The sequence below is a fragment of the Tenrec ecaudatus genome, chromosome 2 (genome assembly GCF_050624435.1).
Source record: "Tenrec ecaudatus isolate mTenEca1 chromosome 2, mTenEca1.hap1, whole genome shotgun sequence".
Taxonomy (NCBI): Eukaryota; Metazoa; Chordata; class Mammalia; order Afrosoricida; family Tenrecidae; genus Tenrec; species Tenrec ecaudatus.
This window is the reverse complement of record NC_134531.1, coordinates 79,749,487-79,821,575: the sequence shown is the minus strand read 5'-3', so window position 1 is coordinate 79,821,575 and position 72,089 is coordinate 79,749,487.

The window sequence follows — 72,089 nt, the reverse complement described above, 5'->3', positions numbered from 1 at the left end:
GAATGCAAGAGGATTACAAGCCAGTGGGTGGGAAGGCTTGTGGATCCAGTGGCATAAGCATCTCAGCCCTGGCAGGGCTCTCCACATGGCTCCTCCAGCTCAGGACACTAGTGTAGCTCTATGGGTCTTGTCAGCTGCAATGTCTCGCAGGGAGTGAGCAGAGAGAGTGTGTCTCCTGGCTCCAAGGAGGAAGACAGGAGTTCCCAGAATCCTTAGGAGAAGGCCATGCCCACACAGAGGCCTTATTGGCTATGATCTGATTGACAGGATAGACTCCACCCCTTCTCTCTTAATCCTCTCACATTGACAATCATATTACTACCACAAGAAGAACACACAAATACTTCCCTGTACTTCTTTATAATAGGCTATTTTTTCTAAATCCTTCGGGACCTTCTCATACCTTCATCTCAAAAGATGTGGATGACCTCGTCTGATTTGAAAATTTGAGAAACATACCCAAACCAAAAGAACCAAACTCACTGCCATCAAGTCAATTCTCACTCAGGGTTACCAGATAGGACAAGATAGAGCCACAGACTTTCTAAGACTGTAGCTCTCTCCAGGGTAGAAAGCCCCATCTTTCTTCACTGAGTGCCTGGTGGATCTTAACAGCTTACTTCGAGGATCACAGCACAGCATGTGAGCACTGTGCACCGGGGCACCTTTGAACAGGTATATGTAGCTCAACTACTTTCTTTGGGTTTCTTGGGATCAAGTTGGCAACCAAGAATGAAATTCACCTCTGAGCTTTTCTGCTGTCAAGTTGTACCTAAGTCAATCCTCCAACAGCCCCCCGTCAACAATCAGGGAGGGCTTACGTGTTACTATCTTGCCAAACTGCTGGAAGTGGAGCTTCCAGCCTAGGAAGAAGGCCTGGCAGTCTATGTCCAAAGTCAGTCAGTAAAAGCACTGTGAATTCCAACAGTCGGACCAGCTCAAGGCAACTAACAAAAGCAATCGTCCCCACCAAAGCCAGGCCTGGCATGAAAAGTAAGAGGCGCACATGTTTAACTCAGGCACCTTTTAAAGTGCTTCCTGTATATAAATGCCTTTTACCCTCATGGCAACCCCTGCTGTAGGTGTACTCTTGTTAACCTCATATTGCACTGAAGGAAATGAAACAAAGATCGATTAAGCAAATTTCACTAGATTGCACATTCACGAAGAGGCTAATTCTGAATTTAAATGCAGTCCAAGTGATTTTGGGGTTTATAACCTAGTTGAGATTCCATACAAAAGAGCTTCAGAAATTATTGGGAGAAAAAGTAGAAGTTTAAAAAATATATACCAAAAGCTGCATTCAGAACAGGACGTGAACTGAGCAGTCTCATTTCTGACCTCAGATGGATCATGACTGAACCAGAAAATGCCAGGAAGATGCTCACTTGTCTTTCATTGACTTTGTGAAGCCATTCGACTCTGTGGATAATAACAACTATGGAAAGCATTGAGGTAAATAGATATTTCAAAGTGTGTCATTGTGCTCATGTGGAACCTATACATGGAGTAAAAGGTTACGAAGAACCAGGGAAATTTTAGGGAAGGTGTGTGTCCAGTGTGTATCTTTTCATCCTACTTGTTCAATCTGTATGCTGGCTAAATAACCTAAAAGACTGGATTATATGAAGAAGAATGTGGCATCAGTTTTGGAAGAAGACTTACTAAAAATCTGCAATATCAAAGCAACAAAACCTGGCTTCTTGAAAGTAAAGAAAACTTAAAGCATTTACTGGTTGTGGTAGTTACATAATCTGGTGTCAATTTGGGACGTGAGAGGATTAAGAGTGAGGGGGTGGAGTCTAGCCTGTCAATCAGGTCATAGCTAATTTGGTTTCTTTGTGGACATAACTTTCTCCTCAGAATTCTGGGAACTCCTGTATTTTCCTCCTTGGAGACAGGAGACACCTCTCTCTACTGCTCACTCCCTGTGAGACACTACTGACAAAGCTGACTCCCTGTGAAACATCCCTGAGGAGAAGCCACATGGACCTACCCTGATGCAGCCATGAATGCAGGAACAGCCGTGTGGAGACCCTTGTCAGTGCTGAAATGCTTATAATGCCACTGGATCTAAAGATTTTATACCTATTGGCCTGTGATCGTCCTGCATGTGTTTTGTAAGTCAGAAGAGGACTTTATACATTGGTATCAGACTTATGGGCTAATATCAGACTCATGGACTTGATCTCAACTGGGCTGTGAGAACTCTTTCTTAGACACATATGAGTGTCTATAGATTTGTTTCTCTAGTCTACTCAGACTAACGCACTGGTGAAGATCAAAGATTGTGGCTTGCATTTTGGCTTACAACTGAATGTAAAGAAAACCAAATCCTCATAGGTGAACCAATAAATAAAATCTGATCAATTAAGAAAATGTTGATGTCTTCAAGAATTTCACCTTTCTTGGATCCACAATCAATGATCATGGAAGCATAGTCAATAAATCAAATTATTTATAAATCAGATCTTGTCTTGGTCAAATCTGCTGCTCTAGACCTCTTTTAAATATCAAAGAGCTAACTTTGATGAGTCCATTGCTCTTGACTCAAGCCATTGTTTTGTAAGTCATCATTCATATATATATATATGAATGATATATATATACATACATATATATACATACATACATACATACGTGTGTGTGTGTGTAAAAGCTGGACAATTAATCAGGTAAACCAGAAAGGAACTGCTGCAACTGAATTATGGTACTGGAGAAGAATGCAGAACCTATCATGTTGTATATGAAATTGGGCTATGTGAGGAAGAATGAGCAAAGCTGTCTTAGAGTGTCTGTAGTCAAAATGATCCTTAATAATTAGGATGGTAACATTTAGTCTCGTGTGCTTTGGACATTAGGTGGTACCGCTTCCTGGAGAAAGACAGCATGCTTGCTAAAGGAGAGGAAGACGATGAGATAAATGGCACAGTGCCGGCGATGATGGGTTCAAACCCAGCAGTGGTTGTGAGCGTAGCGCGGCACTGGGCAGTGGCCCTGCTGTGGGACAAAGAGTTGTTATAACTTAGAACGGACTCAACAGCGCCGAGCAACGACAAAGCAGGTGTTTTCTGTAGTCTCCTTTTCTCCGTGTTCAGTTTGTCTGAAGGCTCATTGCACCAGCTCCACGGTGGTTACTATGTTTGAGCACGTGGTTGCGGCCACCACAGAGTCCTCTTAACTTCCCAACTCTGACCTCATCACAGTCTTGGGATGATTCCTCCACTGACGTTCTAGTTGAAGAAAAAGCTGTGGTCGGTAATGGAGTTAAATGAATATTAAATAGCCGCCAGCTAATGTGGGCCAGGTTTACTGCGTAGTAAACCTATACAGCCAGGAAGGTTTAAACTTCACAGGCCACAGATTCTCCTTTCTTTTGATCAACAGAAAGGTCAACTCAGCAATATTCTTTATTGGGCCTTAAAAGTTTCATTGCTAATTTTATGATGCTTGTCATTAAGTGTTGAATACTTCAACGTATACAGTGTGAAATTATGCATCTACCAGTTAGGTGAGCTTCAGTGTGAGCCATCAGTTACTCTAATGCAAAAAGGGCAGCGCAGTCACAATACACAGGAAGGCCCACCCTTCACAAGCAGCTCCTACAAGGATACACACATAGTGAAATTATATGAGGGCAAGTCAGAAAGCGTTGCTATAAATCATAACAACTTATACTTTCATATAAGTTGAGTTTTTAAGCACATGCTTTATGCAGTGCTTAAAATTAGGTGCCTCTGCTGATATTCGAGTGGTCTTATACTTGAGTATATATGGTAAACAAAAACATCCAGGTGTGAAGGTATTGTTTCTCAACTCATCCTCCTTCTAGGCCTCCACCTTTCTGGCGGTGCATTTCCATCTATCTAACCCTACTACCAAGGAATCCTTTGCTCATCCGTGGAACACATGGAAACACAGTTATGGCCTCCTCTTGAGACAAAATGCCAAGTTTGAGGAACAAAAAGAAACCTGAAGGTGAAAGATCAAGACTAATGTGTGCATGGAGTAAGGTTTCTAAAATTTAATTCTCCTAGGACTGTTCTTGCTAGTTCCAAAGAAGAAACAGGTGCATTGCTGTGGTGTGTGTGGGAGGGGTGCAGGGTGGTGGTGAAGGATGTGGGGGGTAGGAGGGGGTGGAGGCACGAAGTGGTGGTGGAGGATGGTGTGTGTGTGTGTGTGTGTGTGTAATTCCTTAGCACAAATTCCCTGGCTCTTTTTTTCACCAATACAGCTTTCAGTGTTCTTCAAAATCCTTTATAATAAGTCTCCACGATCCTCCCTGATTCCTCTAAGAAAATGTATCAAGTTTACCCCATTGCTATTCAAATGACAGTCACCATAACCTTCGAGCTGACCTCTGTGTCTTGAATTTAACTGAGTCAGCACATTCCCTGGGAAATCATAGTTTAGATTTGACCTTTCTTAGACAGCACCATAAGGAAAACAAATCTAACCCTGAGAGAACTTGTCTGCAGTGGCCCACTGACAGCAGAGATGTGTTCGAAAGTTCTATTTGGAATAGACCTATACATGTAGGACATGGAAGCCTAGTAGCAGTACTTTTTGACTCACTGTGGTATACAGACATCCAAATAAGTGGATGTGAGAAGCAGGAGACATGGATCACACAGCCACGCCATCCTATCCATGTTTGCCACAGGAATAAGTGTGAACACCAATGTTAACTCTGTAGTGAAAGCACTCCATGAATGGGTCACTTCCAGGGGCCCAAGGGAGATGTAGGACTTTGTTCATATGGTCACGTGTGTTCTAAAACTTGCCAGTGTAAGCAATCAACTTTAGCCGCTGTCTTAATGAAGTATGATCCAGGATGAAGTGTTGGAATCCAAGTAGAATAAAGGTGTCCTAGAGAAGAAGGGTCCAGCAAAGGGGCCATAAGACAAGTAGAGTAAGAAAGGCATTTGTGTAAGAGGGTGAGTGGCCTGGTACAGGGAGTCAGAGTCTGAGCATGGTGAAGATGTGTCTAAATCACAGGTCACCCATGACAAGGACTCAGGGTCCCTGCAGGTGAGGACAGGACACAGAGGCACAGGGCTGCACTGGGTCTGAGGCTCCATGCAGATGAATGGGTCAAATAAGTAATTATGTGAAGGACAATGGGAGCCAGGTTTCTTTGTGTCAGAACATCTTGATTCGTCATAGCTATAATAGATTGCATGCTCTATCAGTGGATACAGCAATATTTCTGGCCCCACATGCTTGCCAACTCCTTGTCATTTCCATCAAAAGGTAAAATCTCTTTCCCCTTTTCTTAATCTTGGTCAGGATTGTGAATATCTTGATAAATGAGTTGTGCTGAAAGTGCTGGAAGTCATTCTGTGTGAATTCTGAGGACAACATAAACTCAAATAGCTTGTCTCTTGTTCTATTGCTTTGCTGGGACACCAGCATTTGGAATCCAGTGGAGGTGCCCTATGAAATGCAGGACAGAGAAAGAGGTTATTGAGGACATCTAGTCAACAATCCAACTAGAGCCTCAGTAGACAACCCCAATTCTCAGCCATGTGAGACTGTGAAATACTAGTTGACTGTAACCTCTAGACTTTGTGTCACTCCAGCTGACAGTGAATGCAGCAGAAGATGCATTCCCAGCAAGTTTTGCCCAAGTTGCACATTCTTGAGCAAAATAAATACTGCTGTTTTAAACTACTAAGTTATACAGCCATAGTAATTACTACTAAAGGTATGAAAAACTAGAAACTATTTAAATATTATTACCAGGTAAATGGGTGAACAAAAGATGGTATATCTACACAATAAAATAACATTCAATAATAAATAGAAACAAACCACTGATGGATAAATCAATATGAATAAGCCTTTAAACTATTCTGCTATGCAAAAGAATCCAGACACAAAAAAATATAGATTGTGTGACCCATTCTCAAGAAGTTCTAGAGCAGGCAGACATCCTCTATGGTGTTGAAAAACAAACAAACAGAACTGTGGTTGACTTGTGTGGAGGGGACAATGGGAGTGTTCTGGGATCGATTGGGAAGCAAACAACAGAGCTCTTCCTGGAGAATTAAAAATGGTCAGGGTTAGACAGACGATGGAGTTCTCAAAACTCTTCTTACTGTACCTATAATATTTACGTGTCAGTGAATACCAATGTGTTGCTGCTGTTAACTGCCATAGAGTTGACTCCAGTGTATGAGATGGGATTTAAAGCAGAAGAATCACTGATGAAGCAGTGGGCAGGATGCTGGGATGCTAAGCAAAAGGTCAGCGAATCAAACCCACCAACGCCTCCACAGGCGAAAGATGGCACCGCCTGCTGACAGCCAGGTGGGCTACCTGCTGGGCTGCTATTATCAAAGTTTGCCCTTTGAAACCATCAGTGGCTTTGAGGAGAAAGATGAGGCTATCTGTCCTCCTAAAGATTCACAATCTCAGAAACCCAGCGCGGCAGTTCTACTCTGTCCTCTTGGGTGATAATGAGCTGGAGGCAGCTCAATGGCAGAGAGTTCTGCCGGGGTCAAGTCGAGACCAATGGGTTTGGTGTTTGGCTTCATGTACAACAGAAGGAAGTATTGCCCGGTCCTGTACCATCCTCACGATCGCCAGTATGTTCAAACCCATCATGTATATAAAGCATGCCCTACTTAAAAAATATTTCCATTACATTACCAATGACCATCTATGAAACAGAAACTTTTCAAAACGTTCAATAGTAGGAAACAAAGCTCGATTAGTCATGCTAAAGCTTAAGATGTCACTCTGGTCTCCCTATGGAAAATTACTATTATATGAAGCTATAAAGAGTGTAAACTCAAAAATTATTAGAGAAATATATTATACAGCAAGTTGATATCAATGTTATTCTTCTAGATTTTGTGATATTTGTGACACTGAATTTTTAAATGTATTTTTGTGCTGTTATTTTAATTGTAAGTATTCATTTTCCTATTAAATTTTGAAGTGGTAAGTTGTTAAACTGTTTATGTGAAATAGTTCTGAGTCCACTCTTGCTTCTGATAGCTATGTCTCTTCTCAACATTGTCCTAGACTTGATCATATCACTGACAGAACACTATACTTCTCCACTGCAAAGGAGCCTGCTCTTTTAGAAATGTCAAACTCGAAGCATGAAGGAGTAACCAGTTTCAGAATATTCAATAAAAGCAAAGTTCATTTTTCTATTTCACTAAATTATGCCCTCCAAGCTGAATATCATTCTTCTTTTGTTGCCTTCTACAGTCCTCCTTCTCTGGTCCCATTTTTACCTTCAATCTTGTGGCTGCCCTGTCTGTGCTCTCCTTTCTTCATTGGCTCCCTCTTCTTAATTCATCTTGATTTTTCCTCTTTTCTACAACTCCTGATGAACCTTGTGGCCACATTGCAGAGACCAAGAGATCTTGGTCTTTTGGTTACATTTCTGCCATTGCTAGTGATCTAACAGAGATATCATTTAGTTTGCATCAAATATGAGCCCAAATCATATTCAACAGAAGTGAAAAGGTACAGAAATAGTCTACAAAAGAAAAATAGTTATGAAACTAAGTTGACTCCTCAAGAATTGAAACAATCTGAAGTTAAAGGAAGTGTGCGTGGTAGTTATATAATCTGTTGTCAACTTGAGACTTAAGAGTAGATGGATAGAGTTTCGCCTATCAATAAGGCTACAGCTTGATGACCTCATTTGAAGCTGCTGAAGAGATAAATAGCTCACTGGAGGTGGGACATTCACTCACTCCCTGTGAGACATTCCTGTTGACAAGACACATGGAGCTATGCTAGAGCCCTGAAGTGGGAGGAGCCACATGGAGACCCATGCCAGGCCTAAGATGCTTCCACCATCACTGGATCCACAATACTTTCCACGCACTGGTCTGTGATCTTCCTGCACTCAGCATCATTGCATGTGTTGCGTGAGTCTCAAGAAGAATTTATAGACTGGTAACAGACATGTGGGCTAATATTAGACTTATGGACTCATTCTGGATTGGGCTGAGATGTTTTCTAAATGTATAATTGCTCTTTGATATAAAGTTCTCTCTTACACACATATCGGTGCCACTGAATATGTTTTTCTAGTCTACCCAGACTAACACAGCATGGTACCATAATGGTTAAATGGCTGAGTTACTAAATAAAAGATCAGTGTCTGAAACCACCAGCACTCTGTAGGAGAAAAATCTGACAGTCTACTTCTGTAAAGATTTCACCACTGGGAATCCTATGAGTAGTTCTACTCTGTTCGTTAAAATTGCTATAAGTGGAATCAATGGAAGGCCAAGAGGCTTTTAATATGAAGTTAATTAGAGAGTCAGTGATGAGCTGAGTGCATAGGTGATTTGAAATGCTGAACGTATGCCCTAATTCTATGCATTACATGAGATTCCCTCCCAAAAGAGAAAAAAAGCCTTTCTTGGGAAATTCTCTAGCACTATATGATTGGGGGCAATCCTCAGTTGTCTGAGTAGCCTTAGGGCACAGTAATAGTTAATATTAAATCCTTTCGCTTGTTTCTGTCTTTAAAAAATTAGTTGAACACTCCCAGTAGTAAAACTTCACACATGGCAGAAATAAAAATAAAGAGGGATTATGCCTTCTTTATTGCCTACAGAACGCCAGGGGAGTTTTTATTTAAGAGTATTTCATGTGAACGTGAGAATTATTACCAAGGAAAGCCTTTAAATTTTCTCTCTTCTATTAGGTGTTTTCTAGCTGCTCTAAAACTTCTAAGTTTGCCTTCTTTTTTCCCTTCTTTCTTGTTTTCTCTTTATGTAGCACGCAATGCTTTGGCTTGTTAAACTTCATTACACAAATGTGCACAATGGGCCTAACAGAAAAGAGCACTCCCAGTGTGTTGTGTATTTTATTAAACCAATTAAAGAATTTATGGAGAGAAGAAATCAAGTTAACTACCATCAGAAAGAAAGAGGCAAACAACGTCTCTTGTACTTGCGCCAACTTCTGCATGGTTTCACAGGTGCTCCGCAAACGTGACGTCATTTTCATTGGGGCAAACGCTCTCACCCCAAGACCAATTAAAGAGCTCTTTTTAAAGTCGCCCTTGAGCCCCACACAGGTGGTCACATCTCAAATTAACCTCCAGACTGTATCTCAGAAACAGTTTTTGTTTTGTTTTTGAAGAAAGGTTCTTTTAGGGTTGCTCAATGCATGGAAGAGTGATGCGAAATATGCTGATTGCTCTATGAGAAAATCCATTCGCACGGAGCTGATGCCACTGCTTAGGCATCCCAGCCCTAGGACCTGTGGCTGTCAATCTTTATGGGAGCAGATAGCCTCATTTTCCTCCCATGGAATGGCTTCTGGGTTTGAACCACTGACCTTGAGTTTAGCAGTCCCTATGGGAGAAAAACAAAGAATAGGGTTTTGCTGCTCTGACTAGAATGAAAGGTATGCTTCCACACTAGCCGTTTTCTAATATAATTAGGAAGCAGGAGGGACCCAGATATTAACTCACCTGATGCTATTAACAAACATTGAGGTGGCTACCCTTTTATCTCCTTTTCAGAGAGGAAGAACGAGACATAAAGAGGACAGGCTAGCTTGCCAATGAATTCATAGAGCGAGTCTGGTGTGAAGCAGGGTTAGGATCCCAGACAATTTGACTCTGAAACCTTGGGCATATTCACGGTGATCATGGTGTGGGCAGAATGAACGCAAACAAACAAAATTCACTGGCATGGAGTTGATTCTGGCTCAGACTGACCCTAAATGATAGGGTAGAACTACCTCTTTGGGTAGAACTACCTCTTCTGAGAGTGTAAAATTTTATAGACGTAGACAACTTCATCTTTCTCTTATAGGGAGGCTGGTGGGTTTCAACCATTGACTTCGTGGTTAGCAGCTCAGTGCATAGACCACTCTGCTACCAAGCGTCTTCATGGACAGAAGCCAAGACAGTCGATTATTACTGTTATTACTGTCATTTTGTGCACTCAGAGAATGCAACAAGATTGTGATCACAAACGTCTCACAGAAAGACAAGAATGGAACCTGGATGTGTCTGGCCCAGAAATAGGAAATAATGTAGAAGTTAATTGAAGATTTCATTTTCTTTAAAGAAACAAAAATCTTCACAACTAGACCAAGAAACAATACCACAACCAAGACCCTGGTGTGAACTAATTTGAAGATACCTAACAATAAGTATGCATGAGATATAGTTAACATATGTGAACAATGAGCTCAAATCATAACTATGCATGAAATAGTTAACATATATGAACAATGAGCTCAAACAATAACTATACATGAAATAGTTAACATATATGAAAAATGGGCTCAAACATAGCAACAATTCATAAGATGGTGCAGGAATGGCAACATTTTGTTCCGTTGCACATCAAGGCCACCTAGAGTATGAATCAGTTGGCATGATGGCACCTAACAATCAAATGTCCATGAAATCTAAATAAGCTGTCCCATTCTAACTTGCTGGCACAGGAGGCGTGAGTTCAGGGCTATGCTATCAGATTCCCTGGGAGCCAAATGGCCATCATTAAAATCAGTGTCTTTAGGGTGGCTGAGTTTTCTCCTTATGACCACACCTAATTTTTGGAATACAATGCAACTACATTTATCTAACTCCCTCCAAAGATTTCTCACAAGCTTTCCTCAACTGGAAGAAGGGAAGCTATGCCCACTCATGGGCAAAATCTAAACCTGGGCCTCAGTTTTCCTACCTACATCTAATAGACATGTTAAGTCAACAATTTGTGACAGAATAATTTATTATGTACATATATTACTTTATATACTTATTATAAACAAACCTGTCCTAGAGGATGTTTGCCAGGATGCTCCTTAGTGTGGATGTGTAGTGAGGAGGGAGCCATCCCACGCCAAGGACATCCTGTTTGGCAAAGCAGAGGGCCAGTAAAAAGGAGCAAGGACCTCGAGGACATGGCTTGTCGCAGAGGCTGCAACAAAGGGCTCAGACATAATTAAGAGGGTGGTACAGGTCTGGGAGGGCTTTATTCTGTTGTACACGGAATCACTGGATCACCGTGAGTCAGAACTGACTGAAGGCAGCACGGAACAATTACAAATGTACTCAGTTGTTTTTACCTCCTCAGCCTGACAGATGCTTTCCCCCTCAGGGACGAATTATCTCTGTCCATTAGAAACCTCTTGCAATAAATAGTTCCTGAGGGGTAGGCATGAGCGAGAGCCTTTGTGAACTAAACCACAGACAGCAGACATTCCTGGAGATGCGCAGGGAAGAGAGGAATATACTTCCTAGAAGCAGGTAGCACACCCTGCTCAAGGACATGATCTAAGTGGCTTCCTGGAATATATTGTTCATGCTACTGTGTATCCAAAAAAGAGGATGATCTTTTAAAATCAGAAACTATATTTATTTACCTACCTTGCTTAAGAATATATTTCGCTGTCCAAATATTTTAGTTAGAATAAAATCTCAATTTTCTTCACCTGAGGGACCAGGCTGAATGACCCAGTTCCAGTCTCATCCATAATACTTTGGCTTCAATCATTCTGCTCTAAACATGCTTTTTTCCCCCAAACCCTCACACTTTCTTGCATCTGATTTGCTGTTCTGGTCTAGATGATTTTTCCCCAACATCTTCGCATTGCTAGAGGATCCTCGTCCTTCGGGTTCTAATTTACTTTTCCCGGTAAAGTCAAACCAAAGTTGATTTCCCTGGATGGCCACCATGTTCTGACTTGCCTAGCACAATCTTGGTTTTCACCTCTTGCACCGACAAAGTAGTTAATCATGCCTCTCTTTGCTCTCACCCATACCCATTAGGATAATGGATTACAGTCACCCTGCTTACAAACCACGAAGCCCTGCTGGTGGAGTGGTTCCTGGTTGGCCTGCTAACCGCAAGCTCAGCAGTTTCAAAACCCTGGCTGCTCCATGGAGAAAGTTGAGGCTTTCTACCCCCATACAGAGTTACAGTATTAAAACAAACAAACAAACAAACCCAGGGCAGTTCTCTCCTAGAGGATCCAGGATTTGATCACAGTGAGACTCACAGAGCATAATTCCTTTCCTTCATAACAGTCCTTGACATTCATAATTAGAAAAGGATCTCTTCAGTAACCTTCTGTGTGTGTCATCTGTTGGGCCATCCTCTCAGGGCGAGTGGAAAACACATTTGCTCCACACTCCATATCAAGCATCTACCCCTCACACTTTGAGCCTCAGTAACAATTTTTTGGATGAATGAGAAAAGAAATAGGATAAGCGATTATGGGAGCATTTGAGTTTAAGAAAGAAGATAAAAGACATGTTGCCCCAAAGAAGTAGACTACTAACTGGAAAGCCTCAATAATGTTGACTTGAGGATGGGGCATGAGAGGATCGGGGACATTGAGGAGATATAAGGCTTAAGTGGCCTGAAGGAAAGAGAAAAAAATGAGAGCAACTCCACTGATAGGAAGAGCAACTGACTTGTATTGTCATTGATGAGAGCAACAAGGAAGCCTATGGGTACAATGGTAGAGCATTGGAATGCTAACTGAAGATTTATGATACGAACCCACCGGATTCTCAGCCAGAGAAAAGGTCTGTCACACTGCCCTCAGGAAGACTAAGCCTAGGAAATCTTATGGGGCCTTTCTACTCTGTCCTCCAAGGTAACTGACTTAGAATAAACTGGACAGCACACAACAATGAAAACATTGATTGCCTGATTTAAAAAACAAAGGACCCAAACCAGGAAAGAGGCAAAAATATGTAGTGCTCAGATGAAAGTGTGGAAATCATCCATCAGGGTGTGGTCCTACTGTTCCCTCTAAAGGGAAAGTAATTCTGTCTGCCAACAGCAGTGCAGAAAAAACAACTAAAACTGGCCCCCAATCCTAACTGGACATTTCATATGTCGGCAACTACAAGCCCTATTTACAAAATAGGCCACCAGCAGTCAGCTCAGAGCTCCCTTACTCTATGACGCTAGGAACCTCCAGCCACTCAGCCACACTCATGGGCCTTGTCTTTGAAGTACTGTACTGAAGCCGTGATCTTTGGCTTCAAAGACCTGATAGCTCTAATGTCCCCTTCCTGGAACCCTTGCCCCTGAAACTAGACTAGGCTAAGAGCTCGAACCTTGATCTCTCTATATCTCTTACTTTTGTTTAACAATAATATCCTTTAAAAGAATGTGAAATGCAGTTCTCACCCTGCCTCCTTGTTTCTATCTTCTTTCTCAGCCTCCTTTGAAACTATTTTGCTCTTTTTCTGTTTTATAACCCATAAAAAATCTTTAATAAAGTTTGAACATCAAGCATCTATTTGATAAAAGGATTCAGTTCACCAACAATTGGGTCAGTGGGAGGATTCTCATTTTCCATGGAGGGAACCAAGGATTTCTGCTGTGTAGTGGCTTGTGTTCTCCCTTCTGTTATACAAAGGAGTTGGGACTGACTCAACGTCACCTAGAAACTACAATTTATTTACTTGTATGACTTGATTTATTTTCTTGGTATGTGTGTGCAAATGAGTATAATCATCATTATCTCTGCAGGATGAGAAGAGAATAAACAAATAAACAACATATTGTAAACCTTTATCATATCCCAAGTGCTTACCATAAGTCAGTTCTCTTCTGTAAGCATGCTATTTTATGAACACTTTTTCTTGTCTGACCTCATCTCTCATTCTAAATTACCTCTTTGTTCATTTAACTGTATTAACACTGTTTGATGGATTATAATAAACTACACACATCCTCTGTGCATGCCTTTTTTTCCCTACCTCCCTGCCTGAATTCACGTTTTCCAAATATCAAACACAAAAACTAACAATTATGCCATAAGCAAATGAAAAATATAATATGTACAGATACATACTGTGCTTTTATTGTGGCAATTTCCACAATAGCAAAAACATGGAAACAACCAAAAAACCCCAAGCATAGAGGAATGGATAAACAAACTCTGGTACATTCATATTATGGAATTTCATGCACCAATAAAAAACAATGACAACTCTCTTAAACACCGAAAAACATGGACAAAACTAGAGAACATATGCTTCACACACTCAGTCAGTCTGACCGAAATAAATATTTAATATCATCATTGTTATAAGGAGAAAGAAAGAAGAAGAAATGTGGCTTATATACCAATAGACAAGACTTTGATGACTACACGGAGGTCAGGGATGAGATGGCAACAGGGAGAGGGGAGGGATGGGTGGGAGACAAAAACCTGAAAACTTAACAGGAAAATGGATAGATCAGAAATTAATCCATCAAAAGAAAAACGCTCCAGATTTTTGACCTAAATATTGGTCTGATTGTCTAAAACAGGAGGAAGAGAAAACAAAAGTGAACTCAAAGTCTAGTTGCTAGAGACATCTTACAAAATTCTTTACTGGTTTCATTCTGCACTGAGATCAAAACCCGAACTTTTCACTTCTCCAAAGTCTACAATGTCAACCTCCTCATCTACCACGCTCTCCTCCCACCCTCTGCGCCCTACAAATAATGACCTCCTTTCCTCTGTTCTTTGAACCAATTGAGCTTACTTCAGCCTTAGAAATGACTCACAATGGCTATGAGGGTCCTCTGATTGGTGTCTGGACGGCTCGTTCAGCATTCCCTCTGCAGATAGACATCATTTGACCATCTTTCACATCATCCCTTTTTGTTTTATCTGGACAGCCCTGATTATTGTTGAATTTTCCTTTTGTGTATTTATTTGTTCTATGTTTATTCTTCCATGAAAATGTAAGCCCCAAGAATAAGCAACTTGTCTGCCTTACCGCATCATCATTAGGCACAGGGCCCAAGACATAGCAGGCACTCAACAAATATTTGTCAAATCAAAGAATAAATTCTTGACCAAGGCTTTAGGTTTAAGTGTGTTTGTCTAAGGAAGTGTTGAACTTTAAGAAATAAGTTTTGCTTCAAGATGTCATTGTAAGAAAATGTTATATATTGTATACACAAACCTTATGATTTCAAGAAACGGCATGTTTAGAGGCTAATGGCAGAATTTGTTTTAAATCTAAATGGAAATAGGAAAGTATTGCTTTATATGTCTGATGTATTTTCCATCAAAATCGATTGACTACCATCATCTACCAAATGTCAAAAGACTGATGAGCAGAATTCAACATCTTGGCTGTAGGAGACCTTAATGCATGTGCTCAGAGGGCTGTAATGAGTTGTAAAAATTAGCTGCCACATATTTTAAAGGAAACATTAATTTTCCACCACCTATTTCTAAAATGAACTGCTAAGTCTCAAATTCACCCTCAATAGGGTGATCAGTCACCCTCAAAGCTTGATGTTAATGAAGAAACCTCATTCCAAATTACCATATGTCCCAGGTTTGAGGCAAATAAGAGAGAAGCAATGTGATGATCTGGATACATGGTTTTCAATCCTGCAAATAGTTACACTGCAATGCTTGCCGTCACCGAGTGGTCACTAGATGAAGTTTCCTATCCTCCTCCCGACTTGTAGAAGCAGGAAGTGGGTGGGTTTTGAAATTCATATAGCATTTCTCCAGCCCTGGAGATGCATCTGAGCATTTAGTCCTCAGTTTCCACATATATAGGGTTATCTTCTCTGCTGTCTTTCTTCTTTAGCATAATAGGCAAGTCTGGTTGCCATTCTCTGAACACGCTTACAACTGGATCATGGCAACTATTTGTATGATTTCCAGGAAAGGCTAGAATCAGAACGGTTTGGTATTTCTGCCTCCTTGTCCACTCTGGTGCTGGAACTGCAATGTCAGTCTTCCATGTTACTTTTCTCCTAACACTTACTGTGTCTCGCATGCGAGGTATATTAACATAGATCTTTACCAAAAGTGCAAATACTAGGATCTATATGACAGCTGCAGGCAGGGAGGAACAAGCTGAGGAAGCACAACCAAATATGCTACAAAACAAACCGATTGCTGTTCAGTTGCTTTCAACTCATCATGACTTATGTGTGCAGCATTGAAAAATTACTTTGTTTCAAGGCTCAGAATGTAATCAACATTATAAAACATTATTTTTGATGCAGACCTGAAAACAACACAATGACGGAATGAATTCAATAGCTGCTTTCTTCCAAGAACATCAGCTTCAGAGTAACACTGCAGTTTCCATAATACGTTTCTTCAAATAAAAGTTGTAGAATAACTATAACTAAAGGCTTTTCTGGACTGAAAACAGTTTAATTAGCTGCTAACAATATGCCCCAAAACACACTCTTCTTTCTCCAGTTATCAAGTCATAAGTGCTCAAGTTTTACAACAATATAAAATGTCAATACAAGGGGTAAGAGACCAAACTTTTCTCCGTGTTGTAAAGCCAACCTGGAGAGAGCAAGGTGCTAAAACAATGGGGGACATTTGTTGCCATAGAAAAAACAATGAAAGGAAATTACAAAGCCACAATCTGAAAATAAAGAGCATGTTCTTACATTTAACTTCAGAAAACTGTCTTTAAGGATTATGTAAAACATTATTCAGTGACCCTGAGAAACAGCAAAACCTACTCAACTTATATTTTCCATCTCCTTCATAAAACCCAATGATTAAACCAAAGAGCCAAATGCATTTTCTCCCTTTGTATGTGAGGGAAAAAGACAGGGACCGCTTCCAGTGTTTCTGCTTCCCAGAATCAGGAAAGTGATGATTTGCAAGAGAAAGTCACTCCCCAAGGGTCAATGAAATTTAAGCATTGTCATTCCTTACAAAACCCAGAAGATAAGCTCATAGGCGTTCTATCCCATAAGCTACTTTGCTCAAGGACTTTGGGTCAACAGCCACCCCATGTTTGGGTTTCAGGCCTCGAGGATCTGGGTCCTCCAATGGGCCAGAGAATCCTGAAATGCCCGTACTTGTGTCCTCCAACCTGCTCCCTTAGTCAGTGACAAAATGACTCTAGAAAGAGAAGAAATGGAATATGTCCAGGTGAGACAATGAGTTTAATGTCGAGAGGAATGTGGAGAGCATCCCTGGATCCCAGTCGTTACTCTCTTTGAACTTCTTTCAGATCACCACAAACACAAACCTTTGTTCACAAAGAGAGGCTGAAAGGCATCAGCAAATTACCTGAAAATCTGTGTCTCTCTCGTGCTTTTAATTTTGATTAAAAACAAAACAATTAGCATTAATATACAGCTCTACTAGCTCTGAGTAAAGCTCTGAAAGAATCAAATACCTTCTCATTTTGTTTTTCTATCGATGGATGAGTAGTCTACTTGAAATGGGGAGAAACCCAATATCATGGTAATGTATAAAGTCCAACCATCTAGTTTGAAAAGAAAAACCCAGCATCCCTAGCCCTCTAAAAGTGACAACCAATGGCCCCAACTTTATATAACCTCCCAAATTAAAGATTGCTCTCTAAATGTTACCCACTTGCATCCAGTACCCTAGAACTTGTGAAAAGCTAGCAAATTTTTATTCACCATTAAGATTTATTGACGGCTCACTCTCCAATTAAGTTTATAAATTATTAAGCAATCGTGGATGGCAGCTTGTGTTTTACAAACCATTAGTAGCAGCTTCATCTGCCTCCTGAGGTACAGTAATGAAGGTCATGTAGCCCTAGCAATCCGCAAAGGACATTAATAAACTGGTCTGATTAAGAGCTTTCAGATCTTCTTGGCTTTTCCAACTGGAGCTCTTTTAACATGCGATATTATGGAATTTTAAATTACTGTATATTTATTATTGTGAAATAAGGAATTGTGTAAGGAGTGAGAAACGGCAAAATAAAGTATCCTTTAAAAGACATTTACATAGAAATTGAGACACTTGTGTCCTAGATTATTTTTGTCCCTTCCCACTAACTGTGTGAGCCGTATCAAACCCTCCCCAGTCTAGGTCCCAGATTCCTCCAGAGCTTCAACTGGTTCTTTCTGGTCCCTTACTGAGCCTTTGCTTCTCCACCCCAGATAGTTGGAACCAGAGGGTACATTTTAATAAGATGCCCAGGTAATTCTTATACATTTCTTTTTGTTTGTTTCGATTTTGGTGGGTTTGTTTGTCTGCTTGCTTTTAATCATTTTATTGGGAGCTCATACAACTTGTATGACAATTTTTACATATATCAATTGTGTAAAGCGCATTTGTACATGCATTCCCCTCATCATTCTCAAAATATTTGCTCTGCACTTGAGCCCTTGGCATTGGCTCCTCACTTTTTCCCCGCCCTCCCTGCTCCCCCTTCCCTCATGAACCCTTGATGATTTACATATATACATAAATTATTATTTTGTCATATCTTACACTGTCCAAAATCTCCCTTCACCCACTTTTCTGTTTTCCGTCCTCCAGGGAGGAGGTTATTTGTAGATCCCTGTAATCGGTTCTCCCTTTCTACCCTACCCTCCTTTCACCCCTCCCAGTATCACCATTCTCACAACTGGCCCTAAAGGGACCATCCGTCGTGGATTCCTTGTGTTTCCAGTTTCTAGCTGTACTAATGTACATCCTCTGGTCTAGCCAGATTTGTAAGGTAGAATTGGGATCATGATAGTGAGGGTAGGGGTGGGGAGGAAGCATTTAGGAACTAGAGGAAAGTTATATATATGTTTCATCTTTACTACACTGCACCCTGACTGGCTTGTCTCCTCCCCACTACCCTTCCATAAGGGGATGTCCAGTTGTTGGTTTTTTTGGTCCCCACTCCACACTCCCCCCATTCACAATAATATGATTCTTTGTTCTTTGATGCCTGATACCTCATCCCTTTGAAACCTCGTGGTCACACAGGCTGGTGTGCTTCTTCCATGTGGGTTTTGTTGCTTCTGAGTTAGATGGCCACTTGTTTGACTTCAAGCCTTTAAGACCCCAAATTCTATATCTTTTGATAGTTAGGCTTCATCAGCTTTCTTCACCACATTTGCTTATGCACCCACTATGTCTTCAGTGATTATGTCGAGAAGGTGAGAATCATGGAATGCTAGTTTAATAGAACAAAATACTCTTGCATTGAGGGAGTATTTTAGTGGAGGCCTAATGTCCATCTGCTACCTTAATACTAAACCTATAAATATATGCACATAGATCTATTTCCCCATCCTCATATATAAATATATTTACGTATGTACATGCCTTTTTATTTAGACCTCTATAAATACCCGTAGCCTCTGAGCTCGTTCCTCTATTTTCTTTTACTTTCCTCTTATCCCACTATCATTCTCAGCCTTCATTTGGGTTTCAGTAATTCCTCTCGGTTACATTACCCTTGATCATGCCCTACCAGGCCTCCTACACCCTCCTCACCACTGATTTGGATCACTTGTTGTTCCCTTGTTCCTGGGTTTGTTAACCCACTTCCTTTCCTCCAATCCCCCCCTCTTCCATCTCCCCCCAGAACTATAGGTCCCATTGTTTTCTCCTCCAGATTGTTCATTCAGCCTATCTTATGTAGACAGACCTGCAGAGATAATAACATGCAAAAAAAACAAAGCAGAGCAAAACTAAGCAACAAAAGAAAACAAGACAACAAAAACAAAAAGCCAATGACAAAACAAAAAACATGATGACAAAAAAGAAAGGATTGCAGTTAATTCAAGACTATTTTTTGGCTTTTAGGAGTCTTTTCCGCTTGAGTCTTATGGGGTGCCAAGCCCTGACCCCAAAGTCTGTTTTTGGTATTCCCTGTGGTCTTCATTGTTCTGTTCCCCTTGCTGGTCTGTTACACACCCTTAGTGCTTTGCCCTGGTGTGGTGGAATCAGATCAGGCGGAATTCCCACACTGTGTCTCCAGTGTTGTCCCCTGTAAGACTACAGTCAGTGAGGGATGTCATGTTCCATAGTGGGGCCGGCCATATGGTCTTCTCTGTGGATTGGCTGCTCTGAGCTGGAATATCGTCCTCAAGGTTTGGTGGACCAGGATGTGATCCACTCTCTCTTCCTACCCTTTCATCTGCTTCTGTGTGCTCTTATCAGACACGTCCCTCTCCCTGAGCTGCAGCTTCGGTGCTGTCTTCTGAAATAAATTCTTCTGGGGAGAGGGGCAGCTGTTCACGTAGGTGGGATTGGTGCCGGCCCCTCAGACTTCTCCACTGGTTCCCTACTTCATGCCAGCATATTGCATTCACATCTTGGAGCATTGGGTTGAAGACTGGTCCCTCTATACATTTTTATAGACCAGCTTTTGTTTGGACAGTTGTCAGAAAGGATAAAAAGTAAGGACATATTAGGAAAATTATAGACATAAATAAATATAACAAATCTTCAATTCTACAAAAGGTTAATTAAAATTATAAGAATATTATTTGTAATTGAGCAAATGATGTAAATAGTAAATTTATGCAAAGGAAAACTTAAAATAAAATAAAAAACAGTTGGAAATTCAATCAGCCTTACAACTTTCTATTAAGAAACAAAACTGCCATTGAAAACAATAGTGCACTAGACTAACCAACATTTTACTAAAGAACATAACCTAGCCATGTTTTATGAGAAATGATAATATTTATATATTATTTATGCTATTGAAATGTAGTACAATCCTTGTGGCAGGTAATTTAGTAACATACTCATTCATGTGACATATACATACAAATGTATGTATACATATCTACCTATGTGTATAGTGCACACACGACTGAATTTACCATAGCCTTTGGCACATTACCACATATACTTTAGTATAAGCTGACCCAAATATCTGCCAGAGCACCTGATTTTACCACACAAAAGCTGCATTAAAAATGTGCTGGAGGTGACGGGGAGGAAAAAAAATGTGCTGGGAAACTCAGTTTATACAGGAGTATATACGGTAATTCTGTTGCTGGAATGTTCTTTAGAATTTCATTTACGCAACACCTAGAGCCATATCATACTAGCCAAAATCTGGAAAAAAGTGCGAGCATCCTGTTACTGGATGTTTAATTGTAGCACATAATAGAGGGAACAATATGTAGCATCACAAACATATAAGGATACTTTGGAATGATTTAAAAATGTGTATAAATAGTCGGTAAAAGTGGAACACAAAATCATGCACATAAACGTAAAATTGTACTACAGTAGTTTCGAACTTGAATATTGAGAAAGGAAATACAACTTTATTCAGATATTGGTTTCATGTGAATTGTTTTCCTTGTTCTTTTAAAATGTTGTTCTAGCCATTTTAGTGGTGTTTTAGTTCATTCTCTTTTTGTTCAGTGACTGGCACACATGAAGGAGTGTCTTAGATAGGATGAAAGATGATAGAAGCAAGATTGATTGTTGGAGTAAGAGCCTGGTGCCACTCTCCCAGCTGGAGATGACCCAGGGTTTGATCAGGGTACAGCATGAGAATAGGGAAGAAAGGGTGATAGAGGGGATTTTGTGAAGAAAGGCAACAGCACCTGGATTGCATTCATTTCCTAAGACGACTTTGTAACAAAATGTCACAAATGTCGAAGCTTTTAGGAACCGACATGTATTCTGTTACTGTCCTAGAAATGAGAAGTCCAATCAGGACGTTGGTCATGCCAATTCCTTCTGAGGACTCTAAGAGAGAAACTGCCCATTGCCTGTCTCCTTGCTTCTAGGGGCTCCCCCAATGCTTGGTGTTCCTTGAAATTTAGATGCATCTTTACACGTTCCCTTGTCTTCCCTTGTGTGTCCCTCTGTTCCTATCGTTGTGTAGCTTTTCCTTTTTTATAAAGATGTCAGCCATGTAAGATTAGGACCTATCCTATGGCACTATATATAACTCCATGTTAACCTAACTAAGGTATATCCTCAAACACTCTATTTCCAAACAAGGTCACTATCATAGGTATCTTTGGGGGAGATAAATCAGCCCATAACAAGGGTTGTTTCATTCTGGTGAGTGAAAAAATAGGCCTACTTTGTCTCTTTTTTTTCAGCCTCTGTGGGAGTTACCTAAATTGGTGGTGTCAATTTAAAGGTTTAAGAGTGTAGGAGTGGAGTCTAGACTGTCAATCTGGAGCTAGCCAATGAGACGTCTGGGTGGGCATGGCCTTCTCTGCGAATTTTGGGAAATCGGTTACTTCTTCCTTGGAGGCAGAAGACACCTCTCTCTCTCTGCTACTCCCTGGGAGGCACTGCAGAAGACAAGCCACATGGACACAACCAGACCTTGGAAACCAGAGAAGCCACAGAGAGACCCCTGCCAGCGCTAAGATGTTTCCAATGACACTGGATCCAGACTTTCTACCCACTGGCCTGTGATCTTCTGCATTCAGCACCATTGCATGTGTTTTGTGAGTCTGAAGCGGACTTTATAGATTGGTATTGGAAATATGGGTTTATATGTGATTTACGGACTTGATCTAGACTGGGCTGGGATGCTTTCTCAATGTCCAATTGCTCTTGTATATAAATCTCTTTTTATACACATGTGTGTGTCCATGGATTTGTTTCTCTAGTCTACCCAGAATAACACAGGCTTCAAAAGTCTTATTGGTCTATCTGCTTTAGAAAAGGATCATCAATCCTACTGCTTCTGAGCCTGGAATAAAGAGCTGTGCACAGGATGGCGCATCAAGCAGTGCCAGCGGGGACACAGGGAGAGGACTTCTTTGTCCTCCTCTTACTCAAAGATCCACTCATAGCCACAAGACTGGTAGTCAATTCCTCCGGCTTGACCAGGTATTGATTTCTTTCTCAGCACTTTTTTACTAAGTCATTGTCATAAACGATGTTCCTGCCAATTTGAATACAGAAGTCCCTGTGCTTGGGCAAGACCAATCCAGCAGATTCTAAGCCAGTGGTTGCAACAATGGGACAAACATGAAACAATCATGAGTATGGTAAAGGAGCATGGTTGTTGTACATAGGTTGCAATGGCACTGAACCACAACAACCTAATAGCTACAATTGGGTGGCAAGAGGAAGCCTTTTAGGGATGCATATTTTACAAAAGAGGAGTCCAGGTGGCATAGCAGTTACTCATTGAGCTGCTAATGACAGTTGAAAACCACCAACTGCTCTGTGGAAGAGAGAAAGACAGACTTTCCACTCCCATAAAGAATTACAGTCTCAGAAACCGACAGGGACAGCTCTACCCTATCCTTAAGGTTACCATGAGTCAGCACCAACTCCTTGGTTAGGACTAGAGCAACCTCATGGGACAGAGTAGATTTGGCCCATAGGATTTTTATGGATGTAATCTGCATAGTAACAGATCACCAGATCTTTCCCCTCAGAGCCACTGGTGGGTTTGAACTGCCAACTTTTGGGTGAGGAGTGGAGTTAACTATACAATACACAGTGGGGAAATCGCTCCCTGTTAGCGGGAAACCTAAGTAGCAGTATATATATATATATATATATATATATATATATATATATATATATATATATATATATATATATATCACTCCAGTGTCTTCAAGGAGTCAACAAAGAGTAGAGTAACTGGCAGGAAGAGTCACAGGTTGAGGCATGACATAGACGATACAGTGGTAAGGAATTTTGAATGTTAAGCTAAGTAAGATAGTAAGCAGGGAGGAGTCAAAATCTGATGTACTTGTAAAAAGATGGTGTGTTGCTATTGTTGTTGTTGTTGTTGTTGTTGTGCCGTTGAGTTGGTTCCAACCCAGAGCAACTTCTAGTCTCAACAGAATGAAACATTGCCCGGTCCTCTATCATCTTCACAATTGTTGTTATGTTTGAGACCATTGTTGTAGCCACCGTGTCAATGTGTCTTGCTGAGAGTCTACCTCTCTTTCACTGACCCTCACTTTACGAAGTTTGATGTCTTTCTCCAGGGATTGATCCCTCCTGATAACATGCCCAAAGTATGTAAGCCAACATCTTGCCAACTGCACCTCTAAGGAGCATTTTGGTTGTACTTCTTCCAATATAGATTTGTTTGTTCTTCTAGCAGTGCATGTACTTTCACTATTCACCAATACCACCATAATTCAAATTAATCAGTTCTTATTTATTGTCCAACTTCCATATGCATATGAGGCTATAGAAATACCATGGCTGGGGTTAGGCTCATCTGAGTTCTTAAAGTGATATTTTTGCTCATCAACATTTTACTGGCATCAGTTAAAGAACTAGATTATAAAGGAGAAAAGTGGACACCGAGAAGTCATATCAGTGTCCCAAGGGAGCAAAATGGGGTTGTGGGCAAGAGTCATGATAGTGGAAATGGATATAAGTGAAGGTCAGAGCTTGTACTGGACATTGAGTCTAAAGAACTTCTGATTACCTGAGAACATGGCCACTGGGGGGGATGGGAGGAAATGGAGAAAAAAAGACTAGATGACTCAAAAATTACTCTGATTGCATGGAAACCAAAACAAAACCAAACTGATTTCCATTGGGTAGCTGCTAATGACTAGTCACCCTGAAAAATAGGCTAGATCAGATTTTCTGAAGTTATAAATCTTTATCAGAAAAGACAGCCTCATCTTTCGCCCTTTTTCTGTTGGCTCAAAAGGCTGACCTTGCTGTGAGCAACCCAGTGTATAACCCACTGCACCACTCGGACCCTTATTTGAATGGAAAGTTGCTAGGAAAGAAAACTGCCAGAGTGATACCAGAAGACAGAATTGGTAGCAGCAGACACAGGACAGGCTAGCTTGAAAGGGATCTTATTTTTCAGTGTGTTTGTCCACATTGGTCATTCCAGAGTGCTTCCTGAGGGGGGAAAAACACACTTTTCAAAAACTTTTAAAAGCAACCATTCTACAGCTTTTATGGATGAATACGTCTTGGTTTACATAACGCATGACTCCATTGATCAGCAGAAAATCAAGTTTCTGATCATCATATAGGCAAAACGTATAACTATCTTCCTGTGAGGTCTGTTTGCTTTGGTTTGATTTACTGTTATTGTTTTGTTCCCATGGGAAATGCTCAAACAAAAGGGAAAATGTGGAAAGATTACCACCCTACAAGTTTTATCTTATTTTCAGAAGGACATTGAGATTTCATGGGGCCAAAAATTGTCATTTGTTTTCTTTTTCACCTCCAACCCTTTATGTGGGAACTTGTTTAGGAACCCTGACTAAAATATCAAGAATAAAAGAATGCCTTGCTTCGCCCAAATGAACAACCCTTTATGTAATGTTTGTAATGGCATACTTGTTAACTTCTTGACTCCTATCCCCAAACATACAAGCAAAACTCCACTAGGAGTAAAAAGACACATTACTAATGTTTTCCCATAAATTAATTTGATATTTGGAAATACAATTTAATGATTAAGACAACACAGAAAGTACTTTCCAGACTTTTTTTTAACCTTGAGATTTTAATGAGGCAGATGGATAGAGCAAGTAACTGGGGGGGTGGAGGTGGGGGAGCTTTTGCCACATAAGCCATTGGTTCAAACCCAGCCCAACTCAGCTGGAAAGTAATTACCATCTGCTGACCTTTATGAAATGCTTTGGTGGGTTAAATGCAAACTGAACCAAGGAAAATAAACAAACACAATTGTAAGGAGCCTGGATGAGGAGACAGGGTTAGTTAGCTGTTTCATGTCAGGCTGCTATATATCATCAGAAATGTAAAGCTGACTGAGACTTTTCATCAAAACCACACAAGCATACCAGGAAAAAATTCAGGAAACCACACGTGTGTATGTGTGTAAATGTGGATGTCTACGTATGATACATAAACATGAGTGCTGTCCAGGTGACTCCAGCTCCTGGAGGCCTCGTGTGTGTCAGAGTGGAAGTGTGTTTCACAGGCTTTCCAGGAATCATAGTTCAGTTGGTGATAATCAGCCTGGTTTCCCGCAGGGCCTCTCGGGGATTCCAACCTTCAACCTAATTTACCATTCAAACCACGCACACATGCACATGCACACACACGCACGTGCACACACACACACACACATTTGCTGCTAGCTGCTGTTGAATCAATGATAACGCCTGGTAATCCCATGTATGTACAATAGAACTGTTCCATAGGGGTTTCCATCTCGTGATCTTTTGTAAGCAGAAATCCAGGCCTATTTTTCAAAGGACTCGGGATGGTTTCAGCCATCAACCTTAATAATTTGTACTATCCAGAGAAATACACACATAGGCAATGGTTGAAGGACTTAGGTGCTACATTAAAGCCTAAGAAATCCTATATGGCTTTCCTACTCTGTCCTCTAGAGTTTCTATGAATTAGAATATACTAAGGAGCACAAAGCTTACAATGTGTATGTTTGTAAATATATGAGGGGCTTCAAAAGGATTGTGAAAACATTTCATTTTTTAAAATCTATTTTTCCATGAATTTTTGAAGTACTCATGTATAAGTATATACTTTAATGTGTGTCTTTATGTATTATATACATACAGAAATGCATATGTGTATATATGCAAATGTGTGTATATATACTTTTGCATCTATACATATACACTATATATCTACATGTATTTATGAGGGGACTTCAGAAAGTTCATGAAGAAATTAAGAGATAATGGAATTTTTCAAGAACTTTTAGAAATAGAGATGAAGATATATATATATTCCCCTTGTCTGTTGGTTTGTTGTACTGTGACGGCTTTGGTGTTGATAGGATGCAAGAAACTATGTAACTCATTTATTAAATACTAGCAGGGTCACGCAGGGTGAGCAAGTTTCAGTGGAACTTCCAGATGAAGACAGATTAGAAAGGAGGATCTGACAATCTCTTTCTTTTAAAAATGGCCAGTGAAAACAACAGAAGTAGCAGTAGAACATTCTCTGTGGAGTGTCAGAATAAAAGTCCCCAGGCTGAAAGCACTCAAAATAAGACTAAGCAAGAAGGGCTGCCTCCTCAATGCAAAGTTGACTTCAATGACATCAGTGGCCTGAAGCTTACAGGATTTTCATTTGCTGATGTCACATAAAGCAAAATGAGAAGAGATAGTTGCAAGCACTCATCAGTTATCAAAACATGGGATATATGATGTCTGTGTCTAGCATAATTAAAAGTTGTTAAATATGAAATGGAATGCATAAACATCAATATCTTAAACATTAGTGAGATTAAATAGGAAGTTACTGGCTATTTTTAATCAGACAACATCTGTTCTCATGAATAACAATGCATTCATTCAAAGAAGAATGACAATGCATTCATTTTCAAAAAGAATATTTCAAGATATATCCTAAAATACAGCTCTCTGTGATACAATAACATCATATGCCTGCAAAGAAAACTAGTTAATACTACTATTATTTAAATTTACACATGAGCCATTAATAAAGATGAAAAAATTAAAGATTTCCACAAACTTCACAGTTCAAAATTGATTGGTAAGGCAAGAAAGTTGTATTGAAGATTATTGGTAATTGGAATGCAAAAGGTGGAAACAACGAAGGATCAATAGCTGAAATGTGGTGTTGGAGATAGAAACAATGATAGATATGACATGACAAAATTTTGCATGATCAACAACTTAATCATTGCGTGTACCACTTTTTAACTAGGTAAATATCCACTACACATGGAGACCAACTTCAATGTAAAGAACACACTGTAGTCAAATGGACTACATCTGTAGGAAAAAGCAATACACATGCTCAATATCATTAGCCAAAACAAGGCCAGGGACCATCTGTTAAATCGATCACCCTTGACTCATATGCAAGTCCATGTTGAAGCTGAAGAAAATTAAAACAAATTCAAGAAAGTTAAATTAGGGCCCGGACTATAAATGAAACCCATGACTGTTGTCAGTTCCCTATAAGTCATAGTGACCCTCTAGGACAAAGTACAAATGGCTTCTAGGCTTTCTGAAGCTATATGCCTTTGAGGAAGCTTGTAGCCTTGTCTTTCTCTGGCTGATCAGCTCGTGGATTTGAGCTGCCAAAACTTCAGTTAGCAGTCACCATGGTTAACCTTTAACCATCTCAGGAGGTACCATATGATCAAGAACCAAAGGTATTGAAGTGGTTCAAGCATCAATGAAGGTATTTAAAGAAAAATAAACCTCCAGAAACAAACAGAAAATCAATTGAAAAGTTTGAGCAAATGGATACAAAACTGGAAGCATTCACTTGTCTATGCTAAGCAATTTGGAAAAGAGCAAACTGGCCAACGAACTGCATGATACCCACATTAGGGCCTATGCCAAAGAAAAGCGATTCAACAGAGTGCGGAAATTCTCAATAACGTTAATGCCACAGACAGATAAAGTTTTGTTGAGGATCAATCTAGATGGGTTGCAACAAAACATCAATGACCTGAAGTTCAAGATGTAGTCCCAGGATTATATTGGAGGAGCTATATGATTAATCTTGATCGACAGTAAAGGATACCAGGAAAATATGTTTACCTATGTTGTATTGATTATGCAAAGTTACTTGACTAAGTGGCTCATAAAAATTATAGATAATGTTAAGCTGAATGGGGATGTTTTAACACAACTGAGTGGTCGAAATTAAGCACAATTAAGTGCTGATATAGATCTAGTTATAGACAACAAGGTGTTCAAACAAAACAATGGGGTACTGAATAGTTTAAAATCAGGACAGAACTAAAATCAGATGTGTATTTTTTCACTATAATTATTCAATTTGAAAGCTGAGCGAACAATCTGAGAAATAGGACAACATGAAGAACACAGATCAGGGTTGGAAGAAGACTTATTAACCTTTGCCCCATATACGTGACATAGGCTTGCTTGCTGAAAGTTAAGAGGACTTGGATGATTGATTATACAGCCCTCAGTATGGACTGAACATGAACATTAAGAAACTAAATGCTCACAACTGGAACTATAAGAAATTTCATACTAAATGGAGAAATGATTGAAGCTCTCAAGGAAAGGCACAGTCAAGAAACCAAGTGGAAAATTACATTGGGCAAATTGGCTGCTAAAAACCTCTTCAGACTAGTAAAAAGCAAAGATGTTATCTCGAGCACAAAAGTGCACCTAATTGAGGCGAGTATTCTCAATTGCTTCATATGCTTGTGAAAGCTATACAATGATTATAAAAGACCGAAAGATTTTCTATTCATTTAAATTATGGTCTTGGCAAAGAACATTGACTATATCGTGGACTGCCAGAAGAATAAACAAATCTGTTTTAGAAGAAGTATAACCAGATGCTCCTTAGAAGCAAGGAAGCAAGAATCTGTCTCACATACTTTGGACATGTTATCAGGAGAAACTAGTCCATGAAGGACAGCATGCTTATTAAAGTAGAGGGTGATCAAACAGATGGATTGACACAGTCACTACTACCATGGCCTCCAACACATAACAATTGTACCATGTTTCTTTGTACATCGGGTTGATGTGAGTTAGAGCTAACACAACTGCACTTAGCAATGCTGGATCTACATGCACATAAGAGGCTTCACAGAGTTCACGGAACAATTCCATTACCTGTTAATTCCATTGTTCCGTGAATATTTCTGAAGCTCCATGTGTGCTTTTGTGTTTGCTTCAAGTTCTTTTCACTTTCACCAAGCAAGATTACATCGCTATATTGTTGGTTGTGAATAAGCCTTCTTCCAATCCTGATGCCACATTCTTCTTAATATTGTCCAGCTTGTGAAACTATTTGTTCAGCATACAGATTGAATTCATATGATGATATGATGCACCCCTTCACAACTTTCTTGATTATAAACTATGCGCTATTTCCTTGTTTTGTTTGAAGGATTGTTTTTTGGTCCATGTACCAGTTTGATGTGAGCACAGTGAAGTGTTCTGGAATTCTCATTCTTCTCAATTCTCTCCACAGTCAAATCTCTATGTATTCTCAATAAAACAGAAACAAGTACTTTCTTGATTTTTCTCTGCTTCAACCAACCAACATGACTTCAGCAATGGTGCCTTTTGTTCTACATCCTCTTCTGAATTCAGCTTGAAATTCTAGCATCTGGCTATCAATGTACTGTTGCAGCTATTTTAAAATTATCTTCAAGAGGAATTTTCTTAAGTGTGATACATACATTTTTCAATAATTTCTGCACTCATTTAGGCCATTTTTCTTTGGAATAGTCACAATATGAATCTCTTCCAGTTGCTTGGCAAGGTGAGTTTTTTGTTTGTTTGTTGTTTTGTTTTGTTTTTTCAAATTTCTCAGCAAAAAGTAGTGACTGCAAGCATCCAGTGTTGCATTGGCTAATTGAAAGGTTTCCACTTCCATTCCATCAACTCCTGCAGCCTTGTTTTTCATTAAAGCCTTCAGTGTAGCATGGACATCTTCTTTCAATACTTTTTTTTATTAAAAATTTTTTAATCATTTTGCTGGGAGCTTAATTATTATCATAATCCATACACACATCCATTGTGCCACTCACATTTGTATATTTATTGTCATCATTCTCAAAACATTTGCTTTCTACTTGATCCCTAGGTCTCAGCTCCTCATTTTCCCCCTCCCTACCCCTTCCCCCCTCCCTCATGAACCCTTCATAATTCATAAATTATTATTATTTTGTCATATCTTACACTCTCCAGTGTCTCCCTTCACCCACTTTTCTGTTGTCCATCCCTCAGGGAGGAGGTTATATGTAGATCCTTGTAATCGGTTCCCCCTTTTTACCCTACCTTCCCTTCACCCTCCAGGTATCACCACTCTCATCCCTGGTCCTGAAGGGATCATTTGTCCTGGATTCCCTGTGTTTCCATTTGCTGTCTGTACCAATGTACATCCTCTATTCTAGCCAGATTTGTAAGGTAGAATTAAGGTAATAATCGTGGGGGAAGGAAGCCTTTAAGAACTAGAGGAAAGTTATATGTTTCATTGTTGCTACCCTGAACCCTGACGGGCTCATCTCCTCCTCACAGCCATTCAGTAAGAGAGTGTCCAGTTGTCTACAGGTGGACTTTGGGCTCCACTCTACACTCACCCGCATTTACAATGATATGATTTTTTGTTCTTTGATGCCTGATCCCTTCGACACCTCATGGTCACATAGGCTGGTGTGTTTCTTCAATGTGGTCTTTGTTGTTTATGAGCTAGATGGCCGCTTGTTTACCTTCAAGCCTTTAAGACCCCAGACGCTATATCTTTTGATAGTTGGGCACCATCAGCTTTCTTCACCACATTTTCTTATGCACACATTGTTTGCAGTGATCATATTGGGAAGGTGGGCACCCACTTATATGATTTTTTGTTCTTTTCAATACCTTTTTAATCACATGCTATTTTTTGAAATGGCTGAATGTTGATAAATTCTTTTTGGTAACTTTATTTATTTATTATGCACACTGGTCCTTGGTCTACTGTCCCTTGAGCATTTTATAGTGCCCCTCCTTGTCTCTTGTTACGGCTTGTGCCTTGAGATCAATCTTGTCAGAGATTAAGATTGCGACCCTTACTTTTTTTATTTTTGAATTGCCATTTGCTTGTTATATTTTTCTCCAGCCTTTAATTCTCAGCCTGTTTTTTTCTGTAAGCATGAGATGTGTCTCCTATAGGCAATAGGTGGATGGGTTATGTTGTCTAAGCCAGTCTACAAGCCTCTGCCTTTTAATGACTGATTTATGTCCATTGATATTCAGTGTTATTACATCCATCTGTAAACTCTGTGATATTTCTTGTACCTTTTGTGTTAAGTGTTTTCCTACCTATCTTATCAGTTTCTGTTGTGTGTGTGTATGTGTGTTTCATTCTTGCCTTATTTCTACCAGTGAGCTAATGCTATCATGAGGGCTGTTTTCTCTTTGTTGCCCTTTACATGGAGTTGTTCTATGTGATGGTCTCTTATTTATGCTTGGTGAGTGTTGATCTTCTGCTCATACTGGGTCAGCAAGGATCTTTTGAAGGGCTGGGTTACGTTAAACATATTCTTTGAGTTTTTCCTTGTCTGGAAAGACTCTTAATTTTCCATCTATCTTTGTAGATAATTTGGCTGGATATAGTATTCTTGGGTTTGTGTTATTTTCCCTTCAATTTTTGGAAAATGTTACTCCACTCCCTCCCCTTCTTCATTGTGCCTGCTGATAGGTCTGAAGATATTCTTATTTGGGTACCTTTATAAGTGATTATTTGTTTTTCCCTAGCTGCTCTTATGATTTTCCCCTTTTCCTAAAAGTGGGATAATTTAGCTATAATGCGTGTTGGTGACATCTTCTTGGGATTTAGTCTGGCTGGTGTTCTTTCAGTTTCCTGAATGATTGCCTGATTTTCATTTATTAATCTGGGGGAGTTTTCCTCTAAGAATTCCCTCACTATTTTTGCTGTTGACTTCTTTGTTGTTTCTTGTTCCGGTGGTCCAATTATTCTACTTTTGTTTCTCTTCATAGCATCAAACATGGCTCTCAGGTTTTCTTCAGCTTCTCTGATTGTCTTATTTGACTGCCTTTCATATTTGTTGAACTCTACCTGGTTATCTTCTAGCTCACTGGTGCGATTCTCTGCCTCCTCAAGTCTATTGGCAAAGTTTGTTAATTTGCTACAGGATTTTGTTATTTCATCCATTATGTCTTATATTTCCCTTTGTTGCACAGCCTTATCTCCTCTATCATTTCATCCCTTTTCTGTATTGCTTCCCTCATAACCTGTATGACTCCAAGCAGCATTCTGAAAATTTCTTTCTGTGACAGGTCAATGTGTGCATCTTCTATGCACATTGTTAGGTTCATGATTTCTTATAGCATTGTCTTCTGTTTCTCCTGCTTTGTCGCTGAGGCTGTTGGAGTTGGTTGCTGTTTATGTGCTGTTTTAGAGGATCCCAGTGCCATCTTCCAGAGTCGAAGAGCACTGGGCTCTCTCTTGGGGGACTCATATGCGTGCTTCTACAAACTACCTGCAGGTAGCTGCACCGTGGAGTCAGGCTGCCACTGTATCTTCCTGTGGTTTCACTCTTACTCTAGCTGACCAGTTTTCCATTATTTGTATTGTGAGTTGGATAGCCCTCTCATGGGACACAGGTCTGGTGGTTGTGGGCCCAGGAGGATAGCGTTTCACTGGCTGATCTCTCGGTAAGCCATATTGGTATGTCTCACAGGGCTTGGAGCACCTTTGGTGTAGTGTAGTGTTTCTCTGCAACTGGAATTCCATGGAGGGCATGTGGGTGTACCCTTGTTGGTTTAGAACACCAGAGATGGCAGGCAGAATTACCTTAGTCCGAGAGATCACCGTGGAGGTTGGGTGGATGTTCCCGCAGCAGAGTGGAGCACCACAAATTATGGGCAGGAGTTCCCCCAGTCACTGTAGGGCCTTTGAATGTAGGCAGGAGTTAACTCAGCCATTTGAAGGGAAGATCCACCAGCCGCTTGGGGTATGGTGAATGATAGGCATGATTTTCCCAGCTACATGTAAGGCCAACAAGTGCTAATGGGAAGTCCCCCAACTGGGCCATCAGAGTTGCCCTAGGCAGAGGGGAGTAGCATGGAGGCCATGTGTTATTCAGGGTAAACTAGGGAAGCAAACCCACAGAAACTCATATACATGAGAGAGTTTTATATAAAGGGTAAATTTACATTAAGAAAGTATCCCAACCCAGTGCTGTCCAAGCCCATAAGTCCAACATTAGCCCATATATCCAACACCAATCTACAATGTTCTCCTAAATTTCACAAAACAAATGCAATGGCACTGGCAGATGGAGGAAAGCCAAATCAGTGAGTGTGTAAGCATCTCAGCACTGGCAGGGGCCTCCACACGGCTGTTCCAGCACCCAGGGCTGCATCAGGGTAGGTCCTCATGGTTTCTACTTAGTGTTATCTTGCAGGAAGTGAGTCTTTCCAGCTGAAGCAGGGAACTGGCTAAGGCAGCTGTACCCTGATCTGACCCTCAGAAAGCAAGAAACCCAATAACAACAAAGGTGAGGCTCAACAAGTCAATTATGTCTCCGCCCTTCAATTAAGCCCACATGTGTTTATTGGCCAGGTTGGCATAATAAATCTTAACTATCTCAGGCCAGTAGTGTCTTGTGAAAGGAAAGGGAGGGAGAAGAGAAGAAAAATAGAGAAAGGAAAAAACAAAGGCAAGAGCAAAAATAAAAATGAAACTAACGCACACACCTTAAAAATGCAAAGACAAAACAGAAGTCAAAGAGTGAGAAAAAAAACAACAAAAATTCAAAACTGAATCTGTCGAGACTGTGGCAGGAAAGAGTGAAGAGACAGAATAGAAAAAAAGGAATATGAAAAAAGAAAAAAGAGAACAAAAAATTGATAAAGAAATAATTGGGCCCTGTGCCATGCCCTGGCTGATCTGCCTCATGATGTGTGCAGAACTGTCACAGGGAGCAGGCTGTAGCTCTCCCCACTGGGTGGGTGGAGTTGCCCTAGGCAGAGGGTAAGTGACTGGAAACCAGCAGTGTCATGTGAAAGGAAAGAGAGGGAGAAAGACATAAAAGAAAGAAAGGAGAGAAGCAAAAAGCGAGAGAGATGAACGAAAGAGAAAGAAGGGGAAAAAAAACTGTCCTCACTGATTGACAGTGGTGGGAAAGAGAGAAGAAGAAAAAAGAATAAGGAGATAGCTGATCCTTGATCACCTGAACATGGGGCTGGAAGGGTTGGCCTACTTGGCAAGATCATGGTTGAGACCAGACTGGTTTCCTCAGTGGCACAGAGTGCTGTAGAGGCCTGTCACAGCTGCCTCGTGTGGTGTGCAGTACTCCCGCAGAGGGCAGGATGGTGTTCCCCCTGCTATTTGGGTGGAGTTACCCTACGCAGAGGGTAGTGGCTCAGAAGCCAGCAGTGGCTATGAAAGGAAAGAGAGGGGGGAAAGAGGAAGGAGAGAGAAAAAGAAATAAAGAAAAAGAGAAAACAAAACAAAACTGGACCCGTTGAGACCAACTGCGGTGGGAAAGATAAAGGGGAGAAAGAAGAGAGAGAAAAGAAAGAGAATAGTAAATAAGAAGCTAATGGAGGCTTGTCACCTAACCGTGTGTCTGGAGGAGTTCCAGCCCTGCCTCAAGGTAGTGAGGTCAGTGTAGGGTCCCACAGATGCTGGGGGAATTACCCTCGAAGGCAAGATCACAGCAGAGGCCTGGCAGCGCCAGACATCACTGGTATAGCTTCCTTGTGCTGTATGCAGCAGTGCAGCAGGGTGGGGGGAGGTACTTCCCTCAGCTACGTGTAAGGCCCCAGGACAGGAGTGATTTCCACATCTGTGTGTAAGATCACTGAGGGCAGACAGTAGCTCCCCCGGTCAGGCTTGTGGAGTTGTTCTAGCTTGTGCCAAGACCACTGATACACTAATAGCTCAAGGGTTGTTGTTGCTTTTTTATTTCCCCTGGCTAGCAGAAATTGAATTAAGTCATTCTGAAGCTGAGGCTTGCTCCTGAGGGTCTTTGTTATGTCAAAAGCCTCTGGGTTCTATAGGTAATTTCTGACAAGCTTTAGCAAGGGCTCCTTATTGTGCTAATGTATCATAAAGGACTTGTTCTACCAGTTTTCTTGGAGTTAAACAATGAGCCTGAGATTTACAGGTTTACCGAGAAAATATTTTTCTCTCATTTTTGTATTTGGCTTAAGGGGTGCCTTGATTTGGGGGCTATCATGCTGACACCCAGAGGAGGAGATCTAGCTTATCAGAGAGGTTGTTTTCTCTCGACCAACTGGAACTGAAGTCGCCCCCTGGACTATGTCAGGTAATTTTCGTTACATCTCTTCAATTTCTCCAAATCTATGGCTACCCACTGATCCTGACCCCCACACTATGAGCTCAAGGCAGCTAACAGTGCAGGGAGCTCTGCTGTAGGGTCCTGTGACTAGCTTTCAGAGGCTGTCCTCGTGTCTAGGGTTATGTCCCCTTTTGGGCATCAGCCTGGGGAAATCGCCACTTGCTGCTGAACTAGGGTGCTGGTAGCTGCTCAGTCGGAGCCCAGGAGCCCACCCCACAACCCTAGAGTGATTTAGAGCTTTCTCAGTTCACTTTGAGTAAAAATTAAAAAGAGCGGGGTTCAGGACAGACCCTAATACCCTGATTCTAATTTTAAGACTCCGCCTCCCAGGCTCCTTCATCTTACTTCCCAATTTTCTGGAGCTCTGGGTAGGTAAATCTAACTGGATGCCATCTTCTTCCATCTCCCCTAAAGTTTAAAAAAAAAAAGATGTCACTTTGAAGATAGAGATGCATCTGACCCAAGACATTGTATTTTCAATCACCTAATATGTGTGTGAAATGTGGAGATATGCAGAATAATTGATACACCTGGATTACCATGTTGGTGAAGAATATTGAAAATATCACGCTTTTCCAGAAGAATAAGCAAATCTTGAAAGAAGTAAAGCCAGAAGGCGCCTTACCAGTGAGGATGACAAGACGTTGTCTCAAATCCAAAAAGAACCAACCTCACTGCCGTTGGGTCAATGTTGACTCATAGTGACCCTCTACGAACCCAGGACTATAACTGTTTACAGGAGTAAGAAGCCTAATATTTCTTCTGAGGAGCTGCTGTGGGTTTGAACTGCCAACTTTCTGTGTCGCAGCTAATGCAAAACCACTGTATCACCAGGGTTCCTCTTTTAAAAAAAAATCATTTTATTGAGGGTTAGTACAGCTCTTATCACAATCCATACATATATCCATTATGTCAAGCACATCTGTACATATGTTGTCATCATCATTTTCAAAACATTTTCTGTCCACTTGAGCCCTTGGTATCAATTCCTCATTTTCCCCTCCCTCCCTCCCCCACCCTCCTTCCCCCTGTGAACTCTTGATAATTTATAAATTATTTTTTTCATATCTTACACCGACCACTGTCTACCTTCACCCACTCTTCTGTGTCTGTCCCCCTGGGAAGGGGCCATACGTTGATCATTGTGATTGGTTCACCTTTTCTCTCCCCCTTCCCTTACCCTCCTAGTATTTCTACTCCCCTTGTTGGTCCTCAGGGGTTTATCTGCCCTGGGTTCCCTGTGTTGCAAGCTCTTATCTGTACCAGTGCACATGTTCTGGTGTAGCCAGATTTGTAAAGTAGAATTGGGTTCACAATAGTGGGAGTGGGGAATCATTAAGGGACTAGAGGAAGTCGTTTGCTTCATCAATGCTACACTGCACCCTGACTGGCTCATCTCTTCCTTGTGACCCTTCTGACAAGGGATGCTCAATTGACTACTGATAGGCTATGGATCTCCACTTTCCCCCACCTCGTGATTCACATTGATATGATTGTTTGTTTTGTTTTGGATCTTTGATGCGTGATACCTGATCCAATACACACCTCATGATCACACAGGCTGGTGTGCTTCTTCCATGTGGGCTTTGTTGCTTTTCAACTAGATGGCCGCTTGTTTATCTTCAAGCCTTATGACCCCAGATGCTATATCTTTTGACAGCCAGGCACCATAAGCTTTCTTCACCACATTTGATTATGCACCCATTAATCATGTCAGGGAAGGTGGGCATCACAAAGTGCCAGGTTAGTAGAGCAACATGTATTGAGGGAATACTTGAGTGGAGGCCAATGTCCATCTGCTGCTGTAATACTTTAAAAATAAATACATGTACAAGATTTATTCCCTTATCATTATATACAAATATAATTACATGTTACATATATACTTGCCTGCATTTAGACCTCTATAAATGTCCTTTCCCTCCCAGTTCTTCCTCTGTTTCCTTTTACTTTCCTCTTGTCCCACTATCATGTTCTGCCTTCATTTAGGTTTTGGTAATTCCTTTTGGCTTCATTGTCCTTCATTAACCCACCCCCACCCCCAAGCATCCTGTGCCCTCCACACCCTCGATTTTAGATCACATGTTCTTCCCTTGGCCCTGGGTTTGTTGGCAGGCCCCTTCCTTTCCCCTTATCCCATGTCCCCCCATAACATCAGTTCCATTGTCTCCTCCAGATTGTTCTTCTGCCTGTCTTGTCCAGATAGACATGAAGAGACAATAAAATGCTCCAAAACAAAACAAAGCGAAACATAACAAGAAAAGAAAACAAAACCAACACAACAACTGAAAAAGGGGAAAAACTCAACAGCAAAAGAAGAAAAGTCCTCCAACAATTCCAAGTCTTTCCACTGACCTTTATGAGTGCTTTCCAGTCGAGTCCACCGGGGTGCCATACACTGGCCCCAAATTCTACCTTTGGCTGAAGACTGGTCTCTTTAGCACTCTCCTGTGGACTTCATTGCTTTGTTCCCCCTACTGTTTCGCTGCACACCCTTAGTGTTTTGTTGGTGTGGTGGGGTCAGATCGGGCACATCTCTCGCACTGTGTCCTCAGTGCTGGCCCACATAGCTCTGTGGGTCAGTGAGGGACATTGTGTCTCGTGATGGGGCCAATCCTGTGATCCTCTCTGTGCATTGGCTGCTCTGAGCTGGAATATTGTCCTCAGGGCTTGGTGAGCTGGATGTGTTCCACTCCCTCTCCTTTCTGATTCATTTGATCCTGATCAGAAGAACCCTTCCTCCAGTGCTGTCCTCTGAAGTGCATTCCTCTAGGGTACTGAGGCGGGGTGGGTGGAGAATCCACGTAGTTGGGATTGGAGGCTGGCCCCACAGGCCTCTCTATTGGTTCCCTGCATCATGCCTGTACTTTGCTTTCATGTCTTGGAGTATCAAGCTGAAGATTGGTCTCTTTATCACTCTCCTGTGGCGATATAAACAATACCCTCCCCTTGGGTGGGTTAGTGCTCTATTCCCCTGCTACCCCTGTCTCTCTCTTTATCTCTCTCTCTCTATCTCCCCCTCCTCTCCTTTTTATTTGGCTGCCGTATGTATCCCTGGAATGGGTTTGGCCCATGCCATAGTACCAGGACCTCAATCAGAGTTCCTCTTTGTTTTAGACCCTTCAGATATATTATTAGGAGAAATCAGCCCCTGGAAAAGAATATCATGCTTAGTCAAGTGCATGGGTAGGTCCGTTAAGTAAATAAAAACAGAAACGCTAAGTTAGATGGGTTGCTATACTGACTGCCGCGATGGTCTCCATCAGAGCAATTGTGAGGATGGCAAAGGATCAGGCAGTGTTTCCTTTCATTATGCACAGGGTCGGTCACTTTGAGTCAGAACTGACTTGAGGCACCTAACAACAGCAATAACAACACACAATCACACACAAACACACACACACATAAGACAAGCTGAGATGGGCATTACAGAAACTGGCTTTCCTGGGGTCAGCCCGTTGCTGACCTAGTCCTTCACTGAAGCTTATGTATAGTGAAGGTCAGAACTCATGGACTCAGTTGCCATTTGAGATGCCAATTTGCACTTATTGCTTTTATTTTTTATACACATTTCTCCCTCCCTCTGGATACTTGATCTGAATCTCCACATACTAAAAGTGATCATTCAATTCAATGAAAAAAATCTGACAAAGATTCTGTAGTTTACCATTACAGTCATGTTCGAAACAAAATGTAGATGTTACTTGACTGAAGCACCTCAAACATTGCCTCCTTTCACTTATGTGTCCATGTCTCCCTTTAGCCAGCATTGCATAGACCGTCACATAGCTGCAACACATAGTTGAATATACTTTACCTGCCAAAATACACAACCAGTTTCTGAAAGCAAAATGATAATTTGTCAAGTCATGTCCTGTTTCTTTTCCTTAGGGGAAGGTTTTTTATTACAAATTTAATTTCTTTAATTGATACAGGGCTCTTTAGATTTTATATTCTGTTTTCTTTTGATTAAGGTGGTGGGGCAATGATACTGACTTGAGGAAAATCTTATATTTTTATAATACTTAACAATAAAAGAGGTAGGGATCCCTTTACAAGAAATCTTTTGTTTAAATCTTCCCTTTCTGTTGAAAATTAAGCCACCATGAATATGAAGCCAAAAAAATGTTGGTCTTCTAATACAACACAGATGGACAATGTACCACTCTGAGGCCACGCAGGGGAGCGGATTTCAGCACTGGAAAGGTCACAGCAGAATTAAGTTGGTTTCAGTAAAATGAAACCAAATGAAACCTTGTGTCCAACCCCTCCCCCAATATTTTCAATTCTGTATACAGAAAGAGTCAGGCATAGAAATGCTACCTACCACAGGCTCTGCTATTCATAATCTGGAAAGATGCACTGGTTTGTTGCCCAGAAAATTCCATCACTAAGCACCTTTAATGTTTTCATTTCATACTCCATGCCTTACCCTCATAGAAAGTACTTTGTGAATGTTGGCTGAAGGAATTAATGAATGAAATTATTCTCATACTTTTTCCCCTCAGCAATTATTTCTCCTTCCCCTTCCAAAAAGACATAACTCTGCTTAATTTCAAAGGTTTAGTAATTAGTAAGCACACTTTGGCCATATCTAACAACATAAAATATTTCAGGTAAGAGTTATTCTGATTTTTACTCTAAGAGACTGTCTGTATTGGTTCTGAATCATAGTCAACCCAACCTCATGTTCCAATTGTCACACGAAGGACTTAGAGAGAATTAATATTGCCCTAGAAGCCCTACTTACACCGTGCTTGGCCACTTGCTATTATCGGTAAGTCAGTAGCTCAAATACATCAGTTAATTCACAACAGGTAGTGGTGGCAGTCTGTTTTCATAAAGATCCCATCTTTGGAGCTCTCTGGGGGAAGTTCTACACCATCCTACAGTGTTGCAATGAGTCAGAATAAGCGATAGCACAAAACAATGACTTTGCCCTTGAAGTCTTTTGATGTGATCTCATGCTATTTATGGAATTTTCTCAAGAATTCATATTTTAGGGAATTTATTTATATGTTTAGCAACTTCCACTTTAGGAATAAGCATAAAGTAATATATCCTACTAACAATTGCCTTGGTGGCATAATGAATTATGAATTGGCTACTAACTGCAAGGTCAGCAATTTGAAACCAATAGCCACTCTGCAGGAGAAAGATGAGGATTTTTCTGCCTTAAAAAGTATATTTCACAAATGTGCTTGACACAATGGATGGATGGATGGATGGATGGATGGATGGATGGATGGATGGATGGATGGATGGTGATAAGAGTTATACGAGCCCCCAGTAAAATAATTTTTTTAAGTTAGTTTCAGAAACTCACTGGGAAGTTCTTCCATAGCCTATAGAGACCCTTTGAGTAGAAATCAACTCAATGGCAATGAGTACTAATTTTTATCTTACTATTTCCTACTATTTATTTTGAAGTCACTTCTAATTACACTCTTCTTGGGTTTTTAGCTACCAAAGTCAGATATTTTGAGATGTTAACATGTTTTATTTATAGATTCTGCTTAATAATAACAATAATATTTGTTAATAATACATAGCATTATTTTTCAGATATTTTACAAGCAATATATAGAAATTAGCTCATTTAAACTTTATAATATGTAATTTTGCAATGTTTGTGTGGCTAAGGGAACTGAGATGCACAGATGAGTAGCTTTCTCAAGGTCCTACAGCGCCAACTGGAATGCAGGCAGTTTGGCTTCAACCACGTTATGGGGCAATATGGCATTGCCTCAAGATAAACATATTTAAAGGAATAAATCGCATTCTGTAAACCAAATGCCACTTCTTTGATCATAACATCCTTTGTATTTTCCAGTAATTCATATCTAGAAAGTTGCACTAAAGATGGAATGTCATAGGATGTTCATCCCTAAATAATAAAATCCAAATCAGAAAGAGGAAATGGTTTCTGAACTTAAATTGTGAACACCCACTTTGCAAAAGGCTGGGTGACAGTGGAAGCCCAAAATTGATTTCCAAGGTGGCTGCACGAGTGAAGCTTCTAGTGAATCCCTTCTGACCACAGAGCAGGGGTGGGGCTAGCCTTGACATCAGACAGAGTACTGCAAACTCAATTACCGCAGATGTGATTGGGTTAAAATGCTATGTTTGATCTGCCTTTTGATCCGCTTTAAATTTGTTTTAGCTTTTAATATTTCCTGCCTTTTTCTTGGTTGAAGGTTTGCCTCTGACTTATTGTGTTAGTGCTTTTGATCTTTATAGTTTTTGTTTTGTTGTTTTTATTATTTTTGTATTTTTTCCAGTATATAAAATCCAGGATAGATAAATCCTCTGAAATAGTAACTGGATTGATGGCTTATTGGAGCTGTGGGAGGGGAGATTGGAGGGATTGAAGATGAGTACAAAAAATGTTCTAGAATGGATGCAGTGATGATGATACAACTCTTTTTAATATGGCTGAAATTTGGAAGTTCATTATATAGGAATTATATGTCAATAAAAATACTTTTAAAAGTGATATTCATCCCATGTTAATAATGAGGGTAAACACTATAGAAAAATTAAATGTTCAATAAGAAAGCAATACTTTTTTATTAAATAAAGAGAAGCATTGAAAAATGCTTGTTGAAATTTTTGTTTAACATAATGCATAAAACATATTTTTGCAATTAAAAGAAAAAATAATGTACAATACTTATCACAATGATATAAAATATACACAAATACATAAGTCAGTAAAACAAATAACTAAAACAATTATGATCTGATTTCTTTTTAAAGAGTGCTATTTTCTAGAGTACTATTCATTTTTAAAGTACATATGTGTTAATCATTAGAAATTGATCGTTACAATTTTAAATTTATTTTCAATGTTCTCCCTAAAATAATGCTATGCTATTTAGCTCCACCTTTGAACTCCTCTGTTATTTGTCTATCTACCCTGCCAGTAATGAGAAAAGACACAGGAAGATAAGCTTCTTACTTTATCCAGTTTGGGACAATCTATAGAGTTTGGCAAAATGCCTGTATTTAGTTGAAGGACCAAATATAAGACACATAAAGTACTGACTGAAATGTTAGGAACCAATAGAGAGATATAAGAAAAAGTGGGAAGGAGAAGAAAACACAGAAAAGTGAGTAAAGAGAAAAGAAAGACAATCAATACCGACTTGTTTTTAGCAAAAGCTCAATCTCTATAACAGTACATCTCTCAAACCAAGGCCAGCTGATCACGGGCTGCTGTGGTTGGTCCCAACCTTAGCGACCCTGTGGACAGTGGAAAAGAGCACTGCCCAGTTCTGTGCCAGCCTCATGATTGTTCTGCTTCCGCCCAGATCAGAGATTAATAACTGAAAGCTCCACAATCCATCGAGTTGGAGGAAGAGAAGCCAGTATTGCCTAATGCCTCCACCGCTGTGTCCAAAGAACTGGGGACGAATTTTCAGGAAGGCAAGACCTGACCGCAGGAGGCTGGGAAGCCCAGGGACACAGAGGTGCCCACAACCGCTGATGCCTCTACTGGAGTCAGAGGGAAACAACACTGTACCACTAGGAATACCCTGAGCAGGAACCCAGGCGTCCAGACTATTCTACTGCTGCCAGTGGCAGACAACTGCTAGAAGCAGGAGTTAAACGAAGGATGGTGAAGGGCACTCCTCCTTGCCCTGTGCCTTCCAACCTTCCGACATGCTTGCATTGAGTAGGAACTCACCGAAAGTCTCCTAGCAAAGGACGGTGCCACGGGAGTACATACGCATTCACTGCAGCTAAGAGCTGTGCATTTTTTAAGGGCGGCTTGAGAAGACAAAGCAAAATACGATAATGAAATGTGGAAAGACCTAGAGTGACACAACCTAAAAGGAAGAACACAGTGTATCTCGCTCTGCAAGAACTGAAGAAAGCTTCAATCCTCGAGTCGCAATCTTGAAAGATTCTCGGGACAAAAGAGCGAGCAATACAAGAAGCATGAAAAGAAGGTGGAAAGACTACATCAAATCCCTGTGACAAGTTAACCTTTCAAAATCACTGCAACAAAAAAGAACCGGTCAATATGCAACCATTTCAAGAGATAACATATGATCCAAAAGCAATTGTGGCAAAGGAAAAGGTCCAAACATCTCTGAAGACATTAACCCAAAACAAGGCTCAAGGAATGGATGAAAAACTAATTGCGATGTTTTAACAAGCTGCTGAAGCACTGAAGACACTCACACATCTATGCCAAGAAATTTGGAAGACAGCTACTTGGCCAACTGATTTGAAGAGCTCCACATTTGTACCTCTTCCAAATAAGGTGTGTTAGGCTGGGTTTACTAGAAAAAAGAAGTCCACTGACACTCTTAGATGTGTCAGAGAAAGCTTTATATCAAAAAGGAGTTATACATCAGGAAAGATCCTAGTCCAGTCCAGATCAAGTCCATACGTGCAATACTAGTCCATAAACCCATCTTCAGACTCACGCAGCCACAAGCAATGACTTAAAATGCCGGAAGATCACGGGCCAGTGGGTGAAAAGTCTGTGGATCAAATGGTAGCGGAAGCATCACAGGGCTGGTGCAACTCCCCAAGTGGCCCTCCATCAGGAAGGAGAAGCAGAGAGGGGGGAGGTTCCCAGAACCCTCCTTATGAGAGATCATGCTCACAAGGAGGCACCGTCAGGCTGTGACCTGATTGACAGGCTAGACTCCGCCCCTACACTTCCAGTTGACGGGAAATTATGTAACTACCACATGAGGTGACTCCACAGAATGTGCCAATTATTGAACAACATTATCAATATTACACATAAGCAAAATTTTGCTGAAGGTTATTCAACTGCTGTTGCAGCAGTACATTGACTGGGAGCTGCCAGAAATTCAGGCTGGATTCAGAAGAAGATACGGAACAGGGGAAATCATTACTGATATTAGATGGATCTTGGCTGGAATCAAAGATTATCAGAAAGATGTTTACTTGTGTTCTATTAACTACACAAAAGTATTAAACTGTGTGGATATTCCTGAAAATAATGGGAATTAACACCTCATCAGTTTTATGTACGACCTGTACACGGATCAAGAGATGGTTTAAAATCAGGAAAGATATACATCAAGGTTGTACCCTCTCATCATAGTTATTTAATCTCTATTCAGAACAAATAATCAGAGAAGGTGGATTATATGAAGAAGAACACGGCATCAAGATTAGATGAAGGCTTTTTATTTTTATTTTTTTTAACATGCAAACATCAAGAGAATAGTACCATTTGAAATAACCACACAGCAGGTAAAATACTTAGAAATAAACCTAATCAAAGAAACACAAGACCTATACAAAGAAAAGAGTATTACTACAAGAAACAAACAAACGAACCATACAAGTGGAAGAATATCATGTGTTTATGGATGTTTGGTGTTGCTGTTGTTAGGTTCAGTTGAGTTGGCTCTCACCCATACCAACCCTCTGCACAACAGAATGAAACACTGACCAGTCCTGCACCATCCTCACAATTGTTCCTGTGCATGAGCTGTCTTCCAAATTTCTGGGCAACAGTGTGTGCATCCACAGCTTTATCAGATTATTGAAACATTTCAATGGATAGCATATCAATTTTTGGAGCCTTGTTTTTTTCCTAATGCCTTCAGTACCTCTTGGATTTCTTCCTTCAGTATCGTTGATTATTTATCACACACACTCACACACACACACAACTAGACCATGAGCTCTTGGAGAGTCAGGGCAGTGTCTCTTATCATGCATGCAGCAGATTCTTGACAGATATTTATTGAATCAATAAGTGAATAAAAGCAAAGCCAAAGTATAGGGGGAAATTTCAGTACAATTCTTGCATTTAAATGAAATTTTCATAGTTTAAAAAATATGTATATGGGTAATGTTATGGTTAACAAGCTTGGTTTTGAACTGAAAATTTGAAGGTTCAAGTACACCCAAGATCACCTTGGAAGAAAGATATTGTCATCCATTTCCAAAGACTCAGCAGACTTTTACCATGGCATGGGTTGGCCATTAGTTAGAATTGACATGATGGCTGTGTGTGTGTGTGTGTGTGTGTGTGTACATCTACATACATATACTTTATTTCAATATTGAATTGAATGTTGTTTATCCGGTATTATTATATTCATTTTATTAAATGACAGAGTTAAAAATGTAAGTTACTTCCATAAGCCCCCTGAAGTGAAACTTGAACCTTTGCCTTTGAATGACAACCTCCTAGTCTGTATAAATGTATGATGCTTTCATTATTCCTAAGGTAATAAGGATTTTCTTCCCTAAAACTTTGACCCCAATTGTTTCCCAAAGCAAATAAAGAAATGGAAAAGTCCCCCTGGCAATTTTTAAACCGCCCTGCTGTCTCCCCTGCACGCAGTTTTCTCTCTGGAGGAGGAGGGTTTCTGCAGCCTCTCTGGGAGCAAGGCCGGGGTCAACCCTGCCTTTATCCTTTCAACTTCTGTTTGATGTTTAATCCAGGAGTCAAGGCTCCACTGCCTTGCACTAACTTCCAACTTAGCTCTTAATCAGCAGAAGGTAATAATGGCCCAGGGAACAGTGCACTTAAAGACATGACTGTTTAAAGTGACAACATATATAGTTGGTACCTAACGACCACAAATCGGTCACAATCAATGAATAGGTTGTATTTACCAACCTTGTTCTAACAGTGCTACAGGAAGTAATTGCTGTCTTTTATCCACAAAATTAGACTCTGGATATGTGTAGTGAGTGGCTTTCAAGCCCATTTATTAGGCATAGTATTGCAAAGATAGAAGAGGACAAATAAAGGAGAGGGGAGGGAGGGGGGACAGGATGGGGAGGAATGCATTATAACCATGTGTACCTTCACAGGGTAACGAGGCTTACTGCCTACAAGCATAGCAATGGGATGCTAAGGGAACCGTTGCTACATGATCCTGGACAGGAAGACAGAGAGTGCCGCCAATCAGCTGCAGAAGATATGAGGTCATCCAAACACAAGATGCAGTGACCTGAGACAAAAGACAGAAAAAAACCCATGACCAACCCTCACAGAAAATCTGAGCAAAAAGAGGCCTTTGGGAAATGGCCATGGTTGCCCCAAGAGCAAATGAAAAGTCCAACCTATCTGTGTAATAATAACTCCAATAATTATTATATGTGGAGTATACATCATATGTGAAAATCATTTTAATACTAGCATTGAACACTTTGGACATGCAGGCTTCGAAGTACTTCACATAGATTATTTCATTCATGACACACAGTCGTTCTATGAGATGAGCACAGTTTCCACTGCTTTACAGATGAGCAAGACAGGCACAAGGTACTGAGATAGCGTTCCAGGTACAAGTGGTAGAGTCAGAACTTGGAGAGGGAGCTTTACACCAGTGTCCACGAGCCTGCTCACTTCACTATGCAGTCTCCCACTCGCGTTTTCTCAGCTCATCCTCATGTCCCATCGCTTCTTGTTGCTGTCTGCCATCCAGGCATTCATGATAACTGCATGTTCAAGACAATAAAATGCTGCCCCGTCCTGTGCCATCCCCATACCTGGTTTCGGGTCAAGCCATTACAATCTATAGGTTTTCATTGACTGATCTTTGGAAATAGATTAGTAGACATTTCTTCTCAGTCTACTTTAGTCTGGAAGTTTCACCCAAACCTGCTCAGCATTATGGTAACACGCAAGTCTCCACTGACAGGTACAGAGTGGCTGCTTATGTGATACATTGGCTACAGATTGCACCTGGGACTCTGGAATGGGAGGAAAGACTCTACCACTCACCCAACATTGTATCTAAACACTTCACTCTCCAAGCTCCCTCTCCCGCTATCTGATTGAGTCCCCACAATACCATGGCTTAGAAGGTATTGTTAGCCTTATGTTAGAGACGAGGACACCCAGGCTGAGAGGGTTATGTACCTGGTCAATGTCATGCATAAAGTGTCCTACACTTAAGTCAAGTCCAACCAGGTTGACCAACATCACAATCCTCCAACTTTCCCTCCAGCACATCACCTGTCTGAGGAAAAAGTATCTTTTATAGAACTAGAAATCCTATAAAGGACAAGATACAGTGAGAGAATATAGCATCGTATTTGTATTCGGAGCTTCTCAGAGCCAAATTTTGATGTGATTCTTTGGTGGAAAACATGCTTATGTTCCCAATTCCCATTCCCATAACATGCTTTTTCCATGTGGGATGTCCATCAGGACTTCCAAGTACTGATGAGGAATCAAAGTCAACCAAACAGCCTTTCCAGATTGAAGGACAAGGAGAGGGGGAAGTAACTCTCTTCTCAACAGCTGGAGGAGCAGATCTGTTCAAGGGCAGGTCCCGTTTTCAGGAAAGCCAAACAGGGTTGGAGTTATTTCAACAGAACAACTTTCCCAGAAGTCTTCTTTTTATTAAGTTGCAAAAAACCTACTGGTCCCCAGGCTCACTCTTGGATGTTCCCCCCCTGCTCTTTCCTTATATCTCAACTCAGAAGAATTCAGTTGGAGTTACAGCAAGACTAAATCCAAAACCGAATAAAGTCAACTTGGGGAAACAGCCTTTCATAGGGTAGGCTGGTTTTGCCGCGGGCTTTTAGTTTCTCCTCCAGGAAGCACTGACCTCCAGCGGTCTGGGCAGCCTAGACAAAGCTCTAAACCAGGACAATGATTTCTAACCTTCGGCTGTCACGCCATGCTTTTTTTTTTTGAAGGTTCAAGAAATTTATTCGTGGTCCAATAACCTTTTTTTCAGGCTAGTGCCATCAAACACTGAATTATGACCCAATGAAGAACTTTCCAAACGTCACCTTTGTGCTCTGCCCCCTGGTCTGCGCACCCACTCACCCGGGTCCCTGGGGAAAGTTTCGCCCCTGTAAATGCAGCGACCCCCGCCCCCTGGGCCCCACACAAGGTATACAGACTAGGTAGGACCCCAGCAAAGGCTCCTGTCCCTTTAAGGGGGCACTTCTTCCAGAAACACCTTACCCACCCCCACCCACCACTCAGGGCAATAGAAAAGAGGGTAATCAGATCTCCTCAGAGACCTGGGGGGTGAGCGCGCCACTACCCACAGCCCGAAGCTGAGTCCAAGGCACGGACCTCTCACGCCATGCTTCCCTCATGCGCACACAGTCTCCTTGTAGAGCCCTCAGACTGGAGGACCTCGTGATGCTTGGAGCTTCCACCGCTTTTTGTCTATGCAAACTGGTGGCCTGATGTGATAGGCTTGAGTTGTGCGCCCACGAAAATACACGTGTTGAAAGCTCAACCCAATGCCTGTGGATGAAATCCTGTCTTGAAAATGAATTTTCTTTACTATGTTGAGTCCTACCTGTTCTTGGTGTGCCCTAAACGGAATCACTTTTGAGTTATAAAAAGAGGAGATTAATTAATGCAGGAGCAAACCAGGGACTATCTAACACTATCTGAGCATGATGGAAGCAGATGGGTTTACAAGTGTTAACCACAAGGATTGCTGAAAGTGATCAAGAAAGCTCTCCCCCTAGAGTTGCACACTGAATCTGGACTGCGAGCTTCCTGAACTGGATGTGATAAAATACATTTCTGAGTTTTAAATCCACCCACGTGTCGTATTACTGTTACAGCAGCACTCAGAAGCTAAGGCCTGGTAGCTCAGCCTTTTTACACACGTGGACATAGACACACACACACATACATCACAAAGCAACATAAACAGAGATAAGTAGGGAATAAGGGTAGGATATCATGAGGTTCCGTGACCAGGTGACTGACACCTGATCACCTAATCACCCACTGACACCAAGACCGGCCCTACAGGAAGCCCACAGCACACAGGGATCGTTGTTCTTCTGGCAACATGCAGGCAGCGCAACCCCTAGCCACTAAGAATGAGGGTTGAACTTTCATATTGATGTGGATTCTAATAGCAATTATATACCTAGTCACCCAGTCCCATACTCCCAAAGATACTTCTGTCATCTCTGTCCACGCCTCCCCTCGCCTTTTGCCTGCAAGCAGCATTGCCTGAGAAAGGTCATGGTCCTCTGCACTTTGGAGCTGGATGAGCAACAGGCTCTCCATTTTACTGGTGATGTGCCCAGAAAGTAGTCCCTGAGTGACACAAATGGTTAAGCACTCTCTACCAGCCAAACGATTGGCCATGAAACTCACCCAGACACGCCTTGGAAGACAGGCCTGCTTCTGAGAGGTCATAGACTGGTAAAAGCCTCTGGAGCAAGCCGACTCTGTACACATGGGGTTGGCTTGCCAAGCATAGAATTGACCCAGCGAAACATAGCAATCACCAGCCCAGAGTGCTACCAGCGTCAGCCTTGACACTAGTCTCACCAAAAGGCCTTTGATTGTGCTGTCTCTCCATTCAGAGGTGCAGCCTCTTCAGGCCCGGGAAAGGGAAAGGGAGGAGGACTGTGGTTGACAGAGAAAGAGAGAGAGAGAGAGAGAGAGAGAGAGAGAGAGAGAGAGAGAGAGAGAGAGAGAGAGAGAGAGAGAGAGAGAGAGAGAAGACAGAGAGATTCCTGGCCCTGGCAACTCTGGATAGATTCATTCACATAGAGTAAACTTCCTTGTCCCACTAGTACTAAGATGTCATCTTGGAAAGTTTAGCATATAACAGGCACGAATGCCAAGGGTAAGTTTATCGTAAGCAAATGGTTTTCTTGACGTGGAAACTCCGCGAGCATTATTCCAGAGCTGCGAAGTCACTGAGCTGTTCTAATTAGCTCCATCTTGCACAAAGCCCCTGGCTGCAGAGATCATTTTGACCTATTTAATTCAAAGGGCTGTGTCTTCATGCTGGGAGGAGGTTTGTTTGAATGCTTGGGGATTTAATACCTGCAAAGTCAAGAAATTCATCATCTTCCAACTCCTAGTGTGTGTTTATACCAAACCATGACTTTAAAGCACATCAGGAAATATTTATTGATTTATTTCAATCATTTTATTAGGGGCTCATACAACTCTTATCACAATCCATAGATACATCAATTGTGTAAAGCACATTTTTATATGCATTGTCCTCATCATTCTCAAAACATTTGCTCTCCACTTAAGCCCCTGGCATCAGCTCCTCATATTCCCCCTCCCTCCCCATTCCCCCTCCCTCAAGAACCCTTGATAATTTATAAATTATTATCTTGTCATATCTTGCCCTGTCCGACGTCTCCCTATACCTACTTTTCTGTTGTCCATCCCCCAGGGAGGAGGTCCTTGTAGATCCTTGTCATCGGTTACCCCTTTCTAACCGACCCTCCCTCTACCCTCCCAGTATCGCCACTCACACCAATGGTCCTTAAGGGATCATCCACCCTGGATTCACTGAATTTCCAGTTCCTATCTGTACCAGTATACATCCTCTGGTCTAGCCAGATTTTTAAGGTAGAATTGGAATTATGATACTGGGAGAGGAGAAATCATTTAGGAACTAGAGGAAAGTTGTATGTTTCATTGTTGCTACATCATACCCTGACTGGCTCATCTCCTTCCTGAGACCCCTCTGAAAGGGGATGATGACCAGTGGCCTACAAATGGGCTTTGGGTCTCCACTCTGTACTCCCTGTCTCATTCACTATGATAAGATTTTTTGTTCTGATGATGCCTGATACTTGATCCCTTCGACACCTCATAATCGCACAGGCTGGCGTGCTTCTTCCATGTGGACTTTGTTGCTTCTTAGCTAGATGGCCCCTAGTTTACCTTCAATCCTGTAAGACCCCAGATGCTGTATCTTTTGATAGCTGGGCACCATCAGCTTTCTTTGCCATAATTGCTTATGCACCCATTTGTCTTTAGCAATCATATCATGGAGGTGAGCACACATGATATAATTTTTTTGTTCTTTGATGCCTGATACCTGATCACTTCATCACCTCATGATCACACAGGCTGGTGTGCTTTTTACATGTAGGCTTTGTTGCTTCCGAGCTAGATGGCCACTTGTTTACCTGCAAGCCTTTAAGACCCCAGGCGCTATATCTTTTGATAGCCAGGCATCATCAGCTTTCTTCACCATATTTGCTTATTCACCCACTTTGTCTTCGGTGGTTGTGTCGGGAAGGTGAGCCTAATAGAATGCCAATTTAACAGAAGAAAGTATTCTTGCATTGAGTGAGTACTTGAGTGGAGGCCCAATGTCCTCCTGCTACTAAACCTATAAATATATGTGCATGGGTCTATTTCACCATCCTTATATATAAATATATTTGCATATGAACATGCCTGTATTTAGACCTCTATAAATTCCCTTTGCCTTCTAGCTCTTTCCTCTGTTTCCTTTTACTTTCCTCTTGTCCCACTATCATGCTCAATCTTCATTTGGGTTTCAGTAATTCCTCTTGGTTCCATTACCCTTGATCACTCCCTACCAGACCTCCTACACCCTCCTCACCACTGATTTGGCCTACCTGTTGCTCCTTTGTCCCTGGGTTTGTTAAAAACCACTACCTTTCATCAGGAAATCTTAAACAAGGGACCTCTTAATGCAAGTCTCTATGTTAGTGACCAAGAAGATGGAAAGGAAAGGTGTCTACTTCTTGTGAGCAGTGTAGGAAAGAATTCAGGGAAGTGTTAATCATCTTAATCCAAAACTAAAACTTCTAAACAATTGAAGGAAGAGTGAGGGACTGGTTAATGTTTCGAAATATTCTGATAATGTCAATTCTATATCTACAAAGTCAAAAGTAAAATGTTAGTTATTCATGTGGGTTTCATCTGTATCGATAATAAAAACAGGCTCCCAGAAACCATACCAGTCAAATGGACCAGATGTAGGAGACAGTCGGGAATGGAGTGGGAAGATGCATTGCTCCCTTTGACCAGCCTCACCATATACGCAAACACTCGGTCTCACTGACCTACTCTTGGCCCTGCAAAATGTCTCTCCTTTTTCTAGCAGTCCTAGTTTAGTGAGACTTATATGAATAAGCCATTTTACATCTGTTTTGCCAACCCATCAAAAGGACAAAGAAAACCAATTCCACCTGAAAGCCATCAGGCCAGGCAGTCACATGCCTGTTTGAACTTGGTAAAGTTCCCTGACACACTAAGCAGAACCTCCCGTCCTGCTGGCGCATACATCTATGGAAAGCATGCCAAACAGGGAGTCGAGAAAGTAGAAATAGCAATCACACTGCCCCCCAAGACTTTAGACAAGAAATTCACTTCAATAGACATACACTCCCCAGTGCATGGTAGCTGCTTCCAAAACTTTTACTAACAAACTCTTTCCAAATTTTTTAAAAATTAATCATTTTATTGTGGACTTGTACAACTCTTACCACAATCCACGCATACATACATTGTATCAAACACTTTTGTACATTTGTTTCCCTCATCATTATCAAAAAAATTGCTTTCTTCTTGAGTCTTTGGTATCAGCTCCTCGTTTTTCCCCTTCCTCCCTGCTCCTTCCTCCCCCATGAACCCTTGATAATTTATAAATTATTATTATTTTGTCTTATCTTACACCATCCGACGTCTCCCTTCACCCACTTCTCCACTGTCCAAACTCTTTCCAAATTTATATCTCTACTCAGATATGCTGCTAAAGCCTTTGGGGCACTGGGAAACATTTCATTTTTCAGGATTCTTGACTATATATAACATTGATTCACCCCAAGATCTTCCTGCCAATATGATCCCAGTGGCCCAATCTCTTGCAATCCTAAGAAAGATGTCCACCCACCGCTGGGTGGACACAGGCATAGGTGCACTGTCAGACTCCACTGTTCCAGGCACTAGAGGGACACTTTGACAAATTTAAGAAGGGCAATTCAGAGTGTGGAGCCTAGAGCCTTAGAGCAGGTCAATGAACTGAGTGTTCTCATTTACAAGGATTCTTTCTCTAGCTCCAACCACTGTTTCCAACATCCAGCTCATCAGAAGCCACCCACTTCCCAGCAAATAACCATCCACCAGTTGAACAGCTGGCTCTTTTTTTTTACATATTGTCTCCATTCCCTTTATTCATATATGTGCCCATACAGCATATGTGTGCATATGTAGTATACATATATGTGTGTACATAGATGATACATAGATAAATAGATATGCGCATAGTTATCTCTGTCTGTCCCCTCTCTAACAAGTCTAGTCAAAACTGAAAAACTCTGTGATGAAACCTGGAAACGCCAGGACCATTGAGGGGGGAAAGGGAGAAGTGGCCTCTCCAGTGCTACTTGAGTCACAATGCTGTCTTAAAATAAACTGAGCTGACCTCATTTTTCCAAACATTGCTGGAGGCAAGCAATCCATGGGGTCAAAAGAAGAATCTAGGTTGTGGAAAGACACCGTTCTCGCCTCTGTGCCCCAGAATGAGAACACAGCTTAGGCTCACCTCACCCGAATGAGAAACCCAACCTTCTCATTTGAGATGGTGACAAAGAGACATTCTTTTTTAAAGGGATATTTATGTTTCCAAGGATGCACAGTTAAAGAGAAAACGAGGCTTCTTGCACCACCCCCGCCCCACTTACAAGGTGAGATACTAAGATGAATGATGTGGAACTGGGGGGTTACCCCACAAACATCTGGGACACACGTCTCACTGGTTCCCAGACGTTGAAGAGGGTCACCCCAGGGCAAAAGGGAGTCCTCAGATGTAGTGTTCGCCCCAGTCTCTGACAGCGAGATCGGTCAGGACCCTTCGAAGGCTCTGAAGTCTCTGAAGAGGAAGCATGGACTCCAGTCGAGACCTTCATGTCATGTATCTTGTTAAAATTCCAACGACCACAGTAAATGAAACCCTTGCATGTTACTCTCTTGAATAAACACTGGCTCCCTCTGCATCCTTCATGCTTCAAGCCTTCTATTTTATAGGCAGAAACTGAAACCCCACTTGCTTAACTAGACAAATCCGATGACCTTTCCGCAGCCTATAGTCTCACTTTTCCTTTCTAATGGCGCTGGAAAGGGTGCCAGATGGAGTTTACACACCCTGTGAAAAGTCACAAGGCCCCTCCTCCACTGCTGACCGCAAAACAACGAGAAGCCTGGAGGCAGGGCCCGAGTTCGTAGGTTGTACTCATGTAAAAGAGAGCCTGTGCGTTGCATGTGTGAGGACTCAAGCTAAGTCCCTCCTGCAGACTCACACAGAGCAAGCAACGCCAATCACAGTTCCACATGAGTAGGACTCCAGGATGACTTTTTGTTTTTAATAAACATAGAGTTGTGTTATCCTACTTATTTCCACTTAGCATGATTTCAAAATGTAGGGGATTCCTATAGTATTTCCACAACAGGCAGGATATCACAGATAAAATTTCACATGACTATGCTTCTGTGGCAAGGTGGGGAACCAGGCAGAAATGGAGAAAGATTACCTTCTTTCACCTTTGTATTTTCCTTTGAATTCAAATGAACCTTTAAAAAGATGTTTCCTTGGGATCATCTGGAGTGAGAAGATGGGTTTATTTTTCTCCTCGGGTTCAGGTCAAAACTGTGCCTCAATGGCCGGGTGCCCAAATAGGACACATGTCCATTGCTTATACTGTGGCCCCACCCTGTTAATTGGTTTTCATAGGAAACACAGAGAGTGGTTCAGAAATGTGCCCAGGTACGATGTCTCTAACGGATTTTTCTCCCCTTACTGAATTCTGATGTTCTAAGTAGAACAATATCACTGCTTATGGAACACTAAGTGGTATTCTGCAAAGTGCCCACCCTCCAGACTCTCAAAGTCTTTCCAGATAAAGGAGATGTATTTAGCAAATCAGCATACTAGGGGCAGAACTGTGACCTCATCATTGATTCCAAACTAAAGTGAGGCACTTGGTTGAGCTATTCTTGGAAGACTACGAGACAGCCATGAAAGTAAATGTGTGACTAACACGTTAGAGTAGGTCTCTGTACTAGCATGTGCAATCCTGAACATCAGTTAAGACAGGCAGTCAAAGCTTTCCAAACGCCCCTCAAAATACCCGTGGGAAACATGCATAAGGTCCAGTGACCATCTTCTTTTTAGAAGAATTAGAACATAGAGAAATACTGCTCTACTTTATCAAGAGGTGCAGAACATAGAACAAAAAGAGGGTGGTCTTTTGCGAAATATATTTCAAAAGAGAGAGTAAACCTGTAGATTCTAATTATATATCAGAAAGGTGAAAATCATTGGCGATTCCTGTAGAAATATATCCATTTGGTTCTGTATTTTGTGAATCTAACCAACCAAGTCCTGTCTTATATCAATGTGTCTTATAATTTTACCATTAAATACAATTGGTAACAAAACACTTCAAATATGCATCTAACCTTTGGCCCCTGTACAGCCCTCCTAGCCATAATCCCTTTTGTGATGAACAGTACACTTTGCCTCTGTGCCTATGGTTATAATCCCATTTTGGAGGGAGATCTTTGTGACACGATGAAGGCAGTATGTGTCTTTAATCTCTAGCCTACTGAAAGTCAACCCACTGCCATCAAGTCCATTGTGACTCATAACAACTCTATGGGACAGGGTAGACCTGTCCCTCTGGGTTTCCTAGACTGTAGCTCTTTACTCACAGGAACAGAATTCCTTCCTAGAGGATGTGAATGAAGATTTCCCTGGGGATATCATCTACTGAGGGATTAAAAACCACACATCCATCAAAGCCTTCACTTCTGTGACTTCATAGCATTGGTAGAAGCAAGAAGACCTGCTTTGATTTGGGGACATATTTGGCTTCTGGCTCTGGACCCTACATCTGGCTTGCCCCTGCCTGATCTTTGGACAATTACAAAAACATTATTTTAAATTTTTGTGGGTTTCTCTAGAGTCTGGCCAGCAAATTGCAAGCATGTGAAGGAATATAGACTAAAAGGAAGAGTGGTAGAGAGGAGAAAATTGAGCCACATAGTGTTGGACATTTGGGGACATATTTAATCTTCAGCTCTTTGGGAACTAACTAGTCTGACCTTCATTCTTCTCAAATAAAATTTTGCAAAATCCTTAAATACATTCTCTTTAATGAAAAAAAAAACACATTGTATAATCAAATTATTACAAGTCTCTTACACTAGCTCTTTCCACTCTGTATTAGTCCAGGTGGACTAGAGAAACAAATCCATAGACATTCATATGTGTATAAGGGACAGTTTTATATAAAGGGTAATTGTACATTAAGAAAGCATCCCAACCCAGTCCAATCCAAGCCCATATGTCTGATATTAGCCCAAATGTCCAAAACTGATCTATAAAATTCTCTTCGAACTCACAAAACACATGCACCGACACCGAATGCAGGATGATCACAGGCCAATAGGTAGAAAGTCTTTGGATCCAGTGGTGATATAAACATCTCAGCATTGTCAGGGATCTCCTTGTGGCTTCTCTAGCTCCAAGCGCTGCATCAGAGTAAGTCCATCTGGCTTCTCCTCAGTGATGTCTCAAAGGGAGTCAGCCTTGTCAGTAGGAGTGAGCTGATAGAGAGAGAGAGAGAGAGAGAGAGAGAGAGAGAGAGAGAGAGAGAGAGAGAGAGAGAGAGAGAGAGAGGTGTTTCCCACCTCTAAGCAGGAAAATAACAGGATTTTCCAGAATACTCAGGAGAAGGCCATGCTCACACAAAGGCCTCAATGGTTATATCTTGACTGACAGCTCAGACTCCACCTCTTCACTCATAATCCTCTCAAATCGACAACAGATTCTAAAACTACCACACACTCCCAACTCCTCCTATGCTACTACCATAATGAATCACGCACAGTTCCCAGAATCCTCTGTTTGCGTGTGCTGCCATGCGTTGCTCATGCTGTTTCTTGTATCAAGAACACTGGGCATTCTACAAATTTCATGGAGACATTGTACTAGGTTGAAAACTTACGCCAGTCTTCTCTACACCCTTTCCTTAGCTTCATCAATTGCTCACCTCTTTCTGTCCTTGTAGGACTGATTCACTCTTGAATTTATGGTATATATCATACCACACTACCATTACCATCTATAAAAAATGATATAATTTATGTTTTCAAATTTTATTAATATTTTTTACCTTGCCACTTTCTTACAGTTCATAAAACTTGCTTTCCTCATTTTCCCCTGGACTCTTCTGCAAAATCTTTGGGGAGCCTTTGTGCTTACAAACACTCCATAACTTTTTACAGCACACAGCCACTCTTAGAGGCATTCAAGAAATCCTTTTCAACTTAGCTCTATCTAATTCCCACCTGTGTCATTTCCAGATACTGGTACTGATTCTGTGTACTAGGGATGTAGGCACCTTGTTTACTAGGGATGTAGGCACCTCTTTGCTAGTCTTCTGAGAAGCCAATGGGCCCGAAGTCTTTGCTAACTAAAGTCATACAGATTCACCACGTGTGCATATTATAAGAATCTTACTCATATTAGCAGGATGACATATGACAGCAGTTCAAAACCTCCAACTACTCAAGGGAGAAAGGCAAGACTTTCTACTCCCATCAACATTAACAGTCTCTAAATGAGGGTGTGTGTGGAGTGGGGACCCAAAGTCTATCAGATAGGAACTGGAAACACAGGGAATCCAGGACAGATGAACCCCTTAGCACCAGTGGTGAGAGTGGTGGTACCAGGAGGATGGAGGGAGGTGGGGTATGGAAGGGGAACCGATCACAAGGATCTACATATGGGCATGGACAACAGAAAAGTGGGTGAAGGGAGACATCGAACAGTGTAAGACATGACAAAATACCAGGGGCTCAAGTAGAAAGAAAATGTATTGAAAATGTTGATAGCAACAAATGTGCTTGACACAATGGATGTGTGTATGGATTGTGATAGGAGTTGTACGAGCCCCCAATAAAATGATTTTTTTTTTAAGATTGATAGTCTCAGAAGCACAGGGGCAGTTTTACTAAGTCCTAATGGATCACTAGAGCCTAAGTTGCAGTGAGAGAATATCCAGAATCACTTAACTTAAAGCCTGGGAAAGGCTAACACCTATGAAAGTTCTGATTCTATACAAAAAATAGAATTCCAAAAATACTTTGGAGAAAGTTTCTAGTCATCAACTACAGGGAGAAATGACTGGGTACTTCATGCAGAAATGGAAAGAAAATTGAATCAGAACTTGACTATGTTAAATAACCTCCTACTTTTTAAGAACTGATAACTTATCTCTCAATTTAAAAACATGAACTTTAGACATAACAGTCTCTGAGCTTTCTGACCTCTGGGCTATAAATTTCTAGATATGAATCTTCTCTGCTTGTGAAACTTGTCTCCTGGCAGACACAAGACGGTATCAGCATAGACAAAGTCAGTTTCTGAGGTTTAACATAGAAGTAAAGATTGTAGCAGAACAACATAGTCTGTCAAAACTTATTGAATTCACTCATTCCTCTCATGGCTTCTGTACTTGCTCAGTTTGGGGACAGCATGACATGGAAACAAGCAAAGTACTGCTTAAAAATAGGCCCTAGAGATGGTGTAGAAATAGATTGAGCAACAACAGGCATAAATTCAATTTTTTAAGTAGTGGCCATATTGCTCTTCTCTTACTGTTGAACATCAGGAGCTTCTAAAAGTTCATGGGAAAAGTCTCTTATCTTTTCATTTAATTTTTTTACGAGCATTTGAAGTCTCCTCATACATCCAATAAACCTTTTCTTCATACCTTATGCAATGCCCTGACATGACTGAATTAGGCACTCACTGTCTACTAGGAACTTGAAGAGGGCCATTAGTAGGAACTACGCTCAACTTACCTTTGGAAATCACATAAAAGTAAAAGGTAAGGAGAAATGCTATCAGGCACAGATCAGCTTTAAGCAATATCGGGAGATTGTGATCTCTCAGTTGAGAACCCTTTGTTAACCTCTTGAGTTGAAAAATAATGACCTTAACCAGATAATAAAGGAGAGCAGGAAATTATTGGAGAAGACTGGGAATTAAGAAAAAGAACATGAAGATATGACAAAATAATAATAATTTATAAATTCTCAAGGGTTCATGGGGGAGGGGGAGGGAGGAGGGAGGGGAAAAATAAGGAGCTGATACCAAGGGCTCAAGTAGAAAGCAGGCGTTTTGAGAATGATGAGGGAAACAAATGTGCTTGACACGATGTATGTATGTATGGATTGTGATAAGAGTTGTATGAGCCCCTAATAAAATGATTTTTAAAAATAAAAATAAAAACGAACAGGAGAAGGAGAAAGAGAGGTGCATCTTTGTGGGAAGAGTAGATTAGGGAAAGGCAGCTATGCAGTTAACATAGCTTGAGTAGACGGACATGGTCCTGCAATATTGGTTAATCATCGCTCACAATACAGTGTATTACTTAATACGACTCTTCCACATGTTGTCAGGAGAGGTCAGTCCCTGAGGAAGAACATCAGTTTGGTAAAGTAAACGGACAGTGAAAAAGAGGAAGGCCCTCAAAGAGATGGATGGACACCGTGCCTATAACCATGGCTCAAGCGTAGGAACAATTGTAGGGATGGAGCAGGACCAGGCAGTGTTTTTGTTCTGTTGTGCAGGTTACCATGGTTCAGAACCAACTCAATGACACCTAACAACAATAAGAGTCATATTCTCAAAGGAGTCCTCCGGCGTGAGGAACTAACTGCAAACCACATGTTCAGCCATTCGAACCCACCCCTGCTCCGGGTGACCAAGATGAGGCTGTCTGCTGCTGTAGAGATTAAAAGCTCAGAAACCCGAAAGGGCACTTCTATTTTCTCCTATAGGCTGAGTAGGAGTCAACTCATGGCAGCGAGTTTGCTTTTTTTCTTTTGAGTCATGGTCTTTGTGTATCCCACCAAGCAATTCAGTGAGACCATGTAGGCTGCCTATTTCCTCTTTTTCTGACAGACCTGGGTAGTGACTGTGGATAAAAGAGGTTAATAGGGTCGTATGATTCAGCTGTGAGTGATTATCAACAGGATTTACTGTGATTGTAAAACGTTAAATGTCCAATGAGAGGGATTAGTAAATTTTGTCACCCTGGGGTTTAAAACTAATCATCTCAGAAACAAGTGGGGGCATCTTACTAACATCAAAAAAAGAAGAAAAATAGCCAGAAGTGGAGCAAGCCCTTCAGACCCCAAGATTCTTGTGCATGGAACATCCTTGATCTGAGAGACAAAGAACCGTGAACCCGGGAGCAACAGAGGTTGTACCAGAGGCACAGCAACGGCCCTGCATGATCCTACATTATTTCTCAAGAAGTTGATAATGCTGCTTCTACACCATAGATATATGGTTGAATTTTAAGTTCATATTTAATTGTAAGACTTAAGATTAATTCATTCTTATGATGTAGCCTTGCTTGATACCTGCCCTCATGAAATGATCCCTGAAGATATGGGTGGGATAGTGTGGTGAAGGGAGCAGAGGGTGCCTAAATATCAGAGAGAATAGCACCTGGGGTCTTAAAGTCTTGTTTTAAAACAACAGCCATATAATTGAGTGTCGGCTAAGTCCACATGTAAGAAACACACCAGACCATGTGATCCAAGAGAATTGCATTAGAGCTTAAATTCTGGGCACCTGGTTTTCAGAAGGCGATGACTGACAGTCCAAAATCCAAAATCCATTTGCTGAGGACTCTGCGTGGACTAAGTCTCCACCGACATCCTCAGCCCATTGATCACATATGCGAATAGCATTGTCCTCAGAGTGTAGTGGAAAGTGGATTACTACTGATATAGTAAACTCAAAATTTAGCTTTTTACCATTTGTTTTCTCGCTTGGCCGATTTTTTAATATGTTCCAGACTGTATTTACTCCTTAAAGGCAAAGATGGGGAGACTTCATCTTACATACTTAAAGCATGTTGTGAGGAGAAAACAGTCCCTGCAGAAGGGCATCATGCTTAGTAAGGTAGACGGGCAGTGAAAATGAGGAAGGCGCTCAATGTAATGGATGCATGGCAACAATGGGGCTCGAGTGAAGGAACAATTGTGGGGGTGGCATAGGCCCGGGCAGTGTTTCATTCTGTTGTGGAAAGGTCACTATGGGTCAGAACCAACAATGACAGCCAACAATAATAATATTATTGGGAAAAAAAGAGAAGAACCAAAAGCTAGAGCCCCAAACAGAGCAGTGTCCTTCCCAGCCCACCAAGCAAGTATGGCTGAGTGACTGGCAGGAAGTTCACTTGTAGACTGGTATACACCTAATTCCAGGAATTAGATTTGCTGACCAATGGAACTGGAACTAAATACCATCATGCTGAGGCTTATTCTGCCCTTTGGACATTTATCAGAAACTCTAAAATACCTCATTGTTTTGCCCAAGGGAGGCAAAGGCAAAGAGACCTCACGCTGAGGGGCCAAAGGCCAGAGAGATTGGTGCGTCTGACCAGAACAACAGTAACAGTGAGAATTGTGACCTGTTAATTTCCCTAATTAAAGAAAATAAAACAAAAAAAGACTCGTGCCATTGAGCCCAATGCTGACTCCGGACCCTATAGAACAGGGTGGAACTACCCCTGTGAGTGTCCAAGACCATAACTTGGAAAGCCCTGCTTTCTTCTACGGAGCGGCTGGTGGTTTCCAATACTTTCCCCAACAGAGTCTGTCATTGTGGATAGGGGTGCTGAGTTCTGAGTTGCCTCTGCAGTGAATTATGGGACCCTGCTGGGAAGCAGAGAGTGCCGTGGGAGGGAGGGCTGGTGTCAGAATTGGGAAGGAAGGCTAGAAAATGAAGCAGGCCTGATTTCAGCCTCATCGGTTGGAGCCTTGGCTAATATTGAGGGAAGGTAAAGTCAAAGGAGGTCACATGGTACCTCATGCCCTTTTCTTTTTTACATAACTGAGATAGTTTAAGAAAATAATTTCTAATCTAGTTTCCAGAAATAACATGTCACTAAATAAGTGAAGAATCTCTCTGTTTTTAAAGACATTCTTTTAGCTGTACATTTTATTTCACAGAGAGTAAACAGAATCTCAAGAGGCCACTGTAAAGGGGAAACTCAAAACCAGAGTGGTAATCCAGACCAAGATTTGCAACCTCAGGCACCCCAAGGGCTTACGTTTGAACATCTGTGTGAAGGTAGTAAAGGCAATAGAATTAAGACCTTGACATAAAGTTGGAATCTTCGATGAGCTATACCTGCACTGGAAGCACGCGGAAAAAGTAAGCATATATGCCAATCTAAACAAAAGACTGTTTATGTAAGTACAGCCACAGCAATAAGAACTAATGTGAATAATATAAAGACAAAAAAATTACACTCACTGTCATCATGTTGATGCCAGCTCATTGCGACTGAGGTCCAACTCATCGTATAGGGCAAGGTGGAGTTGCCCGGATGAATTTCTGCAACTGCAATGCTTTTCTTTCTTTTAAAAATCATTTTATTGGGGGTTTGTACAATCTTATGACAATCAATATATGCATCCCTGGTGTCAAGCACATTTGTGCATTTGTTGCCATCATCATTCTCAAAACATTTTCTTTCTACTTGAGCCCTTGGTATTAGTTCCTCATTTTCCCCCTCCCTTCCTGTCACCCTTCCCTCATGAACCCTTGATAATTTATAAATTATTATTATTTTGCCATGTCTTACACTGTCCAGCATCTCCCTTCACCTACTTTTCTGTTGTCCATCCCCTGAGGAGGTTATATGTAGATCATTATGATTGGTTCCCACTTTCTACACCACCTTACCCTTACCCTCCTGATATCACTACTCTCATTATTGGTCCTGAGGGTTTATCTGTCCTGGATTCCCTGCATTTCAACTTCTTATCTGTACCATTGTACATTCTCTGGTCTAGCTGGACTTGTAAGGTAAAATTGGAATCATGATAGTGGGGGGGGTGAGGAAGCATTTAAGAACTAGAGGAAAGTTGTATGTTTCATCGTTACATTACTGCACCCTGACTGGCTTGTCTCCTCCCTGCAACCCTTCTGTAAGGGGATGTCCAGTTACCTACAAATAGGTTTTGGGTTTCCACCCCGCATTCCCCTTCATTCACAATGATATGATTCTTTGTTCTTTGATGTCTGATAACTGATCCCTTCAGCACCTCGTGATCACAAAAGCTGGTGTGCTTCTTCCATGTGGGCTTTGTTGCTTCTGAGCTAGATGGCTGCTTGTTTATCTTCAAGCTTTTAAGACTCCAGATGCTATATCTTTTGATAGTCAGGCACCATCAGCTTTCTTCACCACATTTGCTTATGCACCTGCTTTGACTTCAGCGGTCATGTCAGAAAGGTGAGCGTCATGGAATGTCAGTTTAATAGAACAAAGTGTTCTTGCATTTAGGGAGTACTTGAGTAGAGGCCCAATGTCCATTTGCTATCTTAATACTAATCCTGTAAATATATGCACATAGATTTACTTGCCCATCATAATATATAAATGTATTTACAAATGTACATGCCTGTATTTAGACCTATATAAATGCCCTTTTGCCTCCTAGTTCTTTCCTCTATTTCCTCTTACTTTCCGATTGTTCCACTATCATGCTCAGCCTTCATTTGGATTTCAGTAATTACTCTCAGTTCCATTGCCCATGATCAAGTCCTACCAGGTTTTGACACCTTCCTCACCATCAACTTTGGATTATTTGCTATTCCCTTGTCCTTGAGTTTGTTAACACCCAATTCCTTTTCTCAAACCTCCCCCTCTTCTACGTTCCCCATAAATGTCAGTCCCATTGTGTTCTCTTCCAGATAGTTTATCCTGCCTCTCTTATCTAGATAGACCTGAAGAGACAATAATATGCACAAAAAACAAGACAGAGCAAAACAAAGCAACAAAATAAAGAAAACAACAACAGCAAAAAAAATTAAAAACAATGACAAAAAAGAAAAGCCTGTAAATAGTTCAATGTCTGTTTGTTGATTTTAGGAGTGTTTTCCAGTCGAATCAGATGGGGTGCCATGCCCTGGCCCCAAAGTCTATTTTTGGTATTCCCTGGGGACTTCATTGCTCTGTTCCCCCTTGCTGTTCTGTTGCACGCCCTTAGTGTTTTTCCTTGGCGTGGTGTGGTCAGAGTAGGCACATTTCCCACACTGTGTCTCCATTGTTGTCACCCATAGTGCTATGGGTCAGTGAGGGATGTCTCTGAGTGGGGCTGGCCCTGTGGTCCTCTCTGTGCATTGGCTGCTCCAAGCAGGGATATCATCCTCAAGGCTTGGTGGGACAAGATGTGCTCCACTCTCTCTCCCTCCTCCTTCACTTGCTCCTGTTTGCTATGATCAGATATGCCCCCTCTCCCCAAGCTGTATCGATATTATCATATTGTTCTTATACTTTTGCATGTCAATGAGGTGAATTATACTGATGGTCTTTCATATGGTGAACCATCCCTGCATCTGTGGTATGAATCCCACTTGGTCATGGTGATTTATTTGTTTTATATACGTTTTGTATTCTATTGGCCAGTATTTTGTTAAGGATTTTTTCGCCAATGTTCATTAGGGATATTGGTCTATAATTCTCAATTCTTGTGGGATCCCTGTACAATTTTGGTATCAGAGTTCTACTAGCTTCATAGAGGGATTTCAGGAGCTTGCTGTCTTTGTCTATGTTCTGGGCTGGCCCCAATTCCAACTACTAAGTGGACACCTGCTCCTCCACACAGAATAATTTATTTCAAAGGACAGCTTTGAATCTGCAGCTCCGGGAGAGGGACATATCTGATCAGAGCACACGGGAGCAGATGAGGTGGGAGGAGACGAGAATGGAGCACATCCTGGCCCACCAGGCCATGAGGACGATGTTCCCAATTAGAGCAGCAACTCCACATAGAGGACCACATGGCCAGCCCCGCTATGAGACATGATGCCCCTCAGTAGCCCCATAGCCCTACGGGGGACAACACTGGAGACACAGTATAGGAATTGCACCTGATCTGATCCCACCACACTGAGGGAAAACACTAAGGGAGTGCAACAGAACAGCAAGGGAATGGAGTGGCAAGGTCCCCAGGGAATGCTGAAGGTGGGCTTTGGGGCCAGGGCACGATGCCCCAACAGACTGGACTGGAAAACACTCCTAAAGGCCAACAAACATTCATTGAACTAACTACAAACTTTTCTTTCTTGTTTTGTTTTGTTTTGTTTTTTTGTCATTGGTTTGTTGTTGTTATTTTGTTGTATATTGTTGCTTGGTTTTGCTCTGTTTTGTTTTTTTGCATCTTATTATCTCTGCAGGTCTATCTAAATAAGATAGACTGGATGAACAATCTGAAGGAGAAAACAATGGGACCAACAGTTCTGGGGGGACATAGCAAAGGAGTAGGAGGGGGAAAAGGTAGTGGTGTTATCAAATCCAGGCAAAAGGGAACAACAAGTGATCCAAATCGGTGTTGAGGAGGGTGTCGGAGGCCTGGTAGGGAATGAGCAAAGGTAATGGAAGCAGGAAGAATTGCTAAAATCCTGGTGAGAACTGAGCATGATAGTGGGCCAGGAGGAAAGTCAAAGGAAATAGAGGAAAGATCTTGGAGGGAAAGGGCATTTATAGAAGTCTAGATAAAGACATGTACATATGCAAATATATTTATATATGAGGATGGGGAAATAGATCTATGTGCATATATTTATAAGTTTAGTATTAAGGTAGCAGAAGGACATTGGGCCTCCAATCAAGTACTCACTCAATGCAAGAATACTTTCTTCTGTTAAATTGGCATTCTATGATGCTCACCTTCCCAACACGACCGCTGAAGACAAAGCGGGTGAATAAGCAACTATGCTGAAGAAAGCTGATGGTGCCCAGCCACCAAAAGATATAGCATCTGGGGTCTTAAAGACTTAAAGGTAAACAAGCAGCATCCAACTCAGAAGCAACAAAGCCCACATGGAATAAGCACACAAGCCCGTGTGATCATGAGATGCTGAAGGGATCAGTTATCAGGCATCAAAAAACCAAAAAACCATATTATGGGTGCTCAACTTCCTGGTTAGATCACTGAAGACGAATGGGTGCATAGGTAAATGTGGCGAAAAAAAGCTGATTATGTCCGGCTATCAAAAGATATAGTTTCTGGATTCTAAAAGCCTTGAAGGTAAATAAGCGGCCATCTAGCTCAGAAGCCACAAAACCCACATGGAAGAAGCACACCAGCCTGTGAGATCACAAAGTGTCGAAGGGATCAGGTATCAGGCATAAAAGAACAAAAATCTTATCATAGTGAATGAGGCACGGAGTACAGACACCTAGAGAGGGCTCTCAGGGAGGAGATGAACCAGTCAGGGTGTGATGTAGCAATGATGAAAAATACAACTTTCCTCTAGTTCCTAAATGCTTCCTCCCCACCCACCACTATCATGATCCCAATTCTACCTTGCAAGTCTGGCTAGACCAGAGGATGTACACTGGTACAAATAGGAAATGGAAACACAGGGAATTTAGGGAGGATGATCCCTTCAGGATCAGTGGTGTGAGTGGCAATACTGGGAGGGTAGAGAAAGGGTGGGTTGGAAAGGGGGAACTGATTACAAGGATCTACATGTGACCTCCTCCCTGTGGGACAGACAACAGAAAAGTGGATGGAGGGAGACTTCGGACAGGGAAAGATATGACAAACTAATAATTTATAAATTATCTAGGTTTTATGAGGGAGGGACGAGTGGGGATGGAGGGGAAAAAATGAGGAGCTGATGCCAGGGGCTTAAGTAGAGAGAAAATGTTTTGAGAATGATGAGGGCAATGAATGTACAGATGTGCTTTACACAATTGATGTATGTATAGATTGTGGTATGAATTGTATGAGTCCCTAATAAAATGATTTTTTTAAAGAATTACAGGTTTGAAAGCCACAGGGGACATTCTACCCTGTCCTAAGTGTCAGAATCAACTTGATCGCAGGCAAGAGCTTTTGAGACTTAATAAAATGATCAAAATTTTCATCTATGCTCTTTAGCATAGGCCTGCAATAAAACCAAAGGAATGTTGGAAGCAAGCAAGGAACACACTGGAAAAATGCAAGGAATAAGAAAGTATAAACTAAAAATTTTTATAAAACACTGGCATTGAAACAAGAATGACTCACGTTGACCCTATGAGAGACAGAATCGCATCCTTTGAGTTTTCAATGCTGTAAATCAATACAGCAGTCACAGCATCGCCCTTCCCCCACAGAGCCACTGGTAGAGTTGACTATTGCCCCTGTATTAGCAGCCCATCACCAGGCTCCTTGGGGAGCTGGTATAGCTAGATAATATTAGACTCCAATGTGATGAAGAGGAAAAACAGGAACAAAGATGGTTTTTACATTTTGACCAAAGAAACAGTGCTCTGGGGAGATCTAACTATTCTAGATTTACATGCCCAGTGACGTAGCCTAACACAATGCAATGCAATGGGCTTGTATCTAATTTAACTGCTAGGGAGTAGGATTGCTACATCCACATGGAAATCACCTAGTGCCGATTCTTCTGGGAAAGCCATTACTGTTGCCACAGGAAGACTGAGCATGAATATTTGTAAGGTCCAAAAAGTTGAATGAAAATCATTCAGCTCCACCTCTATTAATTCAAGAGTCCCAGCAAGGCGCATGTCTACTAGTTCCATGGAGAAACAGACTTTGACTTTTATTAGAGTTCTGGGGCCAGAGTGAGAAAGTTGGAACACAAAAGCGCTCCATCTCTCCAGTCTCTCACTTCCTCCCTGGCAGTAATTTAGATACAAAGGTAAATCCTGCGTTCCTCAGGAGCAGAGAAAAGGCTCAAAATGGTCCTGAAGGACACCTAATTCATTTATGGGATGAAGCTTCTACCCCAGGAGACTCTTTTTCAGTCATTTCGTAACCTGAAATACAAAGAATATGGCTCAACAAAGTCCCAGATCCTTGAGAAAGGAAGTTTCTTGGTTCCTCCCTTCAAATCATGTAACACAACCTGCCCTGGAGTCATAACATCATACTGAGTGAAAGTCCAGCCTGGCCTTCGGGGCGTCATGAGTTCAGATTCTGACTTCAAATTCAATTTCTGAAATCTGTCCAAATAATTTGAAGAGTTCATTAAATTCTATATACTCCGCTTTCTATATTTGCCCACAAAGAGACCTTGTATAAAACATGTAGAATGATATTTGTCAAAACAATGAGTGAAGTATTTCTACAAAGCTTGATTATGGCAATGACAACCACAAATGAAATAGGCTGTCACAGCTGGAGACTGAACCTTCTATCAAGATCAAATTATCAGTTTCTCAACTACACATCAGGGCCTGTGAGATTCCAGATCCCCACGGCACATAATGGGTTACACTTTGGGCTGCTAGCCACAAGATCAACAGTTCAAAGCCACCAGTTGTTCCATGGGAGAAAGATGAGGCTTTCTATTCCTATAAAGATTTACAGTCTGGGGAACCCACACAGCCGACGCCGTCCTATAGAGTGACTATGAATCGCAGTCGACTCAATAGCAATAAGTATTCCTTAGTACAGTATGGCCCATGCAACACATGAACCAAGTCATTATGTCAGGCTTCCCTCATGACCTGAGTAAATATTCTGGTTAAGTTCCGTCTGAACAGGCTGCCAGTTCAGGTAGACAAAGGGGAAGGAAAAGGACTGATTCTCCCCTAAGAAAAAATAAAAAATAAATTTCTTCTCTAGAATCAGATTTAAAAGCACTGAAAAAGAATATCGGTAATGTAAGAAGGAAGAAAAATCTATCCTGGAATAACTACCTCAAGGTCCTTGGTGGATTGGTGACGATGCTGTGACTTGTTGAGCTTTAGATTTTTGGCTTTCTTCCCATTCTGTTCTTCTGCTGTTGTTGTTTTCACTGTTCTCCTCCTTCTCCACATCCTCCCCCTCTTTCCCCTCCTTCTTCTTCTTGTTATTGCTGTTTTCCTTTAATGATTCAAGGTATTAGCATGGTTGACCAAAGAGCAAACCAACCAGAAACAAAATCAACCATGGGCAATTGATTGACCTCCTGTAAACACTACTCACTCTGGTTGCAACATTTGTACTATGAGTTTTAAAAAAATCATTTTATTAGGGGCTCATATAACTCTTATCACATAACAATCAATCCACACTCTTCATCTCACATATTTTTATGGTAGTGGTCAGCAAGATTTAAGAACAAGAGAACATCTTTTCATGTCTCTCATGCTACAAGACACAAAAATATATCCAATAGTCGCCTATCTTTGGGAAGCTTCTACTTCTGTTTAAGTATTTTTAAATTTCCATTATTTGAGCATGCCCCCTGAATCTATTAAGAGGAACTCCTGGTTTAATAACAGCTGTCCTGCAATAAGGGCCCCCCCAAAAAAATTACAGACTTGTGTAAGAGTCAAATGGAGTCACTGATGCATAAAGAACTTTGGAAGCAAAAGAAACCATTTCTTGTCTGAGAGACGAGAAAAAGGAAAAATAATGACAAAGGAGCTCAGATACCAGAGTTCTAGTTTGAGGTTGGCCGTTTGCTAACTGTTCAGCACTTCACCTAGCTGGGGCTGTGGTACTTCAAGTGTGCATAGTAATTCTTTCACATCAGCATTATTGCAAAGTTTAAATGAGACACTACGTTTGAAAGGGCCTTATAAGCTACACAATTAATGCTACACGAGGGTTTATTGCTGTTGTTGTTTTTGTTGTGAGCTACTGACGAGTCAGCGCCCTACTGGGTTTCATGTATTGTCCAACTGGCTGTGGCTCCCTTCTATGTTACCACGCAGATGGCTAGATGGAGTAGGCTGTTTTTTGGTAACACGGCTCTCAGATCAGAAAGCAAGGCGCTGCACCGGCAACCCCGACAATCTGGAGCTGAGATCCAGCATGCTTCAAATCCCAAGGCGACACAAGCCGGTGAAAGGAAGAAAAGAGCAAGCGCAGCAATGTTGACCTTTCTGCCTGGACCACTTGTTGATGTCCACAGAGAGGTCTCTTCAGGTCTGGGGAGAAAGGGCAAGGAAGAGAGAAACCCCAGCCTGCTCAGTGTTCCAGCTCTCCGCCAGTGAAACCTGAGAGGGAGCACACACAATGCCAAGGCCAAGTGTTCCACGAAGCTGCAGGTCTCACTCCCTCTGAGGTTTGTCCAGACACTGGACAAATCTGATTCTCTACTTTGTGTCCCGCCAGAAAGCAGGCAAGGTCCGAGACGCAATGGTCAGTTATTGTCCCAGCAACTACTCACTTAAAGCAGCTGGTGCCAAACATGACATTGCAGTCCTCTGTGTCAGCTGGACCGTCCCCTGCCACCCTCCTTCAAAGCTCCAGTTGCGCAAGTAACGGAGGAGGACGGCAATGCTAGAGGGGGCTGGCGTGCCCAAGGAGCGGTGAGCAGCAGGCCTTGCAAGTGGAAAGGACTTCAAGAAACACCCCTCTGCTTTCTTCTCGGTTAGCGTTGGAGAGGAGAACACTAAGGCAAACCTTGTGAATTCAAAGAAGCAAACAAAATCCCAAACTCACTGTCATCTAGTCCTTTTAACTCATCGTGACCCTATAGCACAGGGCAGAAATGCGCTTATGGCTTTCTAAGACTGTTAAGTCCTTGTGAGAGTAGAAAGCCTCATCCTTCTCCCAAGAAGTGGCTGGTGGTTTCAAACTGCTGGCCTGGAAATTAGCAGCCGATTCATAAATCACTATGATGGTGAATTTATCACTCCAATAAATCTAAAATTCATTAAGAGGCCCCGGGGTGATGTGAAATGTTGGAGGTTCAAGTCTACCCAGAGATGCCTCAAAAGCAAGGCTTGGCAATCTACTTTGGAAAAATCAGACACGCAACACTCCTTCTATGGCACACGGTTCTATGGTGACACAGACAAGATCCCCATGAGTCACAATCCACTGGACAGCAACTGATTTCTGCTTTCAGTTATCAAAATGTTTAATTATAGGGACATAAGTCAGTTAATCAACTTGAGAATAGCAAGGCAGCAAAGGAAGCTCCAGTTGGATTAATTAGCTTGGGGCACAAGGATCTGATCTCCATCTTCTCCTGCGTGGGACTGAGCAACATTTAATTCTGCTGTGCACGGGGTCACCAGGAGGAGGGAGCTGACTCAACAAAAGCAACAACAACAATAAACACTGGTGTAACGTTTACTGTATCGTTTATAAGGCCCTTTCACACAGATGATCTTACTTATACTTTGCAATAATGCTGAGGTGTGATAATTACTAACCACACTTGAAGCAACAGAGCCCCAGCTAGGCAAAATGCTAGACCCTTATCAAATGACCAAGCTCACATTCTGGTCTCTGAGCTCCTCCTTCATTAGTCCCTCTTGCTGCAGCCCCCTTGGACAGGAAATTGTTACATTCATTTCCGAAGTTCCTCGTGCATAAATGGCCACATCTGACTCTCACGCAATTCTGTCAGATCTATGCTTTGCTATTATACTTGCTTTTATAGATGAGAAGCTTACACACAGAAGGATTACAGGCTTTCCTCAAACTCCTTAGACCAATAGTAGCCATAATCTAAAGTCCCAATGCAATTTTCTTTAGACATGGGCAATACAACCAGGTCAAGGCTGGAGCAAGGCCAAGCAGACACACCACCATCGGTGGCATCAGTACACTAGACTGGAAGCAATGTTGTTGACCTAGTGTCAGATGTATTTTCAATGCCTAGTGGCTCTTGTGCTTTTGATGAAGCTGGCTGGCCTTATCCAATACTATACTCTGCCACTGTGCCAGGCCTGTGCTATACTCTGCCACTGTGCCAGACCTGGCCACTGATTCAGATTCCACAACTTACACCCGATAGTCTCCTGAAAGTACTTGAAAGCTAATGGGATAAGGAGATTCACTTCCTGAATCTGGGAGCTTGGCAGAGTGACATGTTGATTAGGAGGTACAGATTCCCAGGCCCTATCTGTTTCACGTATTCCTATTTCA